The sequence below is a fragment of the Lactuca serriola genome, chromosome 1, assembly GCF_051521515.1.
Source record: "Lactuca serriola cultivar US96UC23 chromosome 1, Lser_US96UC23_V15, whole genome shotgun sequence".
Taxonomy (NCBI): domain Eukaryota; kingdom Viridiplantae; phylum Streptophyta; class Magnoliopsida; order Asterales; family Asteraceae; genus Lactuca; species Lactuca serriola.
This window is the reverse complement of record NC_136408.1, coordinates 220,996,791-221,058,538: the sequence shown is the minus strand read 5'-3', so window position 1 is coordinate 221,058,538 and position 61,748 is coordinate 220,996,791. Positions and strand designations below refer to the sequence as shown.

Below are 61,748 nucleotides of genomic sequence, written 5' to 3'. Positions count from 1 at the left end.
TTCCCTTTTATTTCTAGCCTTATTCTTTAAGAATGTTATTTTATTATTTCAAGAATATTGAATTATTCTTCAAAAATGTTGGTTATGTACTTGGAATTCATGCCCTGTTCTTTGAGAAGTTTGAACTCTTCTTTAAGAATGTCAGTTATGGTTATATAATTAATGTTTTATTCTACAAGAATATCATTTTTATCATCAAACATTAATCTTTAACTAAAAAAAAATCATTTTTTAATTAGTTTCATAATATATATAAGAAACTTTTTTTTAAAAAATTGATTCTTAACATTGTATCAACCATAGAGTTGCTAAAAGATTGTAATTCTAAAATATAAGAATAACATAAAATAAGTCACAACAATTAATTCTCAAATGTTCCCATGATCAAGAAAAAAATCAAATTTTATATAATTCTTGAAGAATCAAATATGTTTTATGTTCTTTAAATAACGTGTAAAAAATATTACAACTCGTAAACTGAAATTAAAACTAAAACCAAAATTTTAATTTATATTGATATTCCATGAAAATATCATTCTCAATATATATTTTTAACTATTCCTATGATTTTGCCACTAGAATTAATTAAATGCAATTAAATAGTAATTGCTACCTCATGTTAATAACATATATCCTTATATCTCAACCCTTTAATAATTTAATCCAACAAACGAGAATAAGTCATACATTCACACAATATTCGTAGTTCACATTTAATCCTAACCCTATATATATATATATATATATATATATATATATATATATATATATATATATATATATATATATATATATATATATAAAACGTGTTTTAGGGAACACAATAAGACATGACAACTATTTATATACCACAAGCATAACACAACATAAAAAGAAGTCGTTTTTTTATTTTTCTAATACGAAAATGACCAAATTAAAACACGATAAAAACAAATAACATTACAAAAACAAAAATAATAATAAATAAATAAATTTTTACTTTATTTAATTCATAATTAATTGTACTAAACATGACAAACAAATGTTAATATTACGTTAGTTTCGTTTCGAATTTTGAACAAGGAAACGACACGACATGACGTCATGTATTTTACATTTGAAATGAAGACGAAAGCAAACATAAAAGTCATAGAACTATTGAAGTGCATTACTAAAAACTTTATGTTGATTGAGGTATGAGACGTGCAATTTAGATTTATAACGTGACTGACATTTGTCATCCTGATGAACCTAATATATGGAAAATACCACCAACCAAATCACAATAGAAGAAATATTTAAATTTTTAACCAAAATTTAATACAGTGTAAACTATGTTTTTATGTTGTTGACCATATAGTTTCATGTTTATTCGTATTGTAACTTATCTGCTGTGAATTATATGTTTATTTAATTTGCTGTTTATATAATAATAATTAGCAGAAAAACCCGGCCTTCGTCCCAGGTTGTTTTTTGTGTTTTTTTATGAAAAACTATAAGAGTTTGACTGTAAGGACCAAAAGTGTTAAAATGGTTAAAGAATTAAATAGGTTGGAATTAACAAGTTTTTAGAAAATAGACCAAAATTGTCAAATCCTTAAAGTTTTGTGGTCAAACTTTGGATATTAAAATATTCTAAAAATATGTAAAAATTTTGATTGCAATGACCAAAAGTGTCAAAACGACTAAACAATGAAGCCAAACTTTGAATATTAAAAAGTTCCAAAAAAATGTAAAAGTTTTGATTGCAATGACCAAAGGTGTCAAAATAACTAAAAAAATAAAAGACAAAATTGACAAACAAAAAGACCTACAAGTTTATTATTCATAAGGGAATAAAGGTTTAATATATATATATATATATATATATATATATATATATATATATATATATATATATATATATATATATATATATTCAGGTTCATTTGAGACCAAATAAAAATCATGAATTAAAAGCCTTCTTAGAATTAATTAGTCAATTAAAATAGCAACACCCGACATGCATGGTGATGGCTTGATGGCTTTCAAGTTTCACTCATATAATGACACCCACTACTCAGCCACATTTTATTCGAGATAACTGGGTATTTTGTAATTAACATGTGTTATCATGCACACATAGACCTTAGGATACTTCATTCTGTATGGTTCCAAAATGAAAAGTCAAAACTGGTCATCGTTTTCTTTGGTTATTTCCAAAGCCAAGTCCCACTAAGCTTTGTACAAATGAGGTGTTCGCTGATGGCCCACATAATTCGCAATGTAAAGAAATGGCTTTTAAATTTACAAACTTTAACCCTTGTCAACATAATATATCTTTCAATAATATTGAATATTATATAATATTATCAACATAATTCTAAGAAGGCCTTTAATTCGTGATTTTTATTTGGTAGCCATCTAATCGGAGATCTTTCATCCATTTAATTAATCAAATAATAAAAGCTATATTTATTGGACGTCAAAATGTTTTTCAGTACAGCGGTAAAATAATCGGAGATTCAAATTCCATGCAGGACAAAAAATAAAGATTTGTTGTTATAATAATAATAATAATAATAATAATTATAATTGTTATTATTATTATTAGAATAAGAATAATAACAGTATTTAAAAAAAAAAAAACACAAATTTGATATAGAAATCCAGCATAATGGTGTTTTTTTTCTCAGAATTTGGATGTTAAAAACCGGATAACTATTTAATTAAAAATGTAGTATATTTTTTGATTTGTACACATTAAATCACTAATTTTTTTATTCATATTTACTCATTCAACTTATTTAAACTATACACATTCATTCCTTATGACTGCCAATGATGAAACTGTTGGATTAGGTGTTTAAGCTCATAAGTATAATTGATATAATTGAATTGATAGTAACACAATCTTTTTGGATTGCTCTCAAAGTTGACAATTAGATAGGATTATTTTGGAGAGCCGAAATAATTTATTAATTGATTAATAAATTGGAATATATAACTTGTTAATACAATGTGATAATATATTAATTGTAAATTATGATATTTGATTAATAATTAATCAGAAATTAATTTGAATTAATTTTGAGATTACTTTGATTAATCTATAGTGCAGGGACTGTTTGGCAATTTATTGATAGTTGAGGAAAAAGCTCTAAAACCTCGTTATGAGAGGTTGGACGAAATCCTCTAAGAAGGGCCTAAAGATTTAGTTCAAAGGCTCTTGGATGGAGGCCTATGAGTTGCTTGGTCACCAAGCAAATGGATTATGGTTTCCACCATTAAACCTTAACTTTGGCTCTAAGCTACCTCATCTATATAAGGAGCCTTGGCCTTCATATTTTCGGCACTTCTAACCCTAAGAGACTTGTAGCCGAAATTCTCATCCTCCCTCTCTATAATCCTTAGTTGCTATCCTTGGGTGTGAACAATCAGAGGCACGACGCTCTTGGTGCTAGCTACCAAAGTTTTGAAGAAGAAGGATTCAAGATTGTTTACAATAACAATCTAAAGGTTAGTTTTCTTATCTTGTGAATTAGTTTATTCATAGGAAAGTTTTGTATGTTAGAGATTCATAGTATGTTCCTATATGCCTCGTCTTTTCAAAAAAAAAATAGTATGTTCCTATATGTGAAAGATATAGATCAAACTAGGTTGTATGTGCCCTAATCAATTGAATTGTTATGATTGTTTTCAGCTTATGGCATTGTAGCTGTAACCTAGATTTCCCATCAGTCATATCAAAGCCTAGGGCTTTCTTTCATGCATTTTTACATTGGTGAATCGAAAAGAAACCTGGTGTTGGTTTAGTCGCAGGTCATGGCGTGAGCTATGAAGCTCACGACATGATCTCAGCCAGATCCGAAAATCTGGACCAAATCTACCTAATCTGATTTCATGGATAGGAAATGACACAAATGCCCAACAAACTTTCTAGGGTTGACCTTTTAAGTCCCTAAACTAATTTCGTGTCTTTATAGGGGCATAACGTTAGAAGCAACTTGTTTTTTTAGTCCCTCTAACCTATTATAGCAGGTTTCAGTAGCCACATCAACTCTTTTCCATATAAAAGTCAAAATCACATTTTGACTTTCTCAATATCGATTTCCATTAGACAGCAACAGTTGCACATCAAACCTTTTATATGATTTCATGCCTAAAATTTCATGATTCCTAGAAGGAGGATATTGAAAGGATTCAGTAACTCGATCAGATTCAACATCATCTTCTCAGCCACAAGCGCCGATACCTTAACACCATTGATCAAATCATAAAGCTTGTAAAATGGAATTTATGTCTGAATCGGAAGGCTCAAATTCTGAATTCGCAATCGGAATAAGGTTGTTCGGAAATCATTCACCGGAATCGGAGTTATGGAATTGGTTTCAGAATCGAAAGTAATTTTGATTCAAATTCAGAGTTACTACAACCAAAACATTGCGATCGTAATTTCAGTTTACGAACTCGCATGTGTCGATCTCGCAATCAATGCGTTTCGTATTTTATTTTGCAATTAGGATTGTTGCTTCCAATCTCGGAATCGGAATTGATCATAAGTGTTATGGTCTGCAATTAATTTGCAAACTGGAATCGTTTTCATTAGATTTTGACTTTTAAAGTCAAACAATGCATTCCATCTGTCCAGATGATGAAGACGCTTCTTTCTTTATCTTTCTACATAATGATTTTTATCTTCATGGTGTAGACCTGTTTTGCCAGGTTAACATCTTCTTCATTTGCCGATGATGATAAATCCAAATAGTCAAATTATAGTGTTTCTCTAATTGTGTGTGAATTGAAAATTTGGTTTGTTTTAAAAGACCGCGTTTATAGTGATGGAAGAGAGAAATCTATTGGAAAGTGTGAAAAATTATCAATGAAGATAGAGTGGAGAGAAAACAAGGGAAAATGTGAAGAAAGCAAAAGAGGAGAATATGAATAGTACCGGGTATTTGTTCAACAAGTCAAAAGGGTAACCGGATGACCCTTTTATTTTGTCCAAAAGGACGTAATCGACCTATGAAAAACGACTTCGTTCCCTCATAAAGCAATGAAAATACTTTAGGGACTAATTGAATCAACCCTAGAAAGTTCGATGGGCATTTGTGTCATTTCCCCATAATTATATGCTATATTTACTTGCTAAATCCGATTTTAATGAATATATCGTGATAATTTGAATGCCTAGAAGTTAGGAGATTTATATTGACTTGATTGATTAATTGATGATTAATATGATTGGTTTTTTAAATGTTTAAATAATTAATTGGAATATTAATAGGGCTTAATAATTAATGTCAATTATTATAGAGTTTAATTTAATTTTAAATAGTAGGAATATCACATCTTAGCTATCATCGTACAACGAATGAGAAGGCAAACGGACGACAAGTTGCGCCACTATGCCTTTTTGTATGGTAAAATCAATTCTTTTGAAGACTACATCCATAAATCTGGGGATATAACATTGTTATGCATGATCCGTTGTACTCTAGTAAGAAGTTTCACCGTATCCAGCGCAAGCAAACGTATCAAATGAAAATGGTATGACACATAGACTTTCATGAATGAGTTTCCCACATAGACTTTCAGGCATGAGTTCCCCTTCCATTTTGAATAGCCTAATGAATATCATTTCCAATGGTTTGTAAGTGTATATTTTAAATGCGGTGGTACATCTTAACATCTTCACGCATAAAAGTCATTCCGTTTAGCCTTAACTACTACTTGATCAAGACACGAGTAAATAAAAATCAAGTAATTAGAGTTCCAAATTAAATCACAAATTCACATCTCATTGTTTCGTACAATTCTTACAATTTTCCATATAAATGTTGATTTTCTACAACAAAAATTTGCAAATCAAGTAAAAACAACAAATTTTCATTTAAAAACCACACCATTCTAACATGACCCACAACATCACTTTATTTCAGTTAAAAACCAAAACTGTAGTCATACAATTTGAAACCGTATTAAAAACCGCAAAGTTGAACGGAGACAAAAACAACACCTATTGGTTTGTGGTTCGGTTTGGTCCAAAAACGGAACCCAACCGCACTATATTCACCTCTACTTTAGCCGACAAATATCTATAATTGTGTTGCAAGTTAAATGATATCAATAAAATAAAATACTCATTCATAATAAGAATAATGACAATTACATAACATCGACGAAATCCACAAATACAAATTTATTCATCATTGGAACTTTATTTCGTATGAAAATAAGACACGACAATCACTTGTTTAATTATCAGTACATGGGAACAGAAGTTATGACTAAGAGAGTAACATACTCCACAGTGGTTTCTTCTGGAAACGTGAACCTATCATTGTACCTGTACACCATATCTGTTATTCGAGCAAGATTAAGAACTGGTGCAAGAAGTGCCATTGAAACTTCAGTCGGCTTAAGACATTCATTATTGATATCTTTCCAAGCATTTTCAATCATTTTCTTGAGTTCTTTAACAGCCACGTTTTCCGTTAACCCAAACGTCTTCATATATGTATGCACCGATTCGACTTCCTGTGCTCTTTCACCCTCAAACTTCATATACATATTTCAGCTTGTTAGATAATATTAATTCTTAAGGAATATAAACTCTAAACTTGGTATGATGTTTTGTAGTGAAATGAACAAAACCATGATTTACATACATTAGTTTTCAAACCAAGATAACAATAATAGTTAATTTCTTAATCTTTATAGATGATATTGGCAAAAAACAATAATTAAAAGTGATATAAATATCTTTTTGGTTTTAGATGTAACCCAAAAAGTTTTTGAACATGATTTGTAATTATTTTGAACATATATAATATTTGATCAATATAACAACTTTTCTTGATGTAGTTAATTTTATAATAAAAAGTAAAGTATATGATTCACATACCTGGAAAGTTGTAACATCATTATAAAGTCTTCCAAGTAACTTTGTAGCTTCCAGAATATTTGGATGTGTTTCATACCAACCCAAAGCCTCTTCGCTGTTAATTTCACCCATATTCATTAAAGAATATGTCGAAAAAACATTGTAACTAGAAGTAATTAACCCATTCTTCATGTACTCTTGATATGATGGCACGTATTTACTATATCTCCACTCAGCCTCTTGATGGTAAGCTCTAGCTAGTTCTTGAAACTGGTTGATGTGAAATAATCGAAGAAAAAACAAATAAATATGTAAATAGACAAGAATAATTAAGTTGCTATTTACATGAATATACCGGAATGGTATATATCATACCGCTTGTTTTGAAGCCTTAACCCGATTTTCTCTTCCTTCTTTAGGTATTTGCTTTTCAACTTCAGTAAGCTCGTTCAAGATAATTTTGTAGAGTGGTTTAATATATTCTGGAAGTTGCTCCATGGCACTAATTTCCCACCTGAAAATGAAAGCAAGATAGTAGCATATTGTTAGTGTTAGGCATAGTGTTCAGGATAGTAGCATAGTCAATAACAATACCTATTAATGGCGTCAGTTAGAAGTCGAAGCTCCTCAATAGTACCATATGCATCATATATGTCATCTAACACCAACACTAGTTGTGCCATTTTTGATATTGTGATTCTAGCCTGAGAGTAATGAGGCTCCAAGAATATTCCGACTGCCCATAAGTACAATTCTGGCGTTCTATCCCTTGCGTAAGGAGTTATTTTTTGAAAGTTCATATCCTTAACCCATCTGAGAGAAAATAAAAAATATTTTATTTCAAAATTTCATTGCTTCAAGAGTTTCTCTAATATCGAATATCAAAAACACGTAAATATATATATCATACATGTATATAGACTTTTTTGGACGTTCAAGCATTAAAGATGAATGCATAAAGTAGAAAAAAAACATATATGTACGTAGCAAGAAATTGCTTAATTCATAACTTACTTAATGAAAGTGGATAGTTCTTCCTTGTGTAGTAGTTGCAAGTAGTTGAAGTGTGCATTTGCAAGCTTTAGTAGCAAATCATATCTGGAACATTCTTCTTTATAGTTTGAGAAATATAACCTTGTCTCTACCATTTGCACCCCTCGATGAGAAGGACTCTTCAACGCATGTTTCACCTGTTGTAAAAGATTACCTTCTAGAGTGTCTACTACACCCATAAGTTGAGCTTCGGTAAATGCCATTGCTTCATCTAAAATAGATTCTTCTCTTATGCACATTTGTGTTGCTTCATACAAACTTAACATACCCCTCACATCAGTTGTAATGTATTCCTTGAATTTACCAGAGCTGGAGTCCTTGAACTTGTTAAAAACATCTGTACAATAGTTGATAGTTAATAAAGTAGTTCCATATCAAATAATTTTAAAACAAGACATAAAACGTTCTCTAAAAATTAAGAGGCAAAAGAGGCATACCACAAGAAAGTTTATAACCATGTTGTCTGAAAACTTGGAAGTTAATTGAAATTGTGTAAAGATCAGCTTCATCATAATCTTCCATCTTAAGCTCCGTGAAAAGTTTATCAAGTTGACATTCTATCTCTTCCTCAAAAAGATATCTCAATCCAAGGCGATACACATAATTAATCAAACGTAGTTTTTCATTTGAATCCATGTTTGGATTGATTATCAAACTTTTCAGCTCTTCTTTTGGTTGTTCCATCGCAATAGCATACGTATGTAACTCCTAGAAAAGGAAACCACATAATTTTAACAAATTAAAATCGTAATATAAAAATTCTTTTTTAACATATGTGCATGCATGTTTTGAGGTAGTAATTAATGGGAATTCTTACTGAATGGTCGACAGTTAATGACAGTAAACGATCACCCCAGATAGAAGGAGGAAAATTGACATAAGGACGCACTGGATTTGTGGTGCTTTTGTAGTTTTCTTTGAGGGTAATATTACATTCAAGTGTGGCCATTTCTTGAAGGTGAATGCTAGCTTTAGGGAAGCCTCTAATTTTTGTTGAAGTTATAGTAGATCATAACTGCAATACAATGGGTATTTATACATGATCCATCTCGATGCAGGTGTTTTTTAATGACTTTTCTAAGGGCCGTTGCCCGTTGGCCCACAAGGATCAAACCAAACGCTTATTTTATATTTATAGATATACTCCTTATAAACTTACAAGTTTGATCCATTACTTTATTTAGTATGTTATGTTTACATCCTTTTATTTTTAATTATTATTTTTTACTATTATATATATATATATATATATATATATATATATATATATATATATATATAAGTTCAAATGCGAACAATTATATAATTGAGAACACGAGAACAAATCTGGGCCACATATTTATTTTTTTACCATAAAGTCCTCTCACGCACCGATGCGACGAAGCAATATAACTTTCATATGTGACTAAGTATATCAATATATGAATATATAAAGTATATTCATATATGAATAAGTATATGTCTATTCTCAAGTGATTATTTATAGTGAATATATATATATATATATATATATATATATATTATTTCTTCCGTCGTCCCGATAAACTGGAACGTTTAAGTGGCAAATTTGCAATATGTGAAAATATATTTATCTTTATATTCACATATGAATATTATGTTCCTCCGTCATGCCGATACATTGGATGGTTTTGCGGCAAAAAGAGATATATGACCAGTGGTGCTTGCTGCTTGCGGTGGTGGTGGTTTATATTCACGTATGAATATTAAGTTTATCCGTCCCATCGATATATGGGAGGGTTTTACGGCAAAAAAATATATGTGTCCCAGGTTTGTTCTTTCGTTCTCAATTTCTTAATTGTTCTCAATTAAACATTCACACACACACACACACACACACACACACACACACACACACACACACACACACACACACACACACATATATATATATATATATATATATATATATATATATATATATATATATATATATATATATAAGTGTTGAAAATATTGACTCTCACGACCAATTAATCGTTGATTAATTATTTGCCGGCCTAAAACCGATTACGATTAGGGTGTTTAACGGAAATTGGTCAAAATCGGTCAAAATCAGGCTTGACGGTTCTTAGCAGTCCTCTGCGGGAAATATTTAAAATATCAAAAAAAAAAATTAATTTTCAAATATTACACCAAAATTTTAAAATTTTAAATTTTCAAGTTTCCGGATTTTCAAAATTTAGTATATTATACAAAAATTTTCAAATTTTCAAAATTTGTAAATTTTAAGCTTTCAAATACTTAATGTTTTCGATATATAAGTTTTTAAACAATTTTTTTAATATTTTATGGTCCCCAATTAATCCCTGATTATTCTTTGTCTACTCTGGTTAACCCTGATTATTCTCCTCCTAGTCTGATTATTCCCTTCAAATCTTGGGTTGCAGGTCGAACATGAACATAAAAAATAAGTAGAGGACATGAAAAGAAGAAAATCAGACTTTGAGCTCTCATTCGATTATGTTGAAGACGTGGTCATAAAAAGAGAAGAAAAATGACATAAGTACAAATGGTTAGGTATGAATCACTAACTCTATTTCCACTTCCTTGATATGATTTTGTCTAAACCTTAAAGTTTCAAAAGGAGAAAAAGACGATAAAGGAACAGAAAAAAGGATGGAGGAGATGAGAGGCTGTGATTTTGGTGTTGTCGGAAATACAAATGTGCAGGGTGTCAAAAGAAGGAGCGGTGGCTGAGATAAGAGGCAACAATTTGGTAGTTTTCGACCAAGGATATCACCGGGTGATGGTGGACTGAGTTATAATTCGAGTGTAGAGGTAGCAGTGGTAGTTTTAGGGTTCAAAGAAGAGAAAGAAATGAGAAAAAGATATTTTTAATGAATAAATTGAAGAATAAAAACAACAAATACATTATTTCTTACAGAACACGAATAAAAATTGTTAATAATTACATCAAAATCTAACAACGACTAATACATTCTAAAAGAATAAAGTGGTCCGTTTCAATTTTGTGGTCCGTTCTTCAAGCATCAACTTCTGTGATTCCAACAGAATTGGAATTCGTCATTCCATTCCAACAGAATTGGGATTCTTGATTCCGTTTCAGTTTTGTGGTCCGTTCTTCAAGCATCAACTTCTGTGATTCCAACAGAATTGGAATTCGTCATTCCATTCCATATACACAAGAACTTAGATTGTAACAAGATCAAGAAAACAATCATAAAGACTTGAAGAGGGCTTACTTCTACTGTAATTGATAAACGATCTGACTCTCTATGGCTTTTATGTTCTTATATTACTTTCAACTGAACAAATTAAATTCATAAAGACAACTTCTTAATTTCTTCTAATTGTAAACAGTGAATGTGCACATAACAATATCATCATAATTCATACCAATCTTTCCATTCCTCTTTTCAACTTTAAATCCCATATGTGTTACTGTGTTCGCAATTCTCTTTAGCAATTCCTTTGGTAAAAGAGTGGATGTAAATCTAACCTTCCTCTCTGATACATCCTGTAACAAACCAAACAATGTTTGTAACTTTGTATCAAGTATAATATTTTTTTTTCAAAACTTAAAAAAAAATCCAATCAAAATCTTCGACAGTTGCAGAGCTTTTGATCTTCATCAGAGAGAATGAGAATGAGAATGAGAGATTTATTTTCCACAAAACAAAAAGTAGAATTATGTTGTGTAAAGTTCAAACCCACAATCAACAAGGATAGATTAATTGATTGAAGCCCATATGAAGACCATTCCAGTAGAACCGAATTAAAGAGAGTGAAAACCTTGATAAATTCGGCAGTGTTTATGAATGTCAAAAAATAGGAAGGGAAAGAAGATGACCTGATCGCATATTTTGAGGTTTATTATGCGGGTTTTATTAATGATCTTGATAACAAAAGAGTTTTGGTTTTGAATGTCTTTAGCATATTCAACCTTACCGAAATTCCCTTCACCAAGAGTTGCTCCAATCTCGTATTTCCCAAATCTCAATTGCATTCCATCTTCTTCTTCTCCTGTATTCTTCTTCTTCTACTTCTGATTCATAGAAAATACCATTCTTCATGATGGGATTGGTCGGAGGTGAGGGAACGAGATTTAAAATGCTACAGCAACCCTAATTAGAATCAGATAAGCAGAAATCAGAGATATGTTAACTAAATTGTAACGTCCCAAAAATCCGTACCAAAATTTTTTCTTTAGATCATTACTAAAACCATATTCATAAAAACATATCGTAAACCATAACATAATTCAGAGTATTAATTCCAAAACATATTTTCATTATCAGAGTAAAACATCCCAGGTTGACTAATCAATGGTGTGTGCCATGTGATCACCCCGAGCTCTTCCCTCTGCTACTGGAAGTACCTGAAACCAAAACTGAAAACGATAAGCACGGAGCTTAGTGAGTTCCCCAACCTACCACATACCCTGCACAAATACATACAACACATACTGGGCCACGCCCGCTATTTCGGGCCTCGCCCCTAACTCGGGCCTTGCCCGCTACAACGGCCCCGCCGCTCCAGGCCCTGCCTGGCTTCGAGCCCCGCTTGGTTACAGATCTGTTTCTCTTAGGCCCCTCCTGTATCTGGGCCCCGCCCGCTAACATATACTAACACATAATATACCACAACACATAACTGAACATATACTACTGAATCCTGTTCTAAGGCCTCATCTATCTTGGGCCTTGCCCTTGTCCTGCTATTGATGCGTCGTGGAACCCCGTCCACAATCCTTCTGATAGTGAGATACGGGCCTATCCCACACTCACTCCTTTCCTAACTTGGGCCTCACCCCATGCTCTGCTGCTAAAGAGATATGGAACACCGTCCATACTCTCCTATTGGTGAGATACGGGACCTCGCCCACACTCACCACCCCTACCAGGCACATACATGTATCTCACAGACAAACAAGTATACACTATCATATAAACCATTCCTTGGGCACCCGCCCGCTATCATCGGACCTTGGTCCTGAATACTATACTAGCATACTGTGCCGTAGACCCATTCACACAAAAAGGGAAACTCACCTGCACTGCTAAACTTTGCTGATAACGGTCTAGTTGCTGTCCGAAAATTCTTTGAACTGTTGCTCCACTAGCTCCCCGAGCTACCAATATCAATATATATATATATATATATATATATATATATATATATATATATATATATATATATATATAACACTTAGATACAAACAGAACTCTAGAAGCCAACGAAGCCCACTCTTGTCAAAGTTAAAGTCCTGGTCAAAGTCAAACTCCCTGACTAACTCTACTCGCCGAGTCAACCCGTTGAATCGTCGAGTTCTTATACTCTGAAACTATCATAATACGCCTCAACTCGACGAGTCACCCCGCCGACTCGTCGAGTTCAATGATTTCCGAGTCCCATCCTGACCAACTCACTGAGTCACCACTCAACTCACTGTTCTAAGTCTTAACCAGAAAAGGTTGAGGTTATGCGATCCAACTCGTCGAGTCCAAGAATAGACTCGCCGAGTCCTCGACAATCTTCAATAGACTCGCCGAGTTGTTCTTCCAACTCATCGAGTTCCTGCCTGTCTTCATACAACTCGCCGAGTTCACCCATATGACTCGTCGAGTAGCATCAGTTCTTAATCCATACAGTGGCTTTTCGAGCTATGCAGGGGCTCCAAACTGTAGATCCACTCTTCTAAAGCCTATTCCTCACGTAAAGTTGCAAACTTTACGTGAAACCAAAGAGCTATAGGATTAAAACACTCTAGGGCTAGGTTTTCAGGCAAACATGCTTCACCAACACACCAAGGACTGATACTTTGTGGGTATCTGGGTCAAAACACACCTAGATCTGAAGTAGCAACCTCAGATCTGGACTTTTAACTCGAAATGGCTCCTTAACATACCAAAATGGCCCCAACACATCATTCCAAGAAAAGATCTAGAAGCAACAAAGGCAAAGCAACATATTGTTACCTTCAAACTGATGCTCACAACAAAAGGGTTGGATCCTCCAGCTCCTTAGTGGCCAATTCCTTCAAATTTTCCTCTTGCAAAAGTCCCAAACTCACTTTCTTCCTTCTCTCACTCAACTTAGGGTTTGGAATCGAGTATAGCAGCTCCTGGCCGACAAGGGGGACTAAGGAGAGGACATAAGGCCTTATAAATAGGGTGCAAACCCTCGGATTAGGACTTTTCTCGCTCAGACCAGACTCGCCGAGTCTACTTGCCGATTCGCCGAGTCGGTCACTTATTCCATAACTCGGATCCCTCTCGGACTCGTCGAGTTCTCCTATGGACTCGACGAGTTGACCCCTTGACTTAGGGTTTCCTTTCCTTTTCTTGGTCTTTCTGATTCTAGGTGTTACAACTCTCCCCCACTTAAAATAAACTTCATCCTCGAAGTTTCTCCACGGCCAATCGTTCTGCAATCTGCTTTCAATACTCTGCTTGAAAAGCCTAACACCCGTCGACCACTTCCATTGGCCTTCCACCTGGTTATTTAGAATGACACTAGACCTTGAAAATAACAACCCCGCGAATACATCTCTCTCAACCGACGATCCTTCCAGTACTCCCCGAGTACTTATGTTGGACATCGTAGGGGTTCACCTCCTTTTCCTTGCACATTTACTGGCCTTCCCAAAGCAACGTTCCATAACCAACTACTTCCTCTATCACTGTGAAGGACCTATCCTTCACCGAATCCATTACTCTCGCTATTTCCAGTGTGGGTCATTGCTACCAGTACTCACTGGATACTTCTTACTACTATAACTTAGTGCCGAGCACCTATCCCAGCGAATGGTTCAGATAATCCTTCGAGTAAAAGATTCGTCCCTGCAACGGTTAGACTCAAACGAGAGCTGCGCAACAGGTTTAAACCCTTCCCTCTAAGATTATCCAACCCTACTGTGAGAGGCGTAGCACACCTCGATCAAATAGCTGTCTTATACCATAGTCTTCTTACCATCACTGCCACTGACTGAAAATCTGATGTCCCCTATCCGCCTTCCGGATCAACAGAGACCACCTTGGTCCCTACTAATCTATCAACATCTGGATTACCGGCTCCCACCGGTCGCTAGCCCCAACACAGACTCCTAGCTGCTCCCAGTGACTTCCGAAGAAACTTAGGCTACCTAATACTGCCCCCTCTACTCTGCCACTCTAGCGCTACAAGTCCTGGGACCCTCGATCCCCTAACTTAACCCTAAGGTCCTTACCAGGTCCCACATGTGCTACTGAAACTCATGGGCCTCGCCCGCGGGTCTCACCCGACTATACTACTGAGCAACCCTGCTCTCAGGTCTCACCTATACTTTTACTCACATACGGGCCTCGCCCACGGGTCTCACCCAACTATATCCTGGAGTGCTCTCTCCCAAGGTCTCACCTTTCTAGGGATATACAGGCTATCCCCATACTATTCTCATCAACTACCCATTCCTGATCCCTACCCTGATCACTAGGAGGTAAGGGTCTCGCCCAAACTCCGCTAACTAGGAGATCCGGGCCTCCGCCCACTCTCCGCTAACTAAGCTGCTAGGGAATACTACAGCCTTCCCGTAGTCTTACAACACTTTCCACCACTTACTCGCTACTGCAAAAATGTTGCGGCTCCCCCGTCGCTCTACCACGCTCTTCTTGCTGTCTCTGCCACTCACTGCTACACGAAATCATCCCATGCTAACCGTTCTCAAGACCCTTATTCCGACTCACTTGAGTCCTATAGGCGATCCTCCAACCTGAATTCCCAACCAGTTACTCACATGAGCTACCTGTCGGGAAGTTTCTCAAACTCCCAACATTGAACTTCTCAATCCATCAATCACTGTGCTACTTGTTTTCCTTCTGAAAGGTCGTGTACTCATTCTAGATCTGTGTGCTCTTACCCTTGTACACTCGGAGGGTTCTTCACCACTTTGATCCTGATTATACCTCACTGCTCAATGCTTGAGAAGAATTCCTTATCTTCTCTACTATACTGCGATCAATCTGCTGAAGACCCCAAGCTTGCCACAACTAGGGGGTCTAACCAATCCATCACTCAATAACACCTTTCTGAATCCAGTGGGTGACTACTGAGTTCCACATAAGCATGCTATAGTTACTGCATCCAATGTAACCTGCTCCAATAGGGCACAACCCCTAACTACCATTTTAATATCCAAGGCATGCAAATGGCATATAGATAAATCACAAGCAAGCCGCAAAATTCTAAAATACTTATACCAATAACGATGCAAAAACATAACCATATAATCATGAATAAAGAAAACAGAACGAAAGTCGCATACCTGCAACGTCCGACGTTGCTCGCGTCTCCATGGTAGTCATCTAAAAAGCCCTGCCTCCTACTGCAGGCGCCTCTGTTCGGCCCTGACGGCCATCTGTGATCCTCAAAGTTGCAGGGGCAGGTGCTATCACCCGTCCTGCCGGAAGCAAATTGGGGCACTGGGCCTTCTTGTGCCCCGCTGACTGCAGTGAAAACATATCAAGTCTGATCCCTGTATGGTGGTAGCAGTACAACCCATGCTAAAATGACCAATTCGGCCGCACTTGAAGCAGCTCGAATCTCCACCACTGCCACTCCTGCATGCACCCTCGTAGGTCCTGCCATATCGGTCTCGGCTCTGGTAATCCCTCGATCTCGAATCTGACCCCTTAGACCTTTTGCCCGAACCTGTGGCTACCTGAACCTCGTCCGGCTTCCTCTTTCGGACCTGCTCCAAATCAATCACCCTCTCTCTAGCCCGAGCGATGATATCCTCCAACGTTTTGCAGCTGGACCTGCTCACAAACTGCCTGATATCATCCCTCAACATCTCGTGGTATCGGGCCTTCTTCATCTCCTTATCCGCGACATACTGTGGAACAAGAAGGGCCCCCTCTCTGAACTTGGTGGTGATCTCCGCCACAGTCTCAGTAGTCTGCGTCAAATCCTGAAACTCCTATGCCAACTGCTGCACCTCAATAATCGGTGAAAACTCAGCCCTGAACCTGGCCGAGAAATCGCTCCATGTCATCGCGTCCAACACGACATCATCACCAATGGCATGACCAATCTCCTCCCACCAATCCCTCGCTATGTCCTTGAGAAGACAGGAGGCAATTCTGACCTTGTCCCCCCTCGGGACACCGACTCGTACAAAAAGCATTGGCAACATCGGCCAACCACCTGCTGGTGGTAATGGGGTCCCTAGCCCCGTGCTAATCTGGTGCTCCGCAAGCTCTAAACTCTCGGAATGTCATAGTATGCGCTCGCATCAAAGCCATTATCTCAGTATGAAAGGCTCCCAGCCTCTCATCCAAGATCTCCAGTATACCCTCCTTGACCGTGCCAAAGATCACATGAGTCTGATCTAGGATACTGTGCGTAACCTCAGCTGATATCAACTCCCTCATCCACTCCTCGAGCTGCTCGGCCCCTGAACCTGAGCCTGATCCCTCTCCAGCGCCTGATCTGCCCACTGGTGTCTCTCGCAATGTCACCATGCTGAAAACATAATACAATCACTATTAGAATACTCATCACTGCTGTGAGGCCATACACACACACTACAAGTTTCTCGGTCTCATCTCGGATTTTCCCGAATGGAGTACAGATCCTCTGCTTTTAGTAGTACGGGCCCATACTACCTTCCACATCTATCCGTACTTTCCTCAAGAACTGCTTCGACTCCACCAGGTCCCTTTTCTACTACTACAGCTCCTAACACTATCTCATCCTAGGCTTACCCTAGGGAAAACCTCTAACTCCACCCAAACCAGTCCTCAGCCGCTGAAGGCCTCCTTGTGATGCCAATTAGCCATCACCTGAATACCATCACATGTGACGAGGCTCTAATAATCCTTCGAGTAAAAGACTCGTCCCTACAACGGTTAGACTCAAACGAGAGCTGCGCAATAGGGCCAAATCTAGCACTATGAGATTATTCAACCCTAATCACATGTGACGTGACGTATTCACCTAATGGCTAACTCCCATCACTCAGAATCCCACAATGCAAAAACCAAGCAGCATTCAGACAAGGGAAAATTTAACCATAACATACTCAAGCAATCATAATCCCATATCAAGAATCTGTACTAGCATGCCACATAAGCTCATAAACTCAGGCATACCCTAACAGGCTATCCTACTACTGTCTAACCAGTACTATCATGCAGCTCAAAAGCACATATAACAGGCACATAAGGCATCCTCCCTAGATCCTTAGTCCTAATCGAGCATGTTGTTCTACTAACTGATAATCATAACATTCTCTTGTATGGTTATTTTGGGGTACTTACTTGAGCTCGGCTAATTGCATGCACCACACCCTTTTCTCTTATCAAAGTTCTTTTCTTTCTAAATTCTTTTTGCTTTTCTAAAATTGTTTCATTTCTCAAAACTCTTTTAGAAAACTATATTTTCATTTTGAAAACTTCTATACCAATTCCTTAGTTTGAGTTCAGACACACCCGAGAGTATGTCTGAATCCCTCAAACCAATGCTCTGATACCAACTTGTAACGTCCCAAAAATCCATACCAAAACTTTTTCTTTAGATCATTACTAAAACCATATTCATAAAAACATATCGTAAACCATAACATAATTCAGAGTATTAATTCCAAAACATATTCTCATTATCAGAGTAAAACATCCCAGGCTGACTAATCAATGGTGTGTGCCATGCGATCACCCCGAGCTCTTCCCTCCGCTACCGGAAGTACCTGAAACCAAAACTGAAAACCGTAAGCACGAATCTTAGTGAGTTCCCCAACCTACCACATACCCTGCACAAATACATACAGCAGATACTGGGCCACGCCCGCTATTTCAGGCCTTGCCCCCTAACTCGGGCCTCGCCTGCTACAACAGCCCCGCCTAGATTCGAGCCCCGCTCGGTTACATATCTGTTTCTCTTAGGCCCCGCCTGTCTTTGGGCCCCGCCCGCTAACATATATTAACACATAACATACCACAACACATAACTGAACATATACTACTGAATCCTGTTCTAAGTCCTCGTCTATCTTGGGCCTCGCCCTTCTCCTGCTATTGATGCATCGTGGAACCCCGTCCACACTCCTTCTGATAGTGAGATACGGGCCTAGCCCACACTCACTCTTTTCCTAACATGGGCCTCACCCCCTTTCTCTGCTGCTAATGAGATATGGAACACCGTCCATACTCTGCTATTGGTGAGATACGAGACCTCGCCCACACTCACCTCCCTTACTAGGCACATACATGTATCACACAGACAATAAGTATAAACTATCATATCAACCATTCCTTGGGCACCCACTCGCTATCATTGGACCTTGGTCCTGAATACTATACTAGCAGACTGTGCTTAGGGCTAACCCTCGGGTCTTCCTACTCATAACTACATGGGCCGGCATTGTGGCCGTAGACCCATTCACACAAAAAGGGAAACTCACCTGCACTGCTGAACTTTGCTGATAACCCTCTGGCTGCTGTCCGACAATTCTCTGAATCGTTGCTCCATTAGCTCCCCGAGCTACCAATATCAATATATATAACACTTAGATCCAAACAGAACTCTAGAAGCCAACTAAGCTCACTCTTGTAAAAGTTAAAGTCCTGGTCAAAGTCAAACTCCCTAACTAACTCTACTCGCCGAGTCAACCCGTTGACTCGTCGAGTTCTTATACTCTGAAACTATCATAATACGCCTCAACTCGCCGAGTTACCCCGCCGACTCGTCGAGTTCAACGATTTCCGAGTCCCATCCTTGTAACAACGTAAATTTTCAAAACATTTTTTTTTTCATTTCTTAAAAACATGTTTTCATCCAAACCAAGTCATAAAGATCCAATGTATCATATCATAATACAAATCATATAAATCCCAAGATCATAAATCCTCTATCAGTGTGTACAGATCACGTCGGCGCCTTCCCACAGTCCTCGCTAGTACCTGACAAACATAACATAACAACTGTAAGCATAAATGCTTAGTGAGTTCCCCAAAATACTACTTACGCACATACGCCTTTCCAGGCCATGACCTTCCGGTCCATGTGTCTCAGGGGAATTTCGTCCCGACCCGGTTAACCTTCCGGTCCTACCCGCGTCGACCTTCCGGTCCACATCACAATGCCTTCCGGCCCATAACATAAAATGCCTTCCGGCCCATAACATAATGCCTTCCGGCCCATATCAATCATAACATACATAGTGCATACAAACGGTTAACTTATCATATTCAATGTATACAACTCATAACATATCCGACCTCTCGGTCACACATAAATACCCTTCTGGGTACAGCATAGCGAGAAGACTCACCTCGCAGGAAGTCTAGAACATCACGTGCTCGCTATCTCCGAATCTCGAAACGAAGACCCAACCCCGCCTAATCAGAACGAAATATCATTCTAATTAATATAGACTTTCAAGACTAGACTACACCCTTATCATTATCCCACAGAGGGGTAAAAGACCATTTTACCCTTCCTTGACTCATGTTGACCAAACCCTAAAAGTCAACGAAAGTCAACTGACCACAGTACGCGGGGCGTACATCGATGAGTCACAATCGGGGGTCGCAACCCCTTACGCTGCGCATACTAGGAGTTACGCCCAACGTAAATCCCAGATTCAGCCATACCATATTTCTTGTCTTAAATGGTTAAGACACTCCTTCAACTTCCAGATCTGGCTCTCATCAAGCCTCCTAATCCATAAAGTCGGAACCTTTAAGCCTTGGCATGGCTGTAAAGGCTCCTACACCCTCTAATACCTTCCTTTTCACCTCCAAAGATCTAGATCTCATGCATGGCTAAATATATACGTCCAAGATCACATTTTTATGAACATACAACTCAAATGGACCTGGAATATGGTAGATCTAAGCCAATGGAGACTACTTGCTCATAAAGTCTCCATCTTTGGGACCAAAACCCTAGAAATTGGTCCATGAAGAATACCATAAGAACTACAAGGCAAGATCTGAACTTTTTACCTAAGGAAGAAGCTCCAACCTTTGCTTTTCACGGATCTACACTTGCACACCAACTTCTAGCCTCCACAATGGACTCCTCTTTCCTTTTGCTACCTTGAAATGACACCTCAAAGCTTTAGAACACTCACAAACAAGCTATGAACGAAGGAACAACTCTCTTAGGGCTTCTTTCTGAAGGATGGTGGATGAGGAACCAAGCCATCTCATTCCTTTTATAGCCAACAACTCAAATTAGGGTTTTGGGTCTGGACCGACTACGCCCGGTGTAACCTTGGGTACGCCCAGCGTACCCGACGATGACATGTTTAATGAGGCGCGCGAGTACGCGCAGCGTGCTCCTTGTACGCCTAGCGTACTCGCCCAACACAAAGGCCCAAAATGACAATAAATAAAGATGAAGGGCTAATCGGTTGTACCTGAATTTCGGCTGTTACAATCCTGACCAACTCACTGAGTCACCACTCAACTCACTATTCTAAGTCTTAACCAGAAAAGGTTGAGGTTATGCGATCCAACTCGTCGAGTCCAAGAACACACTCGCCGAGTCCTCGACAATCTTCAACAGACTCGCCGATTTGTTCTTCCAACTCGTCGAGTTCCTGCGTGTCTTCATACAACTCGCCGAGTTCACCCATGTGACTCGTCGAGTAGCATCAGTTCTTAATCCATACAGTGGCTTTTCGAGCTATATAGGGGCTCCAAACTGTAGATCCACTCTTCTAAAGCCTATTCCTCACGTAAAGTTGCAAACTTTACGTGAAACCAAAGAGCTATAGGCTTAAAACACTCTAGGGCTAGGTTTTGAGGCAAACATGCTTCACCAACACACCAAGGACTGATACTTTGTGGGTATCTGGGTCAAAACACACCTAGATCTGAAGTAGCAACCTCAGATCTGGACTTCTAACTCGAAATGGCTCCTTAACATACCAAAATGGCCCCAAACATCATTCCAAGAAAAGATCTAGAAGCAATAAAGGCAAGGCAACAGATTGTTACCTTCAAACTGATGCTCACAATAAAAGGGTTGGATCCTCCAGCTCCTTAGTGGTCAATTCCTTCAAATCTTCCTCTTGTAAAAGTCCCAAACTCACTTTCTTCCTTCTCTCACTCAACTTAGGGTTTGGAATCGAGTATAGCAGCTTCTGGCGGACAAGGGGGACTAAGGAGAGGGCATAAGGCCCTTTAAATAGGGTGCAAACCCTCGGATTAGGGCTTTTCTCGCTCAGACCAGACTCGCCGAGTCGGTCACTTATTCCATAACCCGGATCCCGCTCCGACTCGTCGAGCTCTCCTATGGACTCGACGAATTGACCCCTTGACTTAGGGTTTCCTATCCTTTTGTTGGTCTTTCTAATTCTGGGTGTTACATAAATTCACCTTGTGTAAGCTCTCAGGCCATTGAATAGGGACATGATAACCTTGAGGCGCAGGGATCAAGCACAATGACGTCTAATCCGGCGACCGACAATGCCTTTCCCGGTAGAAATTCATCTCCCTTGTAAGCTGACTCTTCCTGGTCGGATCCTCACAGGGCATATCCATAGTGTCGGTGGGGTTGCTTGGGATCGGCGATGTTGGAACGGATAAAAGCTTGGTTACCAGACACTGCAAGGGAGTCTCCGAGAGGGGTGAATATGAGGAGAAAGAAGAGGATTACGACGGCGAAGAAGACCATGGATGCCTTCCTCGTCCATCTCCAGACGGGTTTTCTTGAGGGCTACGAGTTTTCTGCCAGATTTGGTTTTTAGATAAAGAGGGGAAGAGATTTAGACGGTAGAGATTAGGTTAAAAATCAATACCACGATCATACGGATTATATTTGGAAGTTACTATGCAAATTACTAAATTACCCTTATTTGTTTATTCAATTATTTAATTTTGATTGACATACATTTATGCATACAATAACACAATACTTACTTTAAACACCCGAACATATATATATATATATATATATATATATATATATATATATATATATATGTATATATATATATATATATATATATATATATATATATATATATATATATATATATATATATGTATGTATGTATCGTGTTGTGTTTTAACGAACACAATAGGACATTACAACTATTTATATACCACAAGCATAACACAACACAAAAAGAAGTCATTTTTTTTTACTAAAATGAAAATGACCAAATTAAAACACGATAAAAACAGACATTACAAAAACAAAAATAATAATAATTACTAAAACTTTACTTTATTTAATTCATAATTAATCGTACTAAACACGACAAACACATGTTAATATTATGTTAGTTTCGTTTGAATTTTGAACACGGAAACGACACGGCACGACGTCATGTTTTTTTAAATTTGACATGAACCCGAATGCAAATGTAAAAGTCATTGAAGTGCATCTGTACTAAAGACTTTACGTTCATTGAGGAAGATGACATGCAAATTAGATTTATAACTAGACTGACATTTGTCATGCTGACGAAACTAATATATGAAAATACGATTAACCAAATCATAACAGAAGAAATGTTGTAAATTTCAAACCAAAATTTAATACAGGGTAAACTATGTTTTTATGTCATTGATCCTATAACTTCATGTTTATTCGTATCGTAACTTATCCACTGTGAGTTATATGTTTATTTGTTGTTTAAATAATAATAATAATATTTAATATTGATTTGAAGTTATATTATGTTGATAAGGGTTAAAGTTTGTAACTTTAAAAGCCATTTCTTTACATTGTGAATTCTGTAACCAACAGCGAACACTTTATCTGTACAAAGCTTAGTGGGACGTGGCTATGGAAATAACCAAAGAAAACGATCACCAAATTTGACTTTTCATTTTGGAACCATCTACCCAGTTATCACGAATAAAGTGTGGTTTAATAATGGGTATCATTATATGATTGAAACTTGAAAGCCATCATGCCATCACCATGCATGTCGTATTTACTAATTCTAAGAATGCGTTTAATTCATGATTTTTGTTTGGTAGCCATCTAATCGGAGATCTTTCATCTATTTAATCAAATAAATTTTTTTATATTTTATTATTATTATTATTATTATTATTATTATTTACCAAAGGGCCTTTGCACTACAAGAAAAAGTCCTAAATTGCTACCGAATCAAAATCCATAGATATTTTACTACGGAATGATTTATTGTACCTGTTTTGCTACGAAATTGGCTACAAAATTGCAATCCATAGCTAAATCCTGAATAGCTATAGATAGTTACTATGGAATCAAAATTTGTAGCTATTCTACAACGGAATATGCTACAAAATTGCTACCCGTAGCTATTTTGCTACGGAAATGGCTACGGAGTTGCATTTTTGTAGCTAAATCTTGAATCGCTACCGAAAGTTGCTACGAAATCAAAATTTATAGCTATTTTATTACGAAATATGCTATGGAGTTGTTGGTCGTAGCTAGTTCGCTACGGAACTTGTTACAGAGTCTATATATGTAGCTAGTTGGCTACAAAATCAAAATACGTAGCTAGTTGGATACAAAATTAAAATTCATAACTATTTTTGCTACAAAAATTTGCTACATAATAAAATTTTGTAGCTAATCTACTGTGGAGCTTGTTACCAAAAGCTCGATCGTATGTATTTTTGTATAAAATTTGTGTTTGAATTTGCAAAACAGTTACAGAATCAAAAGTCATTAATATTTGGTAACCGAATATTCCGTAGTCTAAGTAGTTACTAATTATTTATCCGTAGCACAATATACAAAATTTCTATAACCTACTATTATTCAAAATACATATTCATTCTTAAAAATTCAATAGTAAAAATAAATTGTTATTTTTAGTTAAGTTATTATTTTAATTATAATCCAATTTTTACTATTTAACAATTTTTCGATATAACTAATTACTGAACCACATAATAAGAATTTTTTTATATATATGCATATATATCTCGAACAAGAACTTAGTCATCTAATTTTTTTTCAATAATTTTTAAATGGTGATAAAAAATAAAAAGAAAATTCAAACAAATCGTCGATGTCCAAAGCTGATAAAACTATGTTGATAACATAAACTAAGAACTTTACTTAAAAAATAATAATAATAAATAAAAATAGATAAAACTTGGAGATAACATACATCACGTATTCAAGTGTATTCTGTATATACTTTGAGGGAATTTAATAAAACCTTATGGTTGAAAATGATTTAATCAAAGATAATTTTTTTATATCACTTTACAAATTACCGCAACAATAATAATCAAACAACGTAAAATTACCCTCAGCTCACAGTTTCCCCAAATTCATCTTTCATTCCCCCTCCCCTCTTCCTTACACCATTAGCGATCAGAAATTACTCTGTGTGCTCCGCCCCCAAATTATCGATCAGATTTTACTCTACGTCAACTTCTATGTAGGAGCATCTCTGATCAGTCTTCTTGATCATCTCTGATCAGTCTTCTTGTCTACTCTATCGTGTGCGACCTGCTCGATCAATTGCTAGGTATGCTCCCTCTCTTTTTCTTTATTCCGGTAACAATATCATAAATTTAGTTGATTATAGTGGATTATGTTAAAGATCATCACTAGCCCAATAGAGTTAATATTATTATCTAAAATAAGTTAGCTTGTTCTAGAATGCTCTGGAAGATTCTAGAAAATTATGGAAGACTCAAGAATATACTGGAGGAGTCTAGAATACTGTTGAATGACATTGAAGACCCTAGAAGGTTATGGAAAATTCTAGAACAATATGGAAGACACAAGAATGTCTATACTTATCTAGGACATTATAGAAGATTCTAGAAACATATAAAAGCTTGTAATAGATATAGAATACGGTAGATAGTTCTAGAATAGTCATGAATGTATGTAGATCTATAAACTTCCTATAAGGAGGTGGAAACACCTATAAATAGGTGTGAAGCTCGTTTGCTCCAAACCATCCCAACATCCAAGTATCCAAGAAAAGCCTCAAAGAAAGCAAAATGGGTAGTAGTCTCTAAAATTGTAAGTTCTTCTTAAGTGTCTTAATAAAAGTATTGTTGTTTCCAATATAAAGAGTCGTGTTCAACAATCTGGTATCAGAGCGAGGTTTCTTAATAATGAGAATGGGTGATTCTATTTGTATCGTGAGTAGTCTGTGACTCTGCAAGTTCGGTGTCGAAACTAGCTTGTTTGGTATTACTGAGGCACTACCAACACGAAGGGTGATCTCCAAGTCGTAGGAGGAATCATGAAACTCAACAAAAACAACTACAAAACGTGGGAAACATGTATGAAGCCCTACTTACAAGGCCAAGATCTATGGGAGGTCGTTGGCGGAAGCGAAACTACGCTGCGAGAGGAAGATGTTAATGGCGCTCTATGCAAATGGAAAATCAAAGCAGACAAAGCATTGTTTGCCTTGAAGACCACAATTGAAGAAGAGATGTTGGAGCATATTCAGGAGGAGAACACACCGAAAGAATCTTGGGACACATTTGTGACGCTTTTCTCAAAGAAGAATGATACGAGACTACAACTTTTGGAGAACGAGCTATTATCAACCTCACAACCATGGAGATCTCAAAAGACTGACAATAAGAGTTATCGGGGAAGGAGGTTCAAAAGAAACTGCAACAATTGTGGAAAGCAGGGTCACATGTCTAAGGATTGTTGGTCAAAGAAAAAGTCTATGGAAAGCAATGTAGTAACTTCCAAAAAGGAAGTAGAGGATGAATGGGATGTTGAGGCACTATATGACATAGAAGAGAATAAGACTAAAAGAGGAAGGCTAATGTTTGTGGAGGCTAGGGTAAATGGAGGATACACCAAGGCATTGGTAGATACAGGTGCATCTCATAATTTCCTTGATGAAGATGAAGCTAGGAAGTTGGGCATCAAATACACCAAAAATCCAAGCCAGTTGAAAGTCGTCAACTCTTTATCCAAGCCTATCATTGGTGTTGCATATGGAGTACCTCTTAAGATAGCATAATGGGAAGGCACCATAGACTTGATAGTGGTGCATATGGATGACTATCGTATGGTATTGGGAATGGATTTCCTAGACAACATACGACCTTGGTCCTTTGAGAGAGATGATACCATGCGTATCACTAAGGGTTCGATAATTCACATGGTACCCTTGAAGAGAAATAGGATTGGATCCCGAATCCTATCAACTATGCAACTCAACAAAGGTCTCAAGAAAAGTGAGACAGAGTTTATGAAAACCTTGAAGGAGGAAGTTATTCCATCGAAGATGGACGTTCCAAAGGAGAATAAGAACATGACATCACCAGAGTTGCATAAAAAGTCGCATCTTAGACGAAAAATAGAACATGTGATGGAGAAACTGGATAAGGCGAAAAAGAAGAAAAACACATTAATTCGTAAGAGCAAAGTAGAATCTCTCAACAGAGCAACATCTAAATGAGATGACCAGATTAATAAGGGATCACGTCATAACATGTTAATATTTTCGGAAATTTTCAAAAGCTTGTAAAATGGACAACCCACATGCTTACAAATTTGATAAAGGGATGCATAAGAAACTATACAAGAGAGTTCAACGGGATCAGGAACAATATTATGGTGCAACAAAAGGCAACCACAAATGTCGTTGTCAACTATGGAAACAATATACGAAGCAACGGCTGCAACAAATGAGGAAAAACAAAGCATGTGGAAGAGAAAAAGTTCTCAAGGAAGAAGTCAATATGAGACATATCAAGACTAATGACCAAGTAGCAAATGGAGTTCACAAAGGGTTAAGCACTGAAAAATGTGAAGGTTTTCGCTTTTGCCGTCAGCTCAACATGATACGAAGAATGGGTGCTAGTGCTGAGGGGGAGTGTTAAAGATCATCACTAGCCCAATAAAGCCAATTTTATTATCTAGAAGAAGTTAGCTTGTTCTAGAATGCTCTGGAAGATTGTAGAACAATATGGAAGACTATGGAAGACTCAAGAATATACTAGAAGAGTCTAGAGTACTATAGAATGACATGAAAGACCCTGGAAGGCTATGGGAAATTCTAGAAAAATATGGAAGACACAAGAATGTCTATACTTATCTAGGACATTATAGAACATTCTAGAAACATATAAAAGCTTGTAATAGATATAGAATATGGTAGATAGTTCTAGAATAGTCATGATGTATGTAGATCTAGAAACTTGCTACAAGGAGGTGGAAACACCTATAAATAGGTGTGGAGCTCATTTGCTCCTAACCATCCTAACATCCAAGTATCCAAGAAAAGCCTCAAAGAAAGCAAAGTGGGTAGTAGTCTCGAAAACTGTAAGTTCTTATTAAGTGTCTTAATAAAAGTATTGTTGTTTCCCATATAAAGAGCCGTGTTCAACAGATTCTAGTCTCTTCTTTCTCTATCTTATAGAATCAAAAATCTTGGTATAAAAGTTAATGTGATATAGGAAAAGTTATATTGAAGTTCATGTTTAGTGATTCCAATATTATATGTGTAGTTGATTACATTTGATTCGGACGCCTTCTGTGATTATATAAGCCTAGTTAGATGTTTCTAGGGTTGAATTTCATTCGTACATACACAAAGCGTGTTGTGCTTTGACAATAGAATCCAAACGGAAACGCTAACATATAGGTGTTCTTCAACTCTTTCCATGAATCATCAAAAAAAAATTTGCACTATTGACAACAAATTCACTTCTTCTTCTTCTTCTTCTTCTTCTTCTTTTTCTCTTTGATTTTGTTACCTTTATTCTTGTGAGATTGTATCTTGCCTTAATTTATTTTCATCAATTTTTTTTTTGCATCAATTGTTTGTTAAACCTGTAAAAGAAACAAGAGTTCCTCAGACTGTGGTCTGGAAAACACAAATAAAGCTCGTATAAGGGAAAAAATTGCTTCTTTAATTTCAACATTCCTGGTTCTCTGTTTGTACTCATGTATTATGAGTTTGGCTGTTAATGAGTGGCTAGTATTTTATTCACTCTTCTTTTAGTTTGATTTTTGAGATAAAAGGAAAACCTTTTGTGAGAAATCAAAATAATCTTACACTAAACTTAATTTAGGCATCATATTTTTCCAAAATTTAAATTTGACTTTAGTTTTAGTCTAATTTACCATACATAACGACTAGTATTTGACTATATAGCTTTTGAATCCATACATTCATAACAACCCCACAATAAAGACAACTGGATTTACCAGTGATGCTATATTCTTATTTTTTCGTATGTATACTGAGGGATAATTTGGAGTGTACTGATGTAACCTGATGAAGATAAAAGAAATATAACATAACTTTTTGTTTCCAAAACTAGAAAACCATTAATAAACTAGTTTACTTATGTACATCTTTATTTAGTTTTTTTTAACTTACGTAGCCAAAAGAAAGATTATGACGAGGTAGTTTGTAATTTAATAAATATTACACTTTTTACTATATGTTTCACTTTTGTAGGTTGGGGATTTATTCAAACTATTAAAAGGGCTCATTAAAGATTTGGATGATGATGATAATGACAAGGTTAAATATGTCAATTAATGTTTTCACTTATATCAATATGCGTATTATCAGATGTTTTGTATGATGCCATTTTTAAAGGTTTATATTTTAAATCATTTTTTTCTCTTTTTGGATTGTGTAGATGAATGAGGTCGAATTTAAAGAAAAGCATAATGATATTAATGAGTGACCTAGTTTTGATGTTGGAAGGAGTGTTTAGCAGAATCTGTAGCATGGGATACCCTCACATGGTTCGCAACTCTTATAGCCATGACAATATACCTTAACAAATATGGCATGCAATATTTGTCAAGGTATGATGTTCACTTTAATTATGGTATCATGTCATTGGGTTAATATCTTTGTTGCAGGTTGTTGGTGGGCTAGGTCTTGCAAAGGGTATGATGTACCCAAAGAATCTTTAGGCCAAATAAACATGGAAGTGAATGTGAGTTTACCCCCTGATGCAATATACAACATTGTCATTGATATAGACAATAAGAGATTCTTCAAGAACATTCAAGAAGTTTTATCCATAAAGGTTTTGCTTGATGAAGGTTCAAGGCAAGTTGTTAAACTTGACAAGCTACTATATGATGTTATTATCTATACAATATACACTATGCTTATACTTTTTTTGATGATTCTTAGATGAAATTCAAGCAGGTGAGACCATGATTTATGAAAAAATTTGAAGGAAACAGAAGGATTGCATCAAAGGTGACTTTACAGCAACTTACTGAACCTGCAATTGATATCAAAGAAAGATAGGCGTTAAAAGACAAAGAACATGCAAATCAATGTAAAGGAAGATTGTTTTTTGAGCTATGTAATCTTGTCTTATGGTTATTGTTACGACTTTCATTTAGATATCTAGAGCTAAAAAGTACTTTATTGTAAACTCACTTTTTACATCGCACAACGTCGTGCCGGTTTTGTCGCAAAACTTCGACATGTCATAACTTCTTTGTTATAACTCGGATTTCAACGTTGCTTATATGTACGGACCCTTGTGACATATACTACAACTTAGTTAAGATTATTTATTCTAAATAACCTTATATAAAAAAAGTTGTTTTCGACGGTTATTGTTTATAAATTGACTAGCTCAGATTTGTGGGCGTTACATAACCAGAGGTGAGATAGCCACCCGAACAAAAGATCCTACTCCCAAGCTACATCCAAACAAGGAAAATGCAAGAAAGTATAGACCAAGAGTTCTCAGACTATCCTACATAACCACAGATCCCTAAGGGTACTCCATAAATGATAACTAGCAAGCACAGATAATATACAGTTCTACAACTTATTACCACAAAGCAACATGCTCCATACCAGGAGACAGATCTAACAGATCACTACAGCATAACTGCATTCTCGATACCAGAACACATATCTAACAGATCACTACAGCATAGCAACATACTTAATACCAGAACCAAGATCTAACAGGTCACTACAGCATAACAACATACTCAATATCAGAACATAGATCTAATAGATCACTACAACATAACAACATACTTAATACCAGAACATAGATCTATCAAATCACTGCAACATAACAACATACTAAATATCAACAATCTAGGAAATGCATAATTGTATGTACTCAGAGGTGAGATAGCCACCCGGACAGATAATCCTGCTCCCGAGCCACATCCAAATAAGGAAAAGATAAGAAAGCGTAGATCAAGAGTCCTCAATCTATCCTATGTGATTGCATACAGTCCCTAAGGCACCCCTCTACTAACAGATAATAGAAACTAGTAGGGTGGCATTGGTGCCTTCGACCCATGGTACAGTGAGGCAAGATTCACCTCGATATGCGCGTAGATAACCAATGTAGCAACGAAGAACTCTACCCGCTTCAACTCACTTCCAAACACCTACAGGAAGAAACTTGAGTCAATACCCGATCACAGGTCATAGTCACTTGCAACAATGACCACCTCACATGAAATGACGATTAGGGTTTCACATAAAATGACGATTAGGGTTAAGTAAGAACACTTAACCCATTAAGGACTTAATCACTTAAGGGTATGACTGATTAAGGTTTGACTTAGTCGTTCTTGGGTGAAATAATAATCCAATCAACAACATAAATACGCTCCCGATCATTGTTCAAAATAGAGTTCCCCAATTCTAGGTCTTTACATAAAATTACCTAGGGTTAGTGGTCCACACTTAACACATTAAGGACTTAATCCATTAAGTCCAATATTGCATTAAGTTAATTGTAGGGGTATTATTAAGTATTATTTTAAGTTTAATTATTAGTTTTAACTTGGGTCCCGACCAACTCCAAAATTAGGGTTACTTAATATTAGGGTTTTCTAAACCCTAATTAAGGTTTCCAACTCCTTAAGCTAGATGATTAGAGAATTAATTAAATATATATGTTTAATAGATCGGGCACCATCCACTATCACCTCAGGCAGTGGTGGTCAGCGACGTTCCATGGCGGCAGGAGGCGACAACCACCATTTCAAAGGCGGGAGTTATGAATTTTTGGTCCAAACACCATCCAAAGCCTCTTGGTTTACACATGACGTTAATCCAACACCCACACACGCACACAACCACCCGGAGTGGCGATTGGTGGTGGTAAAACGGCGACAAAATGTGGCAGCCACCACCTCACGGTGGTAGTGACGAGTTTTCCTTTGACTTTTCTCCGACGAAGAACACGCATACAAAATCTCATCATAACACACTGATACACACACGATATCACACACTCACAGCCAACCGAAGTGGCGACTAGTGGTGGTGGAGAGGCGACAGCCACCATGGTTGGCTACCATGGTGGGTGCGTCTTCGGTTTCTGGCCAACGACACACACAAACACCTTCCGAATTGCAGCAGTGACACCCACACCCACATGAGGGCACAAACACCTATTGAAACAGACCAATCATCCATTCTCATGGTGGCAAGCGGTGGTGGGAGAGCAACAACGAAACGGAACAGCCATATGGCGGCGACTGCAACGCAGAGGACGACAGAATAGGTGAAGACGATGAAAGGGGAGGGTGCCTATGCCGGAGAGAGACAACAATGGCAACGAGCTCTGCTCTTCCGACTTCTCATTGCCAGGACATTGACTTGTTGGTCTCTGCTTACGTCGGCAGCAGCAGCGGTGGTATCGACTCGTTGGTTACGATCTCGACGGTGGAGGTAGTGGCGGCTGGAGGGTTAGAGGAACAAGGGTGGTGGCTGCAAGGTTTTTAGGGTTAGAGTTTTGGGTTCGATGAGACTTAAAAACGGGAGGGAAATCAATCATTGAATCCTTTTTTACACTTTCAGTCCCTCCCCCACAAATCCTTCTCAAGCTAAGTCCACTAATTACCAAACAACCCCGAACTTTTAGAATTTATTACAATTCAAGTCCTAATATTACAGCATAGACTCCAAATTCCTGAAATTATAACATTTAACTCCCCTGGCTAACACTGATCAATTATTATGACTTTGGGCTAAAATAAAATAAAATATAAAATACATATTTGGGTTTTAGGGCTATTATTTATTTATTTAATTTTTAAACGAAATATTACAACAATAATAATAATAATACGAATAATGATAATAATAATAATAATAATAATAATAATAATAATAATAATAATAATAATTATTATTATTATTATTATTATTATTATTATTATTATTATTATTATTATTATTATTATTATTATTATTATTAAAATAAGAATAATAATGATGGTGTGCCTAGGGCAGCACAACAGTGCCGCATCCAAGCCCTAGAGCCGGGCACACTAGCCGGGCCCATCCCAGCAGGCTCAGCGCCCGCTGGCGCCCCCGGGAGCGAAACGCCCAGGCGGAAGGTACGCGCCCGCCAAGTGACGCTCCTTGCTCCAAGACAAAAGGTACGGTCAGGAGACAAGCAGTAGGATCAGAGCATTACTGTCGGAGGCAATGAGAGCGCTCTAGTGGTTGAGGGCGCACGACCCTCCAATCAGCGCCTCTGATCCTGTCTCCCCAAAAGTGATCTTGTCTGGTACGGACCAGGCATGAGCGCTAGGTATAAAAGGATGCATTCTCAGACCAGCGAGGTAAGTTCTCTGGCCCTTCGAGAGAATGCATACACAAACCCTAAATCATCCTCCAACTTGACCGTCGGATCGTTGTTCCAGGAGCCCCTCCTGGAAAGCGGCCGACGACCCTTGTTCTCTGTGATCTTGCAGTGATAACCAGGCAACCAAGAAGAGTTCATCCGTGAAGCAGAAGCAAGGTCTTATTAGGATCAAGGTTCCATCATTTGGCGCCATCCATTTGTGAGACGAAGAACACAAGAAAAAAGCACAAAAACAAACATCAATGGCATCTAACAGTAGCGAGGGACAACCAACTAGTCCCATACGTCCCATGACGACGTTGGACAAAACACCACCGCCTACAGCGACCAACAGGGTTGTTTTGGGCGAAGGAAGTTCTACAACAGTCGCCAGAAACGTTTCACAACCGTCATTTCCTCAGCAAGGAACAACTCCGGTGGAGCTACTTCCGTCTACACAGCTTTAGATGCCGCCGTTCTTCGCGCCGCCGCTGCAACAGGCACGAGGAATGCACTCGACAACACCCCCGTCGAGCCACATTTTCAGCATTTCTCCATCGTTTGCAACACCATCTCCATTTCAGATGACGGATGGACAGAGTTCCGCAACCCTATTACCACCATTGGCGCAAACCATGATGAACCACTCGACACCTATTTACCCGACTACCGGTACATGGACCGCACCGACCATCCCTGCCAACAACAGCCTGCAATAGCCGGTAATGATCAATCCCGCTACATCTATACACCCTTTCTCCACTAGTTATCCCCTCCAGTTACCATTCCAACCATACCCCTTTTATGGACCAAGTCCGGGCTACCTTACGCCACCGCAAAGCTCCCGACACTCAAAACGTACAATGGAACCACTGACCCGGATAGTCACATCGACACATATGAATGGACGATGACGTTGCTAAAGCTTAATGAGAAGTTCTGGTGCACATACTTCCCGACGACACTCGACGGCAACGCCGGCACGTGGTTCAAAATGTTACTACCGGGTAGCATTTCAAACTTTGCTCAACTCAAGTACCTTTTCCTCACCAACTTCATGCAGTTACGCAAATACAAGGGGGACTCTCATTCCATTATAGGCTGTAAACAAAGAGAGGGGGAAACTGTGCGAGAATACTTTACAAGTTCACAAATGCCATGTTATATGTACCAGGGCACGACGAAGGCCTTATAGCCGGTGCCTTCACCTGGGGACTCCTGCCAGGCCCTTTGTCACAAAAACTCATGGGAAAGAAGCCCTTAACACGAACCGAGCTGAAAGAAAGGGTAGAGCGATATCTACGGTAGGAGGAGGGTGAAGCAACCAAGCAAGCCTACTTGAATGCCATGACGACCAGGCATCACCACCCGAGTCATACGGACTTCCGAGGGGGAGGAAGACACTATGGCCAGGCAAGAAGACCACCGATGCGTTTTCGACCATTTGTTAAAGATGACAGACGGGGTCGCCGCCCAGAAGTGTACGCGGTGTTTGAGAAACAGCAGTCGGCCAAGTCGCCCAAGAGTCGGTACTGTGAATACCAAAAAAGTAAGACGCATGATACGGTTAACTGTTCGGTACTAAAGAAGGAGATGGAGGAGAAACAACTCAAAGGAGATCTGGTGGAGGTGGCGCGAAGCCTGCGCGCCAAGTTTGATGTTGAGAATGCCATGGGCCCACCCCGCGAAGGGGTTCAGCCAAGGGAGATATTCATGATATGCAACAAAAGAAGTAGGGAGGAACAACGGGGAGAGTAAGCGACCGTTAAACCTTCAGCACACGCACTCATGTTCTCCGTTCAGGATCCCCGGTCGGATGGTTGGAAAGGTGACAACCCGCTAATAATACAAGCATCTATCAGAGACGTGACTATCCATATGGTCTATGTCGACACCGGGAGTTCAGCAGACATCATCTATGAGCATTGTTTCCGGTTCCTCCCGGATCGCTGGAAAGACAACTTGCGACCTACGACTGGTAGGCTGGTGGGATTCACCGGCCATAGCCTGTGGCCGCTGGGCACAATCCATGTCCCCATGACAATCACTAGCCATGACAAGCAGCGAAAGAAAACTGCCCTGATAGACTTTGTGGTCATCTGACATTCGGCATAACACAATATCATCCTAGGAAGGACAACCCTCTTGAAGCTAGGGGCGGTACCATCAACCATGCATGGGATCATGAAATTCGACACACCGAAAGGCGAAGCCACGATACTGGCCACGCCGCCCAAAGAATTGCAATGCTATACAGTCATGAAGCCAGCAGAAATAACCAAAGGGTCCAAAACACCCAGGGGAAGTCCCATAAAGGGGAAGGAAGTAATCAATGAAAGATACCCTGATCAGCCAGTCAGCATTGGATGTGACCTCCCAAATCACACGAGAAGAGCGCTGGTTGACTTGCTCAAACGCTACATGTCACACCCCAAAACCAGAAACGGCGGAAACGTTCTGGGGCGGAGGAAGTCATGTACAAAATCAACAACAATGTAAAGTAGTAAACAAGCAACAACATCATCCATTGCATTAATAATATAATTATTATACAAATATGTTCTGTCAAATTTTGATAAACACTAAAGCATAAATCAAAATGAAAGATAAGTCTTGAATAAGCTCCATCTTCCTTTCTCCTTGCATCGGTACCTGTCTATGATGACCTGAGGATACAAGTAATTTTGAAAGCGAGTATCAGCTTTGAAGCTGGTGAGATCATAAGTATTTAGTGTCTTAATTTGTATGTAAGTATTTGTATGTAAGAATTTGTATATGAATTGTATGTATGAAAATGTTTGTAAAACAACTGTAAACGTTTGAAAAACCCTAGAAATCCCTATGATTCCTATTAGTAACAAAGGAGTCTTCTACCAAGACTTAACTGTTCTCATGTAGCCTGCTATCAAGACCTAACTGTTCTGAATGTAGTCTTCTATCAAGACCTAACTGTTCTGAATGTAGTCTTCTACCAAGACCTAACTGTCTGAATGTAGTCTTCTACCAAGACCTAACTGTGATAGTATTCCCCTTTGGTACTAGGGAAAATAACAATGTTAACTGAAGACATCCGTAGATGTACATTTACCTCTGTTGCTGACAGCTGGGTATAGGAATAGTCAGTCCCCAAAAGTATACCTGTAATGGTATCAACCATTGACATCAGTGGATGTGCTTTTACCTCTGTAGCTAACAGAGATTCTAGGAATGGTCAATCCCGCAACGTATCCTTTGGTACTAGGATATTAAATCCAATCTATCTCGTCGATTGTGTGATTGTATCACAAGGTAAAGATAAGAATGAGGATTTGATAACAGAGTCGATACATATAAAATGTAATAGGACTCCCCCTGTAATATCTATGTAAAAGTACTCCTATAAGTGTGATCATGTAAGTGTACTTATGTAAGTGTGATCATGTAATAGTATAGTAGAGTACTGTAATGTTCTACGTGTGCTAGCTGTAATGTGTTCTCTCTCTATCTAGCATGTATAGTAATGTAATGAACTAGTCTAGCTGTAATGTACGTTCTCTTTACCTAGCAAGTATAGTAATGTAATGTACCGTAATGTTCTAGAAAGTATTGACTCATGAATGAACTGACTCATTGTATGATATCGTGTTCTAGTAATAGTTCTAGTATCTTCCTAAACTACCCATATGGTAGTTTACTAGCAGTCTAACTGGTACGTATGGACATGGATGTATACCCTTGCTACCCAAGGGCATGAGATGAACTGGAAGGAGCTTTTATGACTATATATGTACACATGATATATAAATAATAGTTAAATGACTTTCGGACGAATACCCGATATCCCACCAGACCACATCTCAAGCGCGAAAAGGAAATAGGGTGGATAGCCTTCCTAAGTCTTTTAAACATTTCTTATATAACTATACATATAGAGGAATACAATTTAAAATATAAAAGCATAAATAAGTTTTGTAAGACATTTGAAACATAAATATTAACTTAAGAAAAGATCGACTTGATGTCAATCTATAAAACAGTTTGAAGGCATGGTTTTGGTAGAACGGTTTAGTATAAAGAAACATTTGTTTGAAACGCAGTTGTAAATAAGTTTGAAAGGTACTATACATAGTAAGATGCACAGTGCAATAAGAAGTTTAAAACATATAAAATGTTTATAAAATCATTTGAAGGTAACTGTTTGGTAAAACGGCTAATGAGTAGCCAAATCTTTTGAATGCTGTATATTAATCACATGTGATTGATATAATAACTAGCGTAATTCTACTTATTAATCGCATGTGATTGATATAATAAGTAGCATTATTCTACTTGTATCCCCCCAATAAAACATTTAAAAGTAGTTTAAAACATTAGTTAAGGGGTATGAACTCACCTACAGTAAGTGACTGGAATTGAACGGACTGTTATCGTACGGAAGGATCGGACAAGTGCTTGGTGTCAAGTGAAGACTTAGACACACACAAAGATCCTAATTACATATGAAAACATATGTATATAAATAATTAGTGATTAAAACACTAATTATACAAGTAATAACATTTAAGCGCGAGGAAAACACTTTTGGTCAAGTGCTAGGAGGCTAATGGGTTGCAACAAAGGAGTGCAATGCCCTAATGGAATTTTATGGTCAAATGACCATATTCATTGGAGTTTACGGCCCAGGGGAGTAAGCTCCTGGCCGTAAACTCTCAACCAAGGCCTAAATGGAGCTTAGAATTATCACAACTCTAGTGGGGAATTGTTTCAAGGCTTAAACAAGTTTTTGGGTACCACATTGACTCCTTTGGGGAGTTTACGGCCCATAGACCATATTCCCTTGGAGTTTACGGCCGTAAACTCCCTTGGGAGGGTTCTTATGGTGTTTTCAAGTCTCAAACATTTCTAGGAACTAAACTAGGCTTTGGTACTTGTCTTTAGAAGAGTTTATGGCACATTTGGCACCATTTTTATGGAGTTTACGGCCGTAGAACGTTTTGGGCCGTAAATTCCCTCACTCATGGGGTTCTAAGTGTTTTAACTAGTCCATAACTCATTTAGGTACATGCCCAAATTGTTTCTTGGCTCAAGGAAGGATTTAGGGTGTCCTTTGACCCCTTAATAGGAGTTTACGGCCCAAGAACCACTCTTGGATATAAACTCTTCAACAATTGTGTTTTCCTTGTGTTTCCTAGGTATTAAACCTTTAGGGTATTTGTCTAAAATAGAGTCCAAGCCTTAGGTAGTGTTTCAAAGCAATTTGGCACCTAAAACATGGAGTTTACGGCCTAAGAAGCTCCTTGGCCGTAAACTCCCTTCTAACCATGATTCCTAATTGTTTTGTGGTATAAAGCATGAATTGGAGGCTCCCAGTTCGAGTTCTAAAGCTTTGAGGGTCATTTGAACCCTTAAGGACCTTAAAATGGAGTTTACTCCCCAAGAACGTTCTTGGGCGGTAAACTCCCGGATCTCTTATATTTGACTTACAATCTATGTTAATAGGCATAAAACAAGCATTAAAACACAACTAGAGAAGTGTACTCACGATTTGGGATAAAAACCCGAAGATCCCTGAGAGAGAATTTGGCTTTTCTCTAATTGGAATTGTGAATAATGAATGAATTTAGTTCAGAAATCTATTTATAGTCGTGAACTATTTTTGGCAGAAAATATTTTTATTCCTGGAATGAACTCTAAAGTCCTAGAGTCTTGGAATAACAGTGTTGCACAAAACCCTAGTGCATTCACTCTCCTAATATCTCTTTAAGTGTAAAATCCTGAAAACTGCCAATTTATACTCGAAATCTGAGTTTACATTGTAACTGATCTACATCTATTGGCTTGATATGGTTTGTTCAGAATAGAAATTTCGGGTTGTCACATCGTCCCCCTGTTGAAGGGAATTTCGTCCCGAAATTAGAGTTTAGGCAAGGAAGTATGCACGAATGATCGAGTCGTGAGGAGGAAACTTCCTAATCGATTAGTTCTAGCGCACCTAAGTGAAATCGGGTTCTCGGTTGGAATCCCAACGAACCTTCACCATCGGGCGATGGCGCTGCTTCGTCCGCTTGACCTCTCGGTCGAGGGTCACTACGGTTCTAATGCGAAGGCGATGATCTCGACGAGTGGACTTACCAGAGTCCTTACGGAAAGGTATGGTTCCACGATCGAGACGTGAAGAGTAGGATGTATGTTACTGAGTTCGCGGAGTAGGTCTAGTTTATGCGAGGCACAGGACCGATTCTGATAAGAATCTCGGAGGTCCTAACTATATTGGATTTAGCTTTCCACGCGATACGAAGCGTATTAAGCCATTCTCAGAGTGAATTAATCTAAAGAGCTTGGTCACTCACTTGGAATTCCAAAGGTTCCTATTCTTCCTTAACCTCCCAGTCAAAGGCCACCCCTTGCTGGGTCAAAGTCGTACGGGTTTCTGTAGTTTGCGAGGAGTTCTGAATAAACTAAGACGATAGGTCTGTAAGATCTAGAACTTGGCGAAAGACTGTCGGTGTCTCCGGTGTTGATTAATGCTCAACGGTTTTGACAAGTTGAAAGAGTACTCAAAATTTCCCACATTACTAACAGTGTGTCTTAGAAATTTGACTCTTCAATTTCAAAACTCGTGCCTAGAGAACTTCGCTAAAAGTTCCTCTGTAGGAAGTGTTTCCATGGGTTTTCTTCTTACTACATGGGTAGATAAGTAAGTCATTACATGGAGAAATGACGAATTGATCCAAGTAAGAAAGACGTAACCCTATTCATTTAGCTCATGAAAACTATGGGCGTATTGGTCCTATCCGAAACGTATCACTACGGTTCTAAGTGTCCGCATCAAGTTTAGGAGATAGTCTTCCGGACATCTTTCCCTAACACTCGGACTGGTGACATTCGGATCTCAGGTCCATTCCTGAAAGTAATTCTTTCCTTGCGTTTGCCCAACCATTTTATCTATGCGAGGCAGAGATAACGATTTCTATGAAAATCTTGACGGAGTCCTCGATATCTGAGGCACATACGATGCGATCCATCGATCTCTGGAAGAATATGACCGTGGTTCTCTAGGGTGAGAAACCCAGTCTTCTAATTCTATTTCTGTGTAGTTTGCTAAGTTGTCAGGACTGTTCTTGTATCTCCGTAGGTGTTAAACTATAGGGCGATTTGTTTACGGGGGTCGTACTGGGTTCTATGTTTGTTCACATGACGATGTGATTACTCGTAGGCTTAAGCAGTTCTCCGTCCTGAAGTTCATATTAGAATTCATACAGGGTTCACAATCACTATTTCGTGTATACGAGTCATATATAATTAAGATTGAAAAGGTTGTCGAATAACTGATTCTTCCTTAAGCTCACATCCCATCGGGGTAAAGAAGTTAAAGTGGAATCATCAATCCTAAACCTGTAGAACCTTGATTATATATCACTCTTGTGCATACATTCCTCAGTGATAGATCAATCGTATGAATCCTTGGGTTGAACTTGACGTACTGCTCGAGTGATACTTCGGGGATTTCTTCGGAAAGTAGATAACTAAGAGGTATGCTTGGCATGAGTACTTCGGTGTTCTGATATGACGGCTTCGTTGGAAAAGTGATCTAGAAGTAAGAGATGTACGTAAAAAGCTGTTTTCGTGAGGATCAAATTTAATCGAGTCGTATGATAATGTCGGAATCATACTGAAATTTAAAGACATTAGATTTGAACATAAGACGTTTACAGACAAAACACAACCGTGCAACCATGAACAAAGTTACAGTACTTTAGATTTACCACAAGACTATTGCTGCGAATAAGATATACTACAAAAGACAAGTATACGCAGCACGAGAATTCCTATACAGACAGGATCTCGCAAAAGGTAAGACTCTAGTTGCACTAGTTCTAGATAGTTTATAAGTCTGTCACAACGAAACGCCTTAATTACATTAACGTGGTTTCCGGGGTAGGCTCTCCTGCAGCTGTGATCCTGAGAATCTTCCCATCAGCACCCGAGTTCTTTGTTATTGGGCAATCTTTCTTGATGTGCCCTATCTCACCGCATTGGTGGCATGACTGGCTAGTACTAGCTTTGGTGACGGGATTTCGGTGTTTAGCCAATGTTATGTGGACACGAGTGCCTTCCTCGTTACTCCACTTTGAAAATTGCTTCTTAAATCGTTCGGCGTTATAACTAATCTTGTTTGCAGGGTTAGTCTCGAGGAAAGGGACTTGAGTGATGGGTCGCGCCGGTGCTCCATAGTTACAAGCATGGTGCCCTATGTTTAGGCAATTGCAACACTGCATCTCATGGCAAGCCCCATGATGATGGAAACTACACTTATCACACTTCGGGAGTTTTCCCTCGTATGGCGTGCGCGGTACGGGAAAGGCAGGGGTTTCCACTTGCTGCTGTTGTATAGCCAGCTTTTGGGATCTCTTGTGTTCCTTCCGGGCTTGACGCTTTCGTTTCTTGTTCTCTGCTTTCTGGCTTTGCGAGCCTGTGACTGTTACTGTTTGGCGACTTCCTGGATGGATATCGCGATTGGAAACTTCATTCTCATCAGTAGTATCGACTGTGCTGATAGCGCTACGGTGTGCAAGGACCGCGGTTATGGCAGCCACTACGGCAGCTGTAACTGCTGTTTGAAAGGTAGCGGCGTCCATAGTAAAAGCGGAGGTTTCCTTGTTCGACTGATTGCTTCCGGATGATGACATGATTCTGTAACACGAAAGATAAGGATTTTGTGAGTGATTATGGTTGATCCTGATGTACTTAGATTGTTCATGTAAAGAGTACGACTATGTTCTCGAAAGTTTGACCGACATCCCTATGATGCAGTCCTAGTACAGAATGAAAGTATGTTCGCGAAGGTTTGACCTACATCCCTATGATGTAGTCCTAGTACGGAATGGAAGTATGTTCGTAGAATGGTCTCAAGACGTTGGTTGTTCAAGCCGAGGTATCGTGGGTTAGTGAATAACAAGATCTAACCACTGTAAGAGACTTGGAAATGTCTCCGGAGCTAAATTACTATAGTCAAATGACTTGATTAAAGCATGATTCAGATAGACTCCAATGAAAGTATGATAAAAGTAATTGAATGAAGAATGACACAGAAGTTAGCTGGCTGTCAATATCTTTGATATTCACGATGTAAGGATTATGGAAAATGACCTTGTCAAGGTCTTACATCATATCTACAGAAGATAGTTCTTGACAGCATAAGACCTAACTAAAGTACTTACAGAACAAGATAATTTCATAGAAAATGCCACATCAGGCATAGACAGAAAAATATGATTCCTTTTTAATAAAGAAATAAAGTAAAACGTCTACTACTGGCGACGGTCATCCCTCTGGTGAACTCTTAGTTCAGCCAATTGACGTTCCATGTCAAGTAGGTGTCTTTCGCACACCATCTGACGTACTCGGAGTTCTATGAATTCGGCTCGTGATTCAGCCAGTGCTTGCAGCAGGGTTTCATGGTTTCTCTCTGATCTCTCGTGAGCATCTTCTAGATGAATGGTGTGGAGGGTATGCATTCTAGCATAGGCGACTATTTCTCTAATTTGATGTAGAGCTGTCCTGCCTTGAATCTCATTTCGGGTCACTCTGCGGACCAAGATTGGCAAGACTCTATCTGCTGAGCCCCCATTGCACAAGTCGTCTAAGCTTCGGTCGCCATTAAAAGGCATGGGCTGATCTTGTCCTTGGCTCCATGTTTCCAAGCATTCCACTCACTCAGGGGGTCGGGCCATGAAAAGCCGGACAAGGGTTAGGAATTTGAAAAGGGAGCTGCTCGGGGTAGGTTCTCAACCTCTGGTTCGGAGTTAGCATCATACAAAAAGTCTTCATCATGGTGATCATTCAAGGGGATAGGATGATCATTATCTGGTTCTTCTCCAAACCAACCAGCTATGACTTCGTTCGGAAGATATTGGTTGCTGAGGGGATGGAGTCTAGCTATGTTTTCTATGCGAGAAATTAGGGTAAGAGAATAATTATTAGACGAACTATCTAGATAATTATTTAGAAAACCTTCATTAGTTACATCGCTATTTGTGAAGTGCATACCAGCTATGTGTAATCTAAACAGGATAGACCTTCGAATAAGTGACCTTAATTCCCAATTCACACAGAATAGGGGTAAGGCAAAATTTTCACAGATTCTAAGTCTATAACATCCTAATTACATATAGCCTTAGTGTAACCACTTAGCAACTATCAACTTAGTAATGAAGATCCCGTTTTAGTTCTCAAGTATAACGTACTTATAGTAACACCAAATACTCCTATAGTATTTTAAGTTTTAATGTTATGTTCTATTGTTCTCATTGTGGTACGGTTGGTAAGATTTTAGCATTGTTGCAACCACACAATTAAACTTAGGCACATGCTAGTCAACCCTCGGATAATATAGGCGATCAGGCTATATCTTCCCAGTTTTGACCATATGTCTCTAAGCCCACTTGTGTTGTCCAACAATCGTAATTCTTTTGTACTGTTGTAGTGACACTGATTTTAGTATGAATGCAGCACATATACTTACTTAAATATTTTACTATTTAAAGTATAAACTCTTGGTCAGAGTATTTTTAATCCCTTATGTATTTATAGTTAGTATATCTTTTATGGGTTGATATACTTAATTCACTATAAACACTGCTCTGATACCAATCTATCACACCCCAAAACCAGAAACGGCGGAAAAGTTCTGGGGCGGAGGACGTCATGTACAATATCAACAACAATGTAAAGTAGTAAACAAGCAACAACATCATCCATTGCATTAATAATATAATTATTATACAAATATGTTCTGTCAAATTTTGATAAACACTAAAGCATAAATCAAAATGAAAGATAAGTCTTGAATAAGCTCCATCTTCCTTTCTCCTTGCATCGGTACCTGTCTATGATGACCTGAGGATACAAGTAATTTTGAAAGCGAGTATCAGCTTTGAAGCTGGTGAGATCATAAGTATTTAGTGTCTTAATTTGTATGTAAGTATTTGTATGTAAGAATTTGTATATGAACTGTATGTATGAAAATGTTTGTAAAACAACTGTAAACGTTTGAAAAACCCTAGAAATCCCTATGATTCCTATTAGTAACAAAGGAGTCTTCTACCAAGACTTAACTGTTCTCATGTAGCCTGCTATCAAGACCTAACTGTTCTGAATGTAGTCTTCTATCAAGACCTAACTGTTCTGAATGTAGTCTTCTACCAAGACCTAACTGTCTGAATGTAGTCTTCTACCAAGACCTAACTGTGATAGTATTCCCCTTTGGTACTAGGGAAAATAACAATGTTAACTGAAGACATCCGTAGATGTACATTTACCTCTGTTGCTAACAGCTGGGTATAGGAATAGTCAGTCCCCAAAAGTATACCTGTAATGGTATCAACCATTGACATCAGTGGATGTGCTTTTACCTCTGTAGCTAACAGAGATTCTAGGAATGGTCAATCCCGCAACGTATCCTTTGGTACTAGGATATTAAATCCAATCTATCTCGTCGATTGTGTGATTGTATCACAAGGTAAAGATAAGAATGAGGATTTGATAACAGAGTCGATACATATAAAATGTAATAGGACTCCCCCTGTAATATCTATGTAAAAGTACTCCTATAAGTGTGATCATGTAAGTGTACTTATGTAAGTGTGATCATGTAATAGTATAGTAGAGTACTGTAATGTTCTACGTGTGCTAGCTGTAATGTGTTCTCTCTCTATCTAGCATGTATAGTAATGTAATGAACTAGTCTAGCTGTAATGTACGTTCTCTTTACCTAGCAAGTATAGTAATGTAATGTACCGTAATGTTCTAGAAAGTATTGACTCATGAATGAACTGACTCATTGTATGATATCGTGTTCTAGTAATAGTTCTAGTATCTTCCTAAACTACCCATATGGTAGTTTACTAGCAGTCTAACTGGTACGTATGGACATGGATGTATACCCTTGCTACCCAAGGGCATGAGATGAACTGGAAGGAGCTTTTATGACTATATATGTACACATGATATATAAATAATAGTTAAATGACTTTCGGACGAATACCCGATATCCCACCAGACCACATCTCAAGCGCGAAAAGGAAATAGGGTGGATAGCCTTCCTAAGTCTTTTAAACATTTCTTATATAACTATACATATAGAGGAATACAATTTAAAATATAAAAGCATAAATAAGTTTTGTAAGACATTTGAAACATAAATATTAACTTAAGAAAAGATCGACTTGATGTCAATCTATAAAACAGTTTGAAGGCATGGTTTTGGTAAAACGGTTTAGTATAAAGAAACATTTGTTTGAAACGCAGTTGTAAATAAGTTTGAAAGGTACTGTACATAGTAAGATGCACAGTGCAATAAGAAGTTTAAAACATATAAAATGTTTATAAAATCATTTGAAGGTAACTGTTTGGTAAAACGGCTAATGAGTAGCCAAATCTTTTGAATGCTGTATATTAATCACATGTGATTGATATAATAACTAGCGTAATTCTACTTATTAATCGCATGTGATTGATATAATAAGTAGCATGATTCTACTTGTATCCCCCCATAAAACATTTAAAAGTAGTTTAAAACATTAGTTTAGGGGTATGAACTCACCTGCAGTAAGTGACTGGAATTGAACGGACTGTTATCGTACGGAAGGATCGGACAAGTGCTTGGTGTCAAGTGAAGACTTAGACACACACAAAGATCCTAATTACATATGAAAACATATGTATATAAATAATTAGTGATTAAAACACTAATTATACAAGTAATAACATTTAAGCGCGAGGAAAACACTTTTGGTCAAGTGCTAGGAGGCTAATGGGTTGCAACAAAGGAGTGCAATGCCCCTAATGGAAGTTTATGGTCAAATGACCATATTCATTGGAGTTTACGGCCCAGGGGAGTAAGCTCCTGGCCGTAAACTCTCAACCAAGGCCTAAATGGAGCTTAGAATTATCACAGCTCTAGTGGGGAATTGTTTCAAGGCTTAAACAAGTTTTTGGGTACTATATTAACTCCTTTGGGGAGTTTACGGACCATAGACCATATTCCCTTGGAGTTTACGGCCGTAAACTCCCTTGGGAGGGTTCTTATGTTGTTTTCAAGTCTCAAACATTTCTAGGAACTAAACTAGGCTTTGGTACTTGTCTTTAGAAGAGTTTATGGCACATTTGGCACCATTTATATGGAGTTTACGGCCGCAGAACGTTTTGGGCCGTAAACTCCCTCACTCATGGGGTTCTAAGTGTTTTAACTAGTCCATAACTCATTGAGGTACATGCCCAAATTGTTTCTTGGCTCAAGGAAGGATTTAGGGTGTCCTTTGACCCCTTAATAGGAGTTTACGGCCCAAGAACCACTCTTGGCCGTAAACTCTTCAACAATTGTGTTTTGCTTATGTTTCCTAGGTATTAAACCTTTAGGGTATTTGTCTAAAATAGAGTCCAAGCCTTAGGTAGTGTTTCAAAGCAATTTGGCACCTAAAACATGGAGTTTACGACCTAAGAAGCTCCTTGGCCGTAAACTCCCTTTTAACCATGATTCCTAATTGTTTTGTGGTATAAAGCATGAATTGGAGGCTCCCAGTTCGAGTTCTAAAGCTTTGAGGGTCATTTGAACCCTTAAGGAGCTTAAAATGGAGTTTACTCCCCAAGAACGTTCTTGGGTGGTAAACTCCCGGATCTCTTATATTTGACTTACAATCTATGTTAATAGGCATAAAACAAGCATTAAAACACAACTAGAGAAGTGTACTCACGATTTGGGATAAAAACCCGAAGATCCGTGAGAGAGAATTTGGCTTTTCTCTAATTGGAATTGTGAATAATGAATGAATTTAGTTTAGAAATCTATTTATAGTCCTGAAATATTTTTGGCAGAAAATATTTTTATTCCTGGAATGAACTCTAAAGTCCTAGAGTCTTGGAATAACAGTGTTGCACAAAACCCTAGTGCATCCACTCTCCTAATATCTCTTTAAGTGTAAAATCCTGAAAACTGCCAATTTATACTCGAAATCTGAGTTTACATTATAACTGATCTACATCTATTGGCTTGATATGGTTTGTTCAGAATAGAAAATTCGGGTTGTCACACTACAAACATGTGTTCGCATGGACTCCTACATACATGGTGTGAGTAGAAACGAAGGTTATCGAACATAAACTGATGATCAGGCCAGGGGTAAAAGAAGTTAAGCAGAAGAAAAGGGTCCAGGGGGAGACCGTAATAGGGCGATTAATGCAGAAGTAACTAAGCTAACGGAGGCTGGGATATTGAGGGAGGCAATATTCCCGACATGGATTGCGAACCCAGTTATGGTTCGCAAACAGGATGGATCGTGGCGTATGTGCATAGACTTTTCCGATCTAAAGAAGGCGTGCCCTAAGGACTGTTATCCGCTCCAGGAGATCGATCAGAAAATAGAATCGCTACAGGGATTTAAGCTGAAATGTTTTTTTGGACGCATATAAAGGGTATCACCAGATTTTGATGATCAAGGAAGACGAGGAAAAACAGCCTTCTATATAGACCATGGCACTTTCTGCTACACTAAGATGACTTTCGGATTAAAGAACGCAAGGGCGACATATCAACGTCTGGTTGACTCGATATTCGCTAAGCAAATTGGAAGGAACATCGTGGTGTACGTAGACGATATGGTAATTAAGAGCCCGAATGAGGAAAAGATGCTACAAGACATTGAGGAAACTTTCTAGACATTAGAAGCGGTCAAGATGAAGCTAAACCCAGCCAAGTGCACGTTTAGAGTGGAAAAGGGGAAATTCCTGGGATACTACATCACCAGACAAGGCGTCCAGCCAGGCCCGACCAAAGTCGACGAGTTCATCGAGACGCCAACCCCAAACTCCCTCCGAGATGCACAAGGTCTGAACGGGAAGCTTACAGCTCTAAGCAGGTTCATTTCGAAATCCGCTAACAAGGCCATGCCATTGTTCCACACCTTAAAGGGGTGGATTGAGAAGAACAATTTCCAGTGGACGAATGAGGCAGAAAAGGCGCTCTAGAAAATCAAGGAAGCGCTACACGAGTTGCCAACTCTGGCCACCCCTATCCCGGGAGAAACATTACAAGTGTATCTTTCAACATCAGGCGAAGCGATATCCTCGGTATTGGCTATAGAAAGGGAGGGGGAACAGAGGCTGGTGTACTTTGTTAGTAGAGCGCTGCAAGGACCAGAACTCAACTATCCCATGTTGGAAAAGTTGATATTAGCACTCATCTACGCCACGAGACGACTAAGGTGATACTTCCAGGCACATCAAATCGAGGTACTCACAAGCTACCCCATTAAACAGATCTTGCTCAAGCCAGAGACGTCAGGCCAGCTGGCCAAGTGGGCAATGAGCTGGGAGAACACGACATAAACTACCGCCCAAGAACAAGCATAAAAGGGCAGGCGTTGGATGACTTCTTACTAGAGATCCCAGACGGAGGGAACCCGACGAAAGAGAAGGTGTGGGTAGTTGAAGGGGCTCCGACCGACCATGGTTCATGGACCCTGTATACGGATTGAGCATCCACCAGGGAAGGCTCGGGGGCGGGGTTGATCCTAACTAGCCCAGAAGGAGAGGAGATAACCTATGCCTTCCGCTTCGACTTCCATACGTCAAACAACGAGGCGGAGTATGAAGCACTTCTTGCAGGATTACGGCTAGCCAAGCAGATGGGTACGAAAGCTATAACAGCCTTAACCGACTCGAGGTTAGCAGCAAACCAAGTCAATGGAAGTTTCGAGGTAAGAGATCAAAGAATGGGAAAATATGTAAAGATGGTGAAACAATTGGTAGGATCGTTTTCCCGGTTTACAATCAAGTAGACACCTATAAGTGAAAACAAGAGGGAAGACGCTTTGAGTAAGCTAGCGTCCACATGCTTCGACCACCTATCAAAGAAAGTTTTAATAGAGGTACTTCGAGAAAGGAGTATAGATGAGCAGCAAGTGAACACCCTAACCCCCGCTGGGCCCACATGGATGACACCGTTCCGGGAATACCTTCAAAGAGGAGTGCTGCCGGACGATCATGATGAGGCCAGGAAAATACGTATAAAAGCGCCTTCATACGCAATTGTGAATGGAGAATTGTACAAGAAGGGGTTCACATCTCCATGGTTAAAATGTGTGGATCAAGCTAAGGGGGGAGAGATATTGCAGGAGGCACACTCAGGATAGGTGGGTGCACATGAAGGGGCGAGGGCCTTGATAGGCAAGGTGTTATGAATGGGGGTATACTGGCCAACGATACAGCAGGATGCGATAGAAGTAACCAGGAAATGTGGGGAGTGTCAGTCTTACGCCCCAGTCCAGGTGAACCCCCCGGCCCCGCTAAGCAAGATATCCAGCCCATGGCCTTTCTACCAGTGGGGCATAGATATAGTGGGTCGATTCCCAGAAGCACCAGGGAAACTAAAGTATATGGTGGTAGCTGTGGACTACTTCACAAAGTGGATTGAAGCTGAGCCTCTAGCGTGCATATCTGGGAGGTACATGATAAAATTCGTGTGGAAAAACATCATGACAAGATTCGGAACACCTAAGGTTCTCATTAGCGACAATGGCTTGTAGTTTGCTGAGAACCCATTCAGAGAATGGTGCACTGCCAAAGGGATAAGCCAACGCTTCACATCGGTGGCACACCCTCAAGCGAACAGCCAAACGAAGGTGTCCAACCGAACCATTGTAAATGGGATTAAGAAGAGGTTGGGCAAAGCAAAGGGGAATTGGGCGGAAGAGATACCAATGGTGTTGTGGTCATACAGAACTACACCACGGAAAAGCACAAAGGAAACCCCTTACAGCTTGACGTATGGAACCAAAGCCATGCTTCCCATGGAGGTGGCAGTGAACACATTGACGGTGGCCAACAAGGATGAGGAAAGCAACATAAAAGACCTGAGGATAAACCTAAATATCCTAGAGGAGAAGCGTGAAGAATCGGGTGTACGCCAAGCCGCGTATAAACATGCAACAGAAAGATATTACAACCAAAGGGTAAAGGAGATGGCCTTCAAAGTCGGCGAATATGTTTGAGGAAAAACGAGGCAAGCCGAGCCCAACCTCAAGGAAAGTTGGGCCCAACATGGGAAGGCCCATACAGAGTCACGGAGGCAAATAGGAACGGTGCATACGTGTTAGAGACAATGGAAGGAAGGCCCATTCCAAGAACATGGATTGCTAGGAACTTAAAGAAATATTTTTTGTAAGGCAAGGAAAGGAAGGAAAGGGAGACAACCCCAGTTGGTTGACGTCTCATTGAGTGTATTGCACCCCGAATACTTAGAGTATATTTTTTCATGCTAAATGACATGAACCTGATACTTAGTGTATTTAAAATTCCATGTTAAGAGACATGAGTTCAATACTTAGTGTATTTAAAATTCCATGCTAAGAGACATGAGTTCAATACTTAGTGTATTTAAAATTCCATGCTAAGAGACATGACTTCAATACTTAGTGTATTTGAAATTCCATGCTAAGAGACATGAGTTCAATACTTAGTGTATTTAAAATTCCATGCTAAGAGACATGAGTTCAATACTTAGTGTATTTAAAATTCCATGCTAAGAGACATGAGTTCAATACTTAGTGTATTTAAAATTCCATGCTAAGAGACATGAGTTCAATACTTAGTGTATATATAATTCCATACTAAGAGACATGAGTCCAATACTTAGTGTATTTAAAAATACCATGCTAAGCGTCATGAGTTCAACACTTAGTGTATTAAAAAAACCCGCGGTTAATGAAATGATAATGCAATTGCTGATTTTTATATACTTAGCGTATTAGTCTAATGATTGAATGATTACATGCGAAATCCAATCATGGATGCTAAGTGCGTCCAATATGGACACTTAGTGTGTTAATGGTAGCAAGGGCAAAGCAAAGTGCCCAGCGCATCAAGGCGCTGTATATCCTGAATACTGCGCAGTAAGCAAGCAAGCCAAACACAAAACGAAACAGGAAGACAATAGATAATGCCTAAAACAGGCCTAATATACATCCAGGAAAGCGAAATATTGTTTTAGAAGTTCAAACATTACAAGGAAAAACATCACATACCAAACTAATAGAAAGAGAGAAAACCTTACGACTCTAGACCATCCCCATGAACATCCTTCTCACTTGCCACAGCCTCCTCCCCAACACTCTTTCCAGCATTTTCCCCAACCACCCCACCATCGCCTTCTCCATCATCCACAACTACTTCACTAACGTTGCCATCACCAACACTCGCCCCAAAATCACACTCACCACCACCACCAGACCCATGATCCTTACCATCACCTTCTATGTCAGCATCCGTCACCAACACCATCTCATGACCCACAATACTCTTAGGCGTACCCTCTGAACCACCAAAGGAGCATAACTCCCACAAACCTTCAACACCCACCTCCTCCAAACCTAACAGACTTGCATGATCCATACTAGCGAACGGCAAAAGAGCATCATTTATACTAACCACGGGACCAACAGACGACGTACCAACAACCGCCTCCCCACTCCCACCGCCACCTGAAGTCTTCTGAACAGACTCAACCCCAGCCATGTACGCAGCATGGTGGATACGACTGATGGCGTTGGTAAAGTCAGGGTGCTCTATCAGTTTATCAACAATACGGACAACGCCGACGTGCAGCAACCAATCCAAGTCTCGCCGAGCAGCATCAACATCTGACTGCAGTGATGATACAAGCTTGTTGCGATCGACAGCATCACGCTCAAGACTTTCAACCTGGATCATTAAACCTTCATTCATTTGTGTGAGAGAGTCAACCTTGGTTTCCAATGCAGCCCTAGCCTCGTCAAGAATGTTGTTCTCGGACTCTAGCAACTCACATTTATTCTCAGAAGAACGAAGATCGTCACCAAGCTCACTCAGACGATGCTCAAAACTAGCCACACGCGATCCACAGGTGGCATGTGTGGCCTCCACCTCGCCAAGGGTATGGATGCGCCGGGAACCTGCAACAAGATAAAACATGGTCTGTGCAGCAGCATAAGCCATATTGTGAGCAAGGGCAGGATTACCCATCGCCTCCATATCCCCAACTGCAGCTGGAGGGAAGGCGTGGTGCGAGAATTCCAAAGCATTGGCACGCATAGAAAGATGAGAATCGTTGCGAAGATCCCAAGATGGCACAAAAACCGTAGACCCAGAAGCACCATCACTAGGGCTACCATCTTTGGAAATTGTAACCGACCCATAGGGGCCAAAGCCCTTTGCCGGAGAAAGCTTGGAGGGAACAAACAGAATAGTCGGAGAAGGAATGGAAGAAAAATATGAAATAACGGGCTGTTCAGTCGCCCTGTTGATTCCCTCAGACTATTGCGCATCATCATCGGGAATCACAACCACGCCAGTGGATGTGGAACTCACTTGTGTGGAACTCATCGAACTCAGCAGGCGAGAAAAGTTGCGCCTAGTATGCACTCTCTTGGTGGCAGGGGGAGCACCAGTAACCGGCTCGCCCATGGCCTGCATAGCTTTCCGTTTCGCATGCATCCGCTGAACATCAACAATGATACCTTCTTTGCTATCTTCACTGTCTCCCAGGGAGGAAGAGGGAACGCCGCGCAGGGGCATGACAGAGGAGATGGGGCGAGTGTGCAACGGATCCTCTTCAGACGCCGACGAGCTTACTGGAGGAACAGGAGGAGCAGTGGTCAGAGCAAGTCGGTCTGCCTGACGAGGAGGGGGAAGGCCATCGACCAGGTCTACCTCACAAAACTCCAGTTTACCCCAATAGCGGTTACACAACACCTCGTCCATAGACAAAGAAGATTCAGTGCCTGGGGGAAAGCAGAATGGAAATATTAAAAACACGAAAGCAACAAGGAGAAGCAAGAAAAGAAAAGGGGGAAAATACTACATTGACCATCAACGACGGAGAAGAACACCGCCATCTTGCCACGCCGCCTCCAAGAAGGACTCATCCCCACCCCAGAAAGAAGCGCCTCAGAGTAATCCTCGGCGGTTACCTACACACTCTTCAGATAATCGGCAACACCCTGGTTGTGGGGGAAAAGCTTAGGAATGGTATCAACGAATGCATTGGCACGGTAGCGGCCACTTCCAACCAGCTCCTGATTCACCCATAACCACTTGTCCTACTAGTTCTTGGGGGTATGCCCATCAGGAACTAAGGCGTGTCCCCCTCGCCGAACTGAGAAGGTACATTTGTCTCCAGTGATGCAGAATCGAAAGAAGAACTTGAATACAAAGTAGTCGGGAAGGTACCCGTTTGCCCTACAGATCATCTCGAAGGCAACCACTTTGTTTACAACATTTGGGGTCAACATCTGAAGACTACAACCATCCTTTTAAAGGACTTCCTCCTGAAAGTCCGTCAGGGGAAACCGTATACCGGCATCCAGGATTTTATGAAAACCCCAATTTTGCCAGGGGGAGGGGAAGAGATGCTAGAGCCAGGAGAGGGAAATTCCACACCTTCTAAGGAAGATAAGCCATACGTAGTCTCCAATTGTCGATACTCGGCAGCAAAAGGGATGATTCCAGGAAGGTTAGCCATGAAAGGGAAAGAAGGATGAGCACGAAGAGAAAGGGAAGAACAGATGAAGCGAAAGAAATTATGCAAATACCCTCCTAGAGAAGAGGAAGAGTGGGACATTTAAATGTCTAACATAACGACGTAACTGTTGGATAAGGTGTCTAAGTCCATAACTATTTCTGGTAAATACTTGACCCGACCCGGCATGGTCCATTTGGGTTGCATGGCACCATGCAATCGGATAAACTAAATGAGAGAAACAACACATATGGTTTATTAATATATTATAAGTTCTAATATATTAATAATATTATTTAATTAGTTTTGATCAAGAATTAATTTAGAATTAATTAAGTGATCAAATGAATAACTAATTAAATATATGGGTAGATTATGTAAATCTTCCATATCTTATATAGTGGGCTAAATAGGCTCCATGGATTATCAAGTTGGGTTCCACCCATAGGAGGCTTCATGGAGTTAACCCATGGATTGAGAAATGAAGAGTCATGTTAGATTAGGGTTTTGCCTAATGCAACACACTATATAAGGACCATGTCTCTCCCCAAAATCGGCTACACTAGTGAAACAAGAGGGCTTGGCCGATTTTGAGTGTTTTAGAGTATTCTCTCAAGTTTATACTTTGCATTTGGTGTTGTGTGAAGCATTTGAGGCATCACACTTGAGGTGCTAGGCTCACAAGGTTTCAAGGAACACTTACAACAACAAGGTATGTAATTCTATCTATTATTCAAGTTAAAATTGTTCCCCATGTATGCTAGATAGGATCATAGCCTTGGAAATCAACTTTGCATGATAATTAGACAAACATAGATCCAAGTTTATTAGGGTTGCATGTACACTTAGGAAGTGTTAGAATGCTTAAAAACCATCAGTGGTATCAGAGCCTAGGCTTGTTTGGTTGTTATTTGTGCTAAATAGTTGAAAAAAGTCGATATTTTTGCAATCTGACTGATGAACTCGCTGAGTCCATGGGGGGACTCGCCAAATTCATGTGAATCTTCAGCCTACTCGCCGAGTAGGTTCATGCACTCTGCGAGTAGGCGCCTCAGAATGCAGATTTTCGACTTTAGTTGCTGGTGTAATGTCTTTGCCCTAAACTGTTTTGGTACTTGAAAACCTCAGAAACATTACCCTAAACTTTTTTGGTACTTGAAAACCTATTTTAGATGGTGTAATGTCTTTGCTAATCCATTTATAACAACAAGTTATCAAAATTACAAGTTTTAAAATGTAATTTTTGATTCATGAAAGTGTTCATATTCATGTTCTTGATCTTATGATATTTAGATGATCATAGGAATTATATTGTAACCTATGTGGTAGATTAATTCATGATCTTTATGTGTTTTAATGGATTCCATAACTTGTCCTCAAGTTATGGAAAACCAAAAGTCACTTTACTTTAAAACCATTAAAAGAACACATGGGTTATAAAAATGAAGAGTCTTCATTTTAATACCCTAATAAACTCATAAGTTACAAGAAATGAAAAGTTTTGAAAGTTTACAAAACTTGCCCTCAAGTTTTGGAATAAGTAAAGTCTTAATTAAAACTTTAGTTCCAACCCTTCGAATTGTAAAAGTTAAAATTCAACCCTTATACTTATAATATTATAAGTTAACAATAATATGTATTGTATAAGATCAAAGTCGTCTTACCGCTAGTACGCCTCATTCACAAAGCCGGTCTATAAGGTGGGTATAAGGTTATTGCCTATAAAATGGCAACTTAATGGGTGTCCACTCTCACCCACCGCTTGCTTGACTGGTGGAGGGTCATTAGCCGAACGGGTAAGACAAGGACTTATAAATTCTCATTAAAAGTATTGTTTGGTCCAGAAGGTGTTGCGTCTTGGGCTCGCTATTTAGTCCATTTAGTCTCTGGTATGGGCCTGTCCATCTGTGAGTTATTTTATAGGGTTTTGTATTTATAGGTACTTGCATGCATCCTAGTACGTAAGATTTGGAAATTATTTTTTCAAGCATTTGATCTTTATCTTTTGTAACCCTAATATCCTCTACAACGGAAGTTCTTAATCGAGCTCTATTGAGGATTGAATCAGTTGAATCATTCGACATATTCAGATTCATTCTTGTGTTTTATATTGGTGTTTTTCGCTTTCGTGATTTACCTGTTATAAGATCTAAACGATCAAAAGAGTTTCTTAAACTCATCAATTGGTATCAGAGCAGGAGGCTGTGTAATTCATACACATCTCTTCTATGAAAGAAGTGATTAGGGTTTATTCCGCATTTACTAATATTTATTGAGCCGTCACTCCATAATTGACGTATCTCATTATTTATTCGTCTTGCCCTAATATTACGTATTACAAGTCTGATCTTGCAACAGGTTAAACGATCAAGCATGGACGATTCTCAATCCAATCCTATCAACATCTCGAACAGTATAGGATCTACAACCAAGATTCCAATTCTTTACACTCAAGATTACGAGGTTTGGGCGCATCATTTCGAAGACTACGTCATTGGATCTGAAGATAATGGGTATCTGATATGGGAGGCCATTGTGTCTGGACCATTTGTTCATTCAGGAACATACAAAATTATTAAAACTCAAAAGGAGTATAATGATTTGTTAAAAGATGTGAAAGATGTTGCTCAGGACGAAAAGGAGAAGTTTCAGTGCAACATCAAAGCATTGAGACTGATTCGATTCGCTCTTCAATCTGACACATTTAGATTGGTAAGTTCCTGCAGTACTACTAAAGAAATTTGGGATCGGCTGCGAGAGCTGTATTCTACAGATGAAGATCTGGAGCACTCAATTCAGACCTTGCTCCTGTCTGAATTTGGAGAGTTCAAGCAAAGCCCTGATGAATCTGTTAGACAGACGTTTGATCGCTTCAATCATCTTCTCAGCAAGATGATCAACATGATATTGAAAGGAAGCTTATTGAACAGAAGGTCACTTTTCTAAATGGTCTAAGATCCGAATGGAGAGCTGTTGTGTCAATAGTCAAAGCACACGAATAGTTCAAATCTTACTCGCTGGCGAAACTGGTGGGAATTCTGAAATCCCAAGAAAAGATAGTGCTGCAAGAGAAGAGCATGGTTTCTAGTATGGGGTCTTTGGCGCTCTTATCCAAGGGTAAAAGTGTAGAAGAAGATGAAGAGGATCTTAATTTGGGAGATCACGATCTGACAACCGAAGATTATGCTTTAATGGTGTCAAATCCCAGAAGGTTTATCAAGAAAAAGTTTCCTTCCAACAAAAATCGTAATTGGCAAGGAAGCTATAGTTCCGAAAGAGTAAAAGATGAACCGAAAGTTGAGGAGTCGAAAAAGGAAGCTAAGGGTGAAGCTGACTCTGGTGTCAGTTGCTTCTACTGTGGGGGAAAGAATCACTATGCAAAGGATTGTGTGCTGAAGAAGATGGCTGAGAAAGATGAGGAGAAAGATGAAGAGGCAATTCTTATGAAAAAGATGGAGGAGATTAAAAAGAAGAAAGCTGCTACTAATCCCTCTATTAATGCTCTTATTGTGCAGGGTTCGACAGAGGATGACGAGTTCGGTGGTGTACAGGTGTGGTCGACCGATTCAGAAGATGATGAGGTGAGAAAGCCTTCGCATGGAAAGGCTTATGTTGCAAAAGATGATGAAACCAGCGGAAGATGTCTGATGGTGACTGACGTATCTCAGATGAGGGGATCTAATACTGATGGTGGAAATAACGAGGCCAAGGAGCGAGAGGACTTATGCGTCACAGCAAAACCTCTCAGTGTGCAGATCAGTGAACTTGATGAACTGATCAAGAAGGTACAATATGTTTTTATTACGTTTAAAATTCCACAAAAATCATATGAAAAGGAATTAAATAACTTGAATTCAAGAATCTCAAACCTAGATAGTTGTTTAACTCAAACACGGGTCACAAATTCTAACCTGACTGACTAAATAAGCAGGGTGTCATCCAAGAGTGAGGAGCAAAGGATGTGGATTGAGCAGAAGGAGTCGGAGCTAATTAAGACTAGAGATGAAAACATTTATTTGCAAAGAGACAATTTGAAATTGTTAAAACAAAGGAACGTTTTTTGTTTAATCGCTAAAAGTCTTTATGCTAACATTACTCAACTGCATCTGAATTGTGAAATAGGGCAGAAGATACATCGCATGATTCTACCCTTCCTTGAGTTTAAGGAGGATGAAATTGATGCCGAAGCATACAATTGTGAAAGTGTTGTATCTTCCGATGATGTGAATCCCACTTATATGTATGGTCTGGACAAAATAGAATCTTTTATAAAGTCCAAAGATCATAAGGACATGCTTAAAAATCTTCTAGATGAAAATGATAAGCTAAAACTCAAGACCAAAACCATACAAAAATTCGACTCATTGAGTACCAATTTAAGTTCAGAAAACAAAATTGATGTTGAAAACGCATCTGAACTTGATGAGGACGATGATATGAGTGAAATTTCTGTAGAGGTTGAAGTCGACTGTTCTGAGTTTGTCAAGAGCGAACCCGAAAACCACAAAAATTTGATTTCTGAAAATTCTGTGGAATTCGCTTGTTTGTCCAAAACTAAGTCCCCAGCCCTTAAAGAAAAAGTTGTTGTGTTTCAGAAGGTTAGAACTACTCCCAATCAGGTGTATAAGGTCACAGGAGTAACTGAACATCAAACAGCCGAACTCACTGCCATAGTGAACGAAGATAATGCAGATGGTTGTGATGAGTTTTTCTGGTCAGCACCCATAGATAATGCAGACGAAACGGTTGGTCTGTCGGAGCGAACATCCTGGAAGACCAAAGGAAGATATGTGCCAGAACCGCTGAATAAGCCTACCAACTTTGACGTACCTGGTACAAGTGGCACCAAAGAAATTCATGTATAAGAAGTCACCTCCACAAGCGAATCCTCATCTATGAAAAGTGAACCGGCTGCCAAGAAGCCGAAACAAAAAGCCAATATCCACAGATAAGCGAAACAGGTAAAAAATCAAAAGCAGCAGAGAAATCTTAGATACAAGAAAAATCTCTCAGAGAGAAAGCAGTTTTGGCGCTCTCAAAATCCCCACTACTCTTACCATGATAAAGATTCTAAGTTAGAGAGAAAGACTTTCGGATCAAACGAAGAACAGAACCGAAAGGATAGGTTCGGTCCCGAAAGCAACAACAACCGAAGAGCTAATTTCGGTCCGCCAAGTAATAACAGGCAAAGACCTGATTTCAGTCCATCAAGCTTTTATAATAAAAGACCAAGTTTCAGACCACCAACCAATAACAACCAAAAATCCAACTTCGGCTCATCATCGAGCAGCTACCGAAGGTCCAGGTTCGGTCCCTCTAATGACCATAAACGAAAGGGTCATTTCGAACCTCAAGTCAGGAAAAACTCTCATTCTAAATTCTCTTTCTCTAATCCTTCTTATTCTAAACCCTATTCTAAACCCAATTCAGTCTCTACACAAAATTCAAGATCATCAACGAACTTGAAAAGAAAAACGAAGATTTCCTCAATCAAAGAGGACCGAAAGCAGTCTAGTGCTCAAACACCAGAATTTGAATCCAAAACACCTGTACCCAATTCTAACAAAATCAAAGTGTTTACTATTAAAAGAAAAGATGAAACAACCTTAGTAAAACGCACATATCTTGTTCATGTTTCTCTTACTATTCCTGTTCCTGTGAAAGGCTCACGTGAACCCAAGAAACTTTGGGTTCCTAAATATGCTTAATTTTTGCAGGTTATTAGTGACGAGCAGTTTGACGAAGAATGGTACATTGACAGTGGCTGCTCACGTCACATGACAGGAAGGAAGGAAGAGTTAAGGGAGTTTCGATCACTTCAAAATGGTGGCAATGTCAAGTTTGGTAACAACTCCTATGGAACGATAAAGGGTTATGGGATGATAACCAATGGAGACTTCACGATAAGAAAGGTGGCATACGTAGAAGGATTGCAACATAATCTCATCAGTGTATCTCAACTGTTGGGTGGTACCGGTCTCAAAGTATCATTCGACGACGAAGGTTCAGAGATTATAGAGAAGAAATCCAACAAGGTCATTCTCAAATCAGATCGAAAAGGCGAAATGTTTCCTCTTAATCTCAGACCAATCAAAGGAAATCCATCCATATATCTTTTGTCCAAAGCTCATTCTGACGAAAGATGGTTGTGGCACCGAAGGCTCTCTCATCTCAACTTCAAAGACATCAACAAGCTTGTCACCAGAGGTCATGTTCGGGGTCTTCCATTGCTCAAGTTTGATCGAGAACATTTATGTGCTGCGTGCGAAATGGGGAAACAAAGTCGTCAAAGTCACCCATCAATTATAAACACAAAAGTTGTTGAACCACTTGAGTTGCTTCACATCGACTTATGTGGTCCATCATTAATCGAGAGCATTGGCGGTAGCAAGTACATTCTTGTTGTTGTTGTTGATGATTTCTCACGTTTTACATGGGTATTCTTTCTGAAGCACACATCTGAGGCCACTTCTAAGCTAAAGATGTTTATCAAGCAGGTTGAAGTGCAACTGAGAAAAGTCGTTCGAAACATTAGGAGCGACAATGGACTGGAATTCAAGAACAAAGAATTCGAAATTTTTTTGGCAGAAAAAGGAACCAATCATAACTTCTCAGCCCCTTACACGCCTCAACAGAATGGTATTGTCGAAAGGCGAAACCGATCCTTGTGTGAGGCGGCCCGAACTATGCTAAGTTTTGCTTCTCTTCCCTTATATTTCTGGGCTGATGCTATTGTTGCAACATGTTTTACGCAGAATAGGTCTTATCTCAACAAGAGTTTCTCTCTCATTCCTTATGAGATCATCAATAACAGGTAGCCGAACGTAAAATTCTTCCATGTGTTCGGTTCACGGTGCTTCATCTTCAACTCCAAAGAACATCGTAACAAATTTGATGTTAAAGCTGACGAAGGAATTTTTCTGGGATATTCTCTTACTTCAAAAGCATACCGGGTTTTAAATAAGCGTTCTAGAAAGATTGAAGAAACCTATTATGTGACTTTCGATGACAGCTACGTCAAGAAGCTAAAGACTACTGAAGAAGCAATTGGAGAGATTTTCTCTCAAACAGGTCAAGTCACAGCCACGATTGCTAATTTATTTGATCAGTTCGTAGACCTATTCGATGAACCTGAAAAAGCCACTCTCTCAGAAGCCAAGGCGGCAGACAACAAAATTGATCATCTGAAGCAGATTGTCGAAGATGCAGCCAAAAAAATGGGAGAAGGAGAACAAGTTCGAAACGAACCTCCTCAGCACGACACTTTAGTTGAGGGGGAGAATCTATTTTCTTCAAATCAACCGAACTCACACTTTCTGGGGGATAATTCCATTCCTGTAGCACCCAAAAGCCCAGCTACACCCGAAAGTCTTGTAGCACCCGAAAGCCCTGCTACATTCGAAAGTCCAGTAGCACCCGACAGTCCGGCTACACCTGAGAGTTCTGTTGCACCTGAAGGTCTGAACCAACTTGAAAATCCAAATGATTCATCATCAGTCGAGGGGGAGAATTCTGATATGTTCTATGATGACGATAGTCAATCTGAATTGGAAGAAATGGTCAACGCTGAATTGGATCCATACTATGATCCAAACTATCCTCCCCTCATTAAATGGACCATAGATCATCCTGTATCTCAGATAGTGGGTAATGTATCTGAAAAGGTCCTGACCCGATCCCAAGTGAAGGCAAAGCAAACCTCCCTATTTTCCAAAGTAGAGTTCTGCATGTATAATTCCTTCGTATCTAAAGTTGAGCCGAAGACCGTCAATTCTGCTCTTGACCATTCTGATTGGGTTCAGGCTATGCAAGA

At 39.0% G+C, this 61,748-nt stretch overlaps 1 protein-coding gene across 1 annotated transcript; it reads right to left on the bottom strand.

Moving 5' to 3' along the window:
- Nucleotides 1-6,079: 6,079 nt before the first annotated feature.
- On the bottom strand, nucleotides 6,080-8,911 carry LOC145049511 (10-epi-juneol synthase-like). The gene is made up of 7 exons (XM_078997906.1): nucleotides 8,715-8,911; nucleotides 8,335-8,605; nucleotides 7,859-8,234; nucleotides 7,439-7,657; nucleotides 7,220-7,358; nucleotides 6,866-7,114; nucleotides 6,080-6,519 (listed from the first exon to the last, which is right to left on the bottom strand). Exons 1-7 carry the CDS (start codon nucleotides 8,844-8,846, stop codon nucleotides 6,223-6,225), a joined length of 1,683 nt encoding a protein of 560 aa, XP_078854032.1. The 5' UTR covers nucleotides 8,847-8,911; the 3' UTR covers nucleotides 6,080-6,222.
- Between the last annotated feature and the right edge of the window lie 52,837 nt (nucleotides 8,912-61,748).

What these genes read in the sequence shown, in the direction of transcription:
- LOC145049511 (XM_078997906.1), bottom strand. Translation starts at nt 8,846, where the DNA reads ATGGCCACACTTGAATGTAATATTACCCTCAAAGAAAACTACAAAAGC. An exon ending in CATTAACTGTCGACCATTCA is followed by an intron (nt 8,606 to 8,714) that starts GTAAGAATTCCC and finishes TTCCTTTTCTAG; the next exon opens with GAGTTACATACGTATGCTAT. An exon ending in TGGTTATAAACTTTCTTGTG is followed by an intron (nt 8,235 to 8,334) that starts GTATGCCTCTTT and finishes ACTATTGTACAG; the next exon opens with ATGTTTTTAACAAGTTCAAG.